This window comes from Schistocerca americana, chromosome 5, assembly GCF_021461395.2.
Source record: "Schistocerca americana isolate TAMUIC-IGC-003095 chromosome 5, iqSchAmer2.1, whole genome shotgun sequence".
Taxonomy (NCBI): Eukaryota; Metazoa; Arthropoda; class Insecta; order Orthoptera; family Acrididae; genus Schistocerca; species Schistocerca americana.
In genome coordinates this window covers 139,359,693-139,431,781 of record NC_060123.1, presented here as the reverse complement: position 1 = coordinate 139,431,781, position 72,089 = coordinate 139,359,693, and positions in this window count along the sequence as shown.

The following is a 72,089-nucleotide window of genomic DNA, read 5'->3' as shown; positions in this document are numbered from 1 at the left end:
AGTTCATTTTGACAGTATGTCTTATGTCGCATGGTATGATGACTGAAAGTTTTGGAAAGGACAGCTAGAGAACATATATATTTTATACACATTTCACTACATGTTAATTTGATGTTCACTACTTTTCAGCATGATATGCGTTTCTTCTTTCAGCTTAATAATCCATTTTGTATTTTTCTAGGAGAAGCTATTCACGAAATTAATACGCTATAAGCAGTTAATCATTAAATGTGTGTCATTCATGAATGTGATCACATGTACTCTACTTGTTTCATAACTTTGCTACAGCTGACTCTTGACGAATGACGTTACACATCTTCATTTGCAGCAATAAGTCAAATGCAAATCTTATTATGCCCCTGTAATCAATTATCGATCCCAGCGCAATGCATTGCTAGCATAAAAAAAATGTATTACCTGTCCCAAATAATGCTACCAGTTTAAGAGAGTTCTGAGTAACACTGAATGATGTTTTCTAGTCACAGGCGTTGAATAATAGTTACAGTATGCTACATTTTCAATATGTCCTATGCCACTTGAGTGATCAGTTCTGAGTAATACTGAATAATGTTTTCTAACCACAGACCTTGAGTAATAGTTACAGTGTGTTACATTTTCACTATGTCCTATGTCACTTGACTGATGAGTTCTGTGTTATGTTTTCTAACCACAGACCTTGAGTAATAGTTACAGTATGTTACATTTTCACTATGTCATATGTCACTTGAATGATGAAAAATGTTTTGTACTATTCAATACTTGCTATATGTTTTCTAACTGGCCGATGAGTGCCAATAATTATTTTTAAATAAGTTGTATGTCACTTGAATGATGATAATGTTTTGTACTATTCAATACTTGCTAAATGTTTTGTAACTGACCAATGAGTGCCAATAATTATTTTAAATATGTTGTATGTCACTTGAATGATGAAAAATGTTTTGTACTATTCAATACTTGCTATACGTTTTGTAACTGACCAATGAGTGCCAATAATTATTTTTAAATATGTTGTAAGTCACTTGAATGATGAAAAATGTTTTGTACTATTCAATACTTGCTATATGTTTTGCAACTGACCAATGAGTGCCAATAATTATTTTTAAATACGTTGTATGTCACATGAATGATGAAAAATGTTTTGTACTATTCAATACTTGCTATATGTTTTGTAACTGACCAATGAGTGCCAATGATTACTATAACTAAGTGAATTATATTAATAGTATGCCATTCATTAGCTCCTGTTTTCAATGATGACTTCTGATGTTTTGTAACTGGCCAATGAGTGCCAATAATTATTTTAAATATGTTGTATGTCACTTGAATGATGAAAATGTTTTGTACCATTCAATACTTGCTATATGTTTTGTAACTGACCAATGAGTGCCAATGATTACTATAACTAAGTGAATTATGTTAATAGTATGCCATTCATTAACTCCTGTTTTCAATGATGACTTCTGATGGTTTGTAACTGGCCAATGAGTGCCAATAATTACTATATTCAGATAATTTATGAACATTATTCTGTAATACTTCATACATGGTACAGAAATGTTCAGTAACTGGGCGATGAGTGCCACCAATTACTTAAATCAGTTGTTGGACTAGTGTAATTCTCAATGAAGACTAGTATGTGACTTAATGTCCTTCACCTTCTGATCTAATTACCAGAAATTACTCCAATATCCGTTTGTCCTGTGTATCCTCATGATCATGGTGCACTATTTTTTTTTTTTTTTTGCACTAATTCTACGTTGGTGTACCTTACAAGAACGTGGTGTTGACACAACATGCTGTCCACCACCTTGAGCGATGGAGATGTTATTATGGTCCCACTGTTTGGTGTACCTAATGTACTACCAAAATGATAACATGGAATATTAGTACGACATTTCAGTGTCTTGGCTACACTGATTAATACTTCAAGGAAAAGAACTTCAGATTGTCTCGGTGTTGTGCTTCTATTGAAAGATATGTACTTTCAGTGCAGCTGCGTGAAACCTAAAGTGCTACAACCATGACGCAATCCTTCCCATTCCTTCCCTAGTTCTTGTAAAATGGTAAACACTTATACAATGCGTTTAAATTCTTGTAAAATGATAAAGACTTATACAGTGCGTGTGCACTTTCTTTCACTCCATGATATGTTATGTAAAAATGCTAAAGACTTCTACAGTGCGTGTGCACTTTATTTCACTCCTTGATATGTTTATTTGTTGTAAAAATGCTAATGAGATTTTACAGTGCGTGTGCACTTTTGCCATTTGTTAATGTGTTTTGTACTCATTCTGTATACATTTTGTCTTTCCTTGATATGTTCTGTACTCAGTGGATGTGCACTATATTTTATTTCATGTTCTGCACTTAGTTAATTAGGAAAAATTTGTTACTCATGGCAAGTCCAATTGACTCGCCATCGCTGCCAAATTTTTGCCCCCCCCCCCCCCCCCCCCCAGTGGAGGGTTATGTAAGACGTGTACATTGCCGGCGATGGGCGAGGCATGTCAGAATCTCTGACCAGAGAGTAGTTTATCGTTAGTTGTTGCTTGTGGCTAGTCTGCGCTTGTCTGCGCGAGTCGACAGTAGTCAGTAGTAGTCTTGAGTCCGTGCTAGTAAGCTGTAGTCTGCAGTAGTCGGCGCGTGCCTGCGCGTGTCTGCAGTCTGCTCTGGTCGGGACTCTGGACGATGAGTATTGTTGTAGAAGGTAAAGAACCAGCCTTGCGCATATTTAATAATGTATGTTAATTGTAATTTAATTTGTTCCAAATAAAATTCCCCAATAATAATTTTTACAATATAAAGTAACTCCTTTAAAGAAAAGCATTCATTTCAATTTAAAGAATATTTCCAATGCACTATCATTCCTTCCAATAATAAAAAAAAAAATATACGCCAGCATTGCACGAAGCTGTGTCGAAAATTTCCAACTTAAGAGCAGATATAATTGCGGTTTTTATTGAGGTAAGAATTTTTGCTTTTTTTTTATTCAGAATACAGGGCCGAAGGCCAGCGCTGCTGTCCTCAGAAAATTTATCAGGTTACTATACTTTTTTTTATTATTTTGGTGTTTAGGAATTTTACTATTTCGAACTTGACATTAAATGAGAAAAGAATTTTGTGAGAACATTAAATGTGAATGCATTTTGCGCACAGACTATAAATGAGAGCCAATTTTGTTCAGAGGTTACATTAAAACTACACTCCTGGAAATTGAAATAAGAACACCGTGAATTCATTGTCCCAGGAAGGGGAAACTTTATTGACACATTCCTGGGGTCAGATACATCACATGATCACACTGACAGAACCACAGGCACATAGACACAGGCAACAGAGCATGCACAATGTCGGCACTAGTACAGTGTATATCCTCCTTTCGCAGCAATGCAGGCTGCTATTCTCCCATGGAGACGATCGTAGAGATGCTGGATGTAGTCCTGTGGAACGGCTTGCCATGCCATTTCCACCTGGCGCCTCAGTTGGACCAGCGTTCGTGCTCGACGTGCAGACCGCGTGAGACGACGCTTCATCCAGTTCCAAACATGCTCAATGGGGGACAGATCCGGAGATCTTGCTGGCCAGGGTAGTTGACTTACACCTTCTAGAGCACGTTGGGTGGCACGGGATACATGCGGACGTGCATTGTCCTGTTGGAACAGCAAGTTCCCTTGCCGGTCTAGGAATGGTAGAACGATGGGTTCGATGACGGTTTGGATGTACCGTGCACTATTCAGTGTCCCCTCGACGATCACCAGTGGTGTACGGCCAGTGTAGGAGATCGCTCCCCACACCATGATGCCGGGTGTTGGCCCTGTGTGCCTCGGTCGTATGCAGTCCTGATTGTGGCGCTCACCTGCACGGCGCCAAACACGCATACGACCATCATTGGCACCAAGGCAGAAGCGACTCTCATCGCTGAAGACGACACGTCTCCATTCGTCCCTCCATTCACGCCTGTCGCGACACCACTGGAGGCGGGCTGCACGATGTTGGGGCGTGAGCGGAAGACGGCCTAACGGTGTGCGGGACCGTAGCCCAGCTTCATGGAGACGGTTGCGAATGGTCCTCGCCGATACCCCAGGAGCAACAGTGTCCCTAATTTGCTGGGAAGTGGCGGTGCGGTCCCCTACGGCACTGCGTAGGATCCTACGGTCTTGGCGTGCATCCGTGCGTCGCTGCGGTCCGGTCCCAGGTCGACGGGCACGTGCACCTTCCGCCGACCACTGGCGACAACATCGATGTACTGTGGAGACCTCACGCCCCGCGTTTTGAGCAATTCGGCGGTACGTCCACCCGGCCTCCCGCATGCCCACTATACGCCCTCGCTCAAAGTCCGTCAACTGCACATACGGTTCACGTCCACGCTGTCGCGGCATGCTACCAGTGTTAAAGACTGCGATGGAGCTCCGTATGCCACGGCAAACTGGCTGACACTGACTGCGGCGGTGCACAAATGCTGCGCAGCTAGCGCCATTCGACGGCCAACACCGCGGTTCCTGGTGTGTCCGCTGTGCCGTGCGTGTGATCATTGCTTGTACAGCCCTCTCGCAGTGTCCGGAGCAAGTATGGTGGGTCTGACACAACGGTGTCAATGTGTTCTTTTTTCCATTTCCAGGAGTGTAATTTTGTTCAGAGGTTACAATGTTTAAAAATTCATTTAATTTAATAATTGTATGCGGAGGTTACACTTGGCTCATTTTCATTGTCATTTTTTTGTGGGGAGGTTACAGGGTGATGAGAACTGATCGAGTTTGACACCACGCCACCGATTGCGAAACAGTATGTCGTGGAGCTTATCGTGAAACTGGCTATGTTTCAAGGAATAGATGCAGATTGTGGGATAATATGTTTTAGCGGGAACAGAAAAAAAAACCTACAGACGCTAAATTTGTCCAGTGGTTCCATGTGGTACGAACTGCAACCTCACACACTTTTCAGGAGGCATTGTTTGCTCTAAAGGAGCATGATTTTTATACGCACACCAGGAATCAAGCGAAAGCGAGTTATTTCGATCAGCTATTGACCAAAAGCAAAGCTGATACTATAATTTTAGTTGTCTTACACCCATTTCATCACTCTTGCTTGTCTGAAGTAAATCTTCCCCACTGCCCTCGTAAGATCACGCACACGAGAAAGAATGGTAGGTGTAGGGTATCTCCAACCTATCGCAGCACAAAAAATAACTTTCCCGTCGATTTACCGTCGAGATTAGCAGTCGGCATAACTGAATACGAATACGCTAAGGCTTACCAACGTTCTTGGTACCTTTCATTTCCAAGGTTCCTTTCGTGTACATTTCCTCTTACAGATTACGACTGGTGGGAGTTGAAAACCATTTCCTTACTGAACGATGGGATATTTCATCTGTAAATTTTCGGGCCGATTCCGCAGCTTGTTGTTTATTTGTCAAGCTAACGCTTTGTTTGAAGTTTTGTTACCTTACATCTTCCAATTCTGTAGCACTCTTTGAAGTTATGCAACCATCCACTGCTTCCCTTGAAATAACTGTAATATACTTAGCGCGCAATTGTACATGCACAACGTAGTTGGTCGTTATCATGCACATCCTGTAAATTGTATCAAGCATACTTGAAACGTTCAAACACCAGTTTCTGTAACGGTCATACTGCTGCGGCCTTATTCGAAATATGTTCCTTTTTGATTTTTATTGTTTTTTGTTTTGTTTTCTGACTGTGCAGCGGATGATCTTCCATGTACGTAATTATGTTTAGTCCAATTTCCTTGGACAGAAATTGGCCTTTACTACGTTTTACTGCAATCGGGTTAATTTCTTCCTGTCTGGCAAGGATGATGAAGTACACGGTTCGACACTGGTTTCAGCGTCGCTTTCACTTGTTAAGCACCAATCGTCATGCATACTGTCCGCACAGTCGAGCGTATACGACACCACATATTCCACTTACTTATCTTGCAGAAACGCTAATACTTCATTTGCGACTTCTTTCTCACTCTGCGTAATTCCTTGGGTTCCTTCCTGGTGAAATGTCAGTTTTGGCAACTGTTGTTGAAGATATAAAGCAATCCTTGCTTTGTTTACCGTTGCCATTGCCTCATCTATCTCAAGGGGTTCCTCGTATGAAGGTAATTTCACGATCATCCACTTGGCGCGGAAAGTGTGTTGTTTGAGAGAAGCAAACACGCGTTTTCATTTAGATTCGACCAGCTCTGGTGTTAGCAGACATGTGTTGTCTAAATATAATTTGTGAAATACCAGATCCATTAGAAGCTTTTCTCACGACGCCCTATGTGGCAGTGTAAGCTACATTACATCATCCAAATTAATAACGGACAGCCAAGATAGAAAAATTTCACTTATCCGAATGCGTTGGAGCAAGCAAAATCCGATCGCCAGAAGTCGGTCGGTTCTCTTTCCACGTTAACGCAATTTACAATTTATTTATCGCTTTAGTCCTAATGTAACTTGTTCAGATAGCACAAACGATAAAGATAAGATTTGTTCCTAATGCAACTTTATGCGAATATTATCAACCCAGATCTACAGATGTAATATTCATATCGCGATGTCAACAGCGTTTCTAATTTTGTCTCTGATGTTTGATACACAGCTAACTTCCTGAAAAAATTGTCATTTCCTGCGCTAATTTTAAAACAGTGACGTTATGTGGCCCATGTGAGGAAACAGCGCTGGGAATAATGTAGCATGTTAGAATTCGTGACCGTAATAAAGTGATGACCTAGGTGATGAGACCTGTTCAAATGGCTCTGAGCACTATGGGACTTAACTGCTGTGGTCATCAGTCCCCAAGAACTTAGAACTAATTAAACCTAACTAACCCAAGGACATCACTCACATCCATGCCCGAGGCAGGATTCGAACCTGTGACCGTAGCGGTCGCGCGGGTCCAGACTGTTGCACCTAGAACCGCACGGCCACTCGGGCCGGCGATGAGACCTGTTATGCAATTTCATTGTCAGAGATTGAGATTGTAAGTCGATAGGGATTCCAATGCTTGTTATGAAAATACTTTTTAGATCTTTTATTCCTACCAGCACGAGGAGTTTCAACGAAGTTCTAGAGTTCAATAACTTAAAACATTGATGGAGGCTGTGAAGCGTAACTCTTATATATATATATATATATATATATATATATATATAGAGAGAGAGAGAGAGAGAGAGAGAGAGAGAGAGAGAGAGAGGACTGAAAGTAAGGTAAGACCGTAAATGGAAACTATAACAGACAAGGTAAGGGGAACGTGATAAGCTTGCACAAGAGCAAATCTTAGGAGCTTCTGAAGGATGTCATAGATTCACTTCCTGATGTAGACAATCAGCGCGGAAATTAAGTATTCAGACACTCACAAAAGTTAATGAAAGGACATTTACTAGCACTACTGTCCGAAAACAAAGTGGTATCGTATTGAACAGCCTGGTGGCCGTAAGGGTGCAGTTCAAATCGAATGTACCTCAGTAAGATAAAGCCGCTGCATCGTCACCAAGATTTGAGAGGTAGTGTGGTGAAATACAACATTTTCAGGTTCCAAATGTCAAAACGAGGTCTTAGAAAGGGAACTCACAACGGCTAAAACAGAGATACAGGTCTGATTAGCGTGGTGACCGCGGCACTTAGATCTTGAACATTAAGCAACAATGACCTTGTCTCCACTTTAGACGTTATCTGCTTGACGTGCAGATACATTTAGGCAAAGCTTGCCACAACATATGACGTCTTGGCTGTTATTTCCGATTACATCAGAAGTATCATTAATGTAGTTAAAAGTATGTTCTTTCTTTGACGGACCAAGGCGCTACTAAGGCTAAGAACGTTTCTCCTTTTCGTCTTTCTCAACGTTGACGTGGATTCACCCGAGAACGTGCCATTATATTACCTAGAAAATTTTTACACGAAATTTTTCCAAGGTAATGTAACCATGCTAGACACCTCTGGATGATATATCGATAATCATACAAAGATGATAATGTGTAATTAGTATAAATAGCAGTCAAAAAAAGATACCGCTCTCTTTTGCTCTGCTGTTTTGCTTTTTTACGTTTTGTTTTTTACTCTCTCCCCATTTTGTTTGTCTCTCTTGATTATCTTGACCCATATTGCGCAATTAATTCTGCCCATTTGATGATATTGGCGTAAGAGATCTTTCTTGAACTGTTACTTAATTATTTGCCAGTTGGAACTTTTTTTTGTAATCAGAAAATCAAGTGCGTGCATTTAAATATCGCGCGTTTCGTGCAGAGGACTTTTGTTTTAAATATTAGACGTCAAACGTCTGCTGTGTGGAACAGTGTAAGCTGACTTTTATTTCTGATACAGCTTAACCAGATTTCATTTACAAAGCTTTCCTTCCTCTACAGATTCATAATTTTGTGTATTTTCTTGAACACGGATGCATTTCTTTTGGTTATTCTTGTTTGCGCCGTAGTACTTTGTGAAATATGATAGAACCTGCAATCATTTTAATATTACCAAGTCCGATTATCAATTTAATACTTATGTGCGCAAGGAAACATATATAAATTCACGTTCAGTAAGAAATTTTACCGAAAAATCTGTTCTCCAAGCCAAAACAGTGGGTCGTTGCTGCTTTCAGAAAAAATTCCATTAACTTTCGCAAAAGATCAGAATTAAATCCGTTATTTCATGAAAATGGACCCAGTTTCTTTAAACGTTGACGCCATCGAATTTTTTCATTTTAATGATATTATTTCGCAACCCGAAATTGCCTTCCATATTAATTGCAAGTAAAATAGTTAAATCACAATTAACGAGCGGTGACGTTAAAATTAAACCCATCAGCAATTTGTGATCGGCACGCTGAGACACTGTGTGCTTTGGCAAATCCTCAACGGTAAGTTCAGGCACCTAAACGAGCAGTGCGAGGACAATGTGAGAAGCGATCAATCCATATCACTGTAAAATTCTGTCTACTGATCTGACAGAAAAACGTAACAAGTTCTGATTTAAATTAGAATCAGTGAATGGGTAGAATTCAAAAATACCTTCGATCTTGCTCATTCTGGCACTGAGACGCAGGGCAGCGCGGGAGGCTGCAATATTGCATACCTCACTATGAAACTGCATCACTGAGGAAGATCATACTGCGTTTCCTGTTTTCAATCGTGACACGAATGCTTAAACAGCACAAGTCATGATAAATGCTCACGGATTAAAACATGACCTAAACATGCTCAAGATTGAAAAAACGACAGTACTGACAGGAACACCTGTATGATTCAATACAGATTATGTGAAACAACTTGCTCTCATTCTAGCAACAGTTTACGCAGATTGCTAAAGCAACAAAGCGCTTCAAGCTGTTTGAAAATGGAACTTTTCATCCTCGTTTCCAAGAAAGGACTTCTGACAGACAACGTAATTATAGGCCTGTATCACTGACGTCACTTTATTCCAAAGTTGTGAAACACGTTTCTAAAACGAAAACATCATCCAGAGTAATCAACATGGATTCTGAAACCAGAAGTATTCTGGAATTCAGCTGACTCTGTGCGTCCTTTAATTACACTACTGGCCATTAAAATTACTACACCAAGAAGAAATGCAGATGACAAATATATTGTTCTAGAACTGACATGCGATTACATGTTCACGCAATTTGGGTGCATAGATCCTGAGAAATCAGTACCCAGACAACCACCTCTGGCCGTAATAACGGCCTTAACACGCCTGGGCATTGAGTCAAACAGAGTTTGGATGGCGTGTACAGGTACAGCTGCCCATGCAGCTTCAACACGATATCACAGTTTACCAAGAGCACTGACTGGCGTATTGTGACGAGCCAGTTGCTCGGTCACCATTGACCAGACACTTTGAATTGGTGAGAGATCTGGAGAATGTGCTGGCCAGGGTAGCAGCCAAACATTTTCTGTATCCACAAAGGCCCGTAGAGGACCTGCAACATGCGGTCGTGCGTTATCCTGCAGAAATGTAGGGTTTCGCAGGGATCGAATGAAGGGTAGAGCCACGGGTGTAACACATCTGAAATGTAACGTCCACTGTTCAAAGTGCCGTCAATGCGAACCAGAGTGACCGAGTCGTGTAACCAGTGGCACCCCATTCCATCACGCAGGGTGATACGCCAGTATGGCGATGACGAATACACGCTTCCAATGTGCGTTCATCGCGATGTCGCCAAACGCGGATGCGTCCATCATGATGCTGTAAACGGAACCTGGATTCATCCGGCCATTCGTGCATCCAGGTATCGTTGATTACACCATCGCCGGCGCTCCTGTCTGTGATGGAGCGTCAAGGGTAACCGCAGCCATGGTCTCCGAGCTGATAGTCCATGCTGCTGCAAACGTCGTCGACCTGTTCGTGTAGATGGTTGTTGTCTTGCAAACGTCCCCATCTGTTGACTCAGGGATCGTGACGTGGCTGCAGGATCCGTTATAGCCGTGCGGATAAGATGCCTGTCATCTCGACAGCTAGTGATACGAGGCCATTGGGATCCAGCACGGCGTTCCGTATTACCCTCCTGAACCAACCGGTTCCGTACTCTGCTAACAGTCATTGGATCTTCACCAACGCGAGCAGCAGTGTCGCTATACGACAAACCGCAATCGCGATGGGCTACAATCCGACCTTTATCAAAGTCGGAAACGTGATGGTACGTATTTCTCCTCTTTGCACGAGGCCTCACAACAACGTTTCACGAAGCAACGCCAGTCAACTGCTGTTTGTGTATGAGAAATCGGTTCGAAACTTTCCTCATGTCAGCACGCTGTAGGTGTCACCACCGTCACGAACCTAGTGTGAATGCTCTGAAAAGCTAATCATTTGCATGTCAAAGCATCTTCTTCGTGTCGGTTAAATTTCGCGTCTGTAGCACGTCATCTTCGTGGTGTAGCAATTTTAATGGCCAGCAGTGTACGAAGCCGTAGGTATCGTACCCAAAGTGATGCCGTTATCCTTGGGTCCCAGAAATATTTCGATGCAGTTCTCTTCTGTTGCTTAGAGGAAAAAAAAAAAACTACTAGCTTACGGAATATCGGACTAGCTTTGTGGCTTCAGTTAGGACTTCCTAGCAGACAGGAGCCAAGATGTTGGTAAGGGCCGGACTGCTAGAGAAGCAGATCATTCCCGTTTTCGAGAAGTGTTGTTGAACAGCTTTGCAATATTACAAGTCTATATCACTGATGACTACCTTTTATAGAATGGTGGAACACATTTTATGCTTGCGTATTGTGACCTTTTGAGAAACTGAAAATTTCCTTCGTGGATATGGACATGGATGCTGCAAACAGCGGTGACGTGAAACTCAGATCGCTTTCTCTGTTCAGGGAGTTCAGGAGGCACCCAGGTTGATGGCGTTGGATACTGTTCCTCAGTGTCGTCTAGTGAACAAAGTACGGATTTAAGGGATTCTGGACTTACATTGCTATTACATTAAATACGTTTCGTAAATTATACTTCAGCACACTGTTTCACCGGGTACAAGGTTTTAAATGTAAGAAAATTGGTTAAGACGTAACCCAAAGGAGTGTTTTAGGACCTGTAATAACCCAACGGAGTGTCGTAAGAACTGTAACGCTATCACACTAATATTGTTTGATTTTCTAGCAAATCATAATTTTTTCTCATTTTTCTCGATATTTGCTGTTAGTTAAGTTTCTGTATCTCTTTTTGGAATAATGTACGTAGTGTTCTGCAGCCAATGTAAGAATTTGGTAAAGTTCTACAATTATGAAAACATGTATTTGCTCTTTAAGAGTATTTTCATCAAACTCAGCAATGTGAAAGATGTAGTATAGTTGGAAGCGTAGATACAAGCATAGAGTGGGAGAAATAAGAAGTTGCTATTGAGTGACAGGAGCAAGCAGACGAAGTAAGCTGCATGGACCGTTAGCGAGTCAAGAAAAATATTAGAATTGTAGATTTGTTTGCCTAAAGAGATAGGTGCATCCGAATGGCTATGGTCAGTTGAGAGAAGGTTTTAACTACAACTATTTGATTCAAAAGCCTTTCGCAACAAGCCATAGAGCTCTCTAATTATAATGGACAGTCAAATGAAAACGACACAGATGGAAAAAAGTAAGTAAAACGTTCATTATTTCAAAAGTAATCGCCATACTGTTAACAGACTACATTTACCTCACTGTGAGCCAAGACGGTCATGGCTCCATGGAAAAATGTTCGCGGATGTCTACGGAACTATGACTGTACCCAGGCCTACACATCTTCGACCGAAGCAAATCGCCGGCAAATGACGTCTTTCTACTGATCTTCAAAAATATGGAAATCGAATGGGGAACGGTCGGTACTAAATGGATGGCGTGTAAGGGCTTCTCTGCAAAAATTCTGCAGCGTACTGTAAGCATGTGGGCAGGACTACATGTTGGCAAGTTTGTATCGACTATGCTGCAGAAATTTCGCTGGGAAGCCCTTACAAATCCTCCAGACAGTCCCGATCTCTCTACCAGAGCTTTCCCTCTTTCTAAAGCCGTGAAGAAAATCACTCGTCGCCGTCGATTTGTTTCGGACGCAAAGATGCACGACGGCTGGTTCCATAGGAAGAGCAACCACTTTTCCATGGAGGCATTAAACGTCTTGTCTCACAATGGGATAAATGCATTATCATTTATGGCGATTACTTTTGAAATAATAAACTGTATGCTTACTTTTCTCCATCTCTCATTTTCATTTGGCTGCCTTTACGCATAAAAAATGAGAATTTCTCACTAACATCCGACCCCGTAACGTCTGCTGCACGCAAGACCGTAGGAATTTAGAATACACAAGGCTTGCCCAGTATTTTAGTGAGACATTTTTGAAAAATAATTGTCCTGTTTCGAATTTATCATCACTGACCTAGGTCATTGCTACTTACAGAAGGGTTCTAAACCCGTTTTTATGCTGAAATCTGAGAAATTTTTATGAAATACACAGAATAATAATTGAAAGTAATTAAAAACACATGCCACTTAATTTTTATAAAGGTATTCCTTAGTTAGATTACACAGTAATATTACTGATTCCGGTCTAGTAGGGTAATAGACATCTTAGACTGAACAGTAATAAAGGGTGAATATTACAGGCAATTCAAGTTAATTGCAGTAACTTTAATTTTATGGTAATTTAGATCTTGTCCACCTGCTGTTTTGTTGATGTTCCTCACTCGCCTTGCGTGTCAAATCTAGCGTTACTTCAACGTTGTTCCATACAGTTAAAGCTATCTAAAAGAACCTACAGTTATTCTACATCATTGTTATTAGTCATTTTATTAGTACAGTTTTTCCGTAAGTAGTCATACTGTATGCCAATACGTTTCCTGGTTTCGTTGGAGAACCTAAATACCATTATTTGCATACAGTACCTATATGCACTGTTTCAGAATTGGTGGTCTTTATCTTCTCACAACCATTCGCAAGTTGAGCAGCAAAGAGGGAAATTGATAATGCATAGTACATGAAGTACATTCCTCCACGCACAATTGATTGGGTTTAGAAGTTTAAATGAAGATGTGACTGTAATGGCTTTTCCTTCTCTTCACCTACACGATTTAGATACCGTACGAGTGCTGAATACTGATGTCTGTATAGATGCACAAATGTCAGTCTTTCGTGAGGAACCTCGTTGCCCAAGAATTCCAAACGTTTCTGATCATTCCAGTGTGTCTAAATTTTCCTTTGGTATCAGTCATTACAGCCATGTAACATGGGAAAATGGGAAGTGGGTTTTACTACGACATGCCAGAATGCCAAAAGCTCGTTTAACGTCTTCATGAAGCCGTATTTCCCGCCATGTCCTGACCCGCTGCATCTGGAGTCAGCTGCTTCAAGTTCAAAGATCCTTCAGATACGAGTGACCGATGTATCACTGTGCTTTAGAACAACGAACATTCACAGAGAAAATGATTTGGCTACGTCCCATCTAAGGCAGCGTTTTCACTTGACTGCTACTCACGCTTCTACTAACTAATGTTGGTAATGTCATCGATATACTTACTTCTCAAGTTTATTTCTTTCTTCTCCGAAAATCGATAAGTAAATTTAGAGCACGTAGTCTTGATTCTCCGACCGATGCAACAACGTGTACGTTAATTTAGCGTATTTGTGCACTGTTTTCAACGTCAGCGATTTCTACATCTACATTTACATGTACATGGATAATCTGCAAATAACATTTAAGTGCCTGGCAGAGAGTTCATGGATCCACCTTCACAATTCTCTATTATTCCAATAATTCTCTCGTGTGTTCCACAATTATACGAATAACTGTCGACATTGGGATTCCTATATTAACACATTGAGTGCCACGATGATATTTGGACCGTGCTTTCCTATACCACATTGAAATCACGAATGTAACTTCTCAAGCCAAGTAGATTTTTTTGCATCAGCTCTCTTCTTTTCAACATGTAGAATTAAGTCACTTGATAAAATGTCAATTTTTGACTCATGTGGACTGATAACAGGAGTGAGCCATATACGGCTCACGTGGCCCAAAGACAACATTTTAATTATAATCTTTGGCCACGATTTAAAACCACATTAGGTATAAAAAATCTTTTTCAAGTTTGATTATATTAGCTACATATATTATTTACATTTTTTTTACTTGGTCTGACAATAATGTCCATGAATAAAGATCTTAGAATAGTCTACTTCTTCAACACAGCATTGTGAATGTCACTAAAACACTCGTTGCACATAAAACTGTCACATTTATTGCATTTAGTGCACACCCTCTTCACTTTCTTAGCAGCATCCTTTTTGTCTCCTGTTCTTAGCAGGCCCTTATAACAACCCAAACATCTTCGACTGCTCTGCTTTGGTCCCTCTACTGCCACAAGGTGATGACTGTTATCTACGTGTAACGGTTGTAGGGTTGCTCGTGGTTGTGGATCTTTGGCATTCAATAGCAGTAGTGTCAATCGCTCTCTGAAAGGAATTATTTGTATGCGAGACTTGGATCCTTTGTTTACAAAGTCATACAGCACTTGAGCATTTACAACAGATGTTCCAAAAATGATTTCAAAAACTATCTCGGTGTACCATTTAACTGTACGCCGAAGTGTCGTTGAGTATGGGCTCATCTGATTGGATACATCAATAAGTAACTTGGAGGCATTGTAGTCCATTTTGGGTTTCGAAACTTCCACGCCATTTTTACGTTTTACGGGCACCATATCATCGTTATGTGTGGTAGAAATCATCAAAATATCCTGTTTCTCTTTCCATTTGATCACGAAGATTTTTATGTTGCTCTGTGAACATACGGTTTGCCCTTTTTGCAGATATTACAGTTCGTGGGTTACCTTTTCTGTTACTCCTTACAGTGCCAACAAGGTGGGTAGAGGTATTCGTTAGTTCTGTAGCCAATGATGCACTGAGTCATTGTTAAGTATATCTCCAACGGTTGCAGTTCGGAATCACCACGGCTACCAACTGCCAAAGTATTGAGAGCTACGAACATGAGAGTATTCAGTGGAGCCACCACTTTCAAACCCATAATTGAAACGCATTATCTGTGAGCCCTTTGAAGCTCACGAGGCCTCTAAACACAACTCTGCATGTGAGCCAGTTATGGCTCACGCGGCCCACAATACAATGTATACGAGAACCAAGTACTGCTCATGTGGCGTCACCACCCGTGTAATTGTGAGCCAGCATTGGACGGGTCATCGTCTCGTTCTGCCAAGCACTGTTGGCAAGAGGTTGTACTGTGGCCTTGTCAGGCTAGTTGGGAAGTTACTTGATTGAGGAGTAGCGGCTTCGGTCACAGAAGCTGATAACGGCCGGGAGAGCGATGTGCTGTCCACATTCCTCTCCATATCCGCATCCAGCGAAGTCTATTGGCTGAAGATGACACGGTGGCTGGTGGGTAACTTTGAGTCTTCCGGGGGCTGTTCGGACGGAGAGAGAGTCTTGTATCTTAAGTTTCCGTACAGTCAGACGATTTACATAGAGCGTGTGTAAATTATTGTCGTGCATAGATTTTCTGTTTATGTGAGATGTATGTACACTTAAGACGTTTATAACGATGGGACACGAATGCAAGGGAAAATGTTTTCATATGTAGATACGGTCCCCTTCCTAGAGAAGACAAGCAAGAATGAGGCATGAAGATACAAAATGCTGACTCCTCTTCTGAGCAATACACCGCGCCTCTTGCTCGTGGGGGTATTTAGATAGAAGAGCTTTCATGACCTCCATTCGCGTTCGGCAGTATCTCCCAGACGAGATTAGGAAAAGGTGTATGCACAAGTGAGGAGGAAACTCATGGAATCACGATAATTCTTTCGCATTTCTATGAAAAACAAATTTTCAGTTTGCCAAATACCCTTAAGGGTAGGATAGCAATTATTGTCGTTGAAATTAAATTGACAGTCCTTCAGACAGTTCTACACGGGAGTGAAGCGTGGGCAAGGAAAGGTAAAATTTGGATGACATTGTTTACGGGTCGGTGATCACCCTGCATCATACTCTGTGAGGAGGGGTGGGGGATGGCGGGGGGGGGGGGGGGGGGGGGGAGAGGGGGCGCACGGGGACGGGAAGGAGCGTTTATCGAGATAAAGCGATCGATAATCGCCAGCTTTCGTTAGTCTACGTTTTGCTTTGCCACTCACATTCTCAAGAGGAACATGAGTGTAAATGGAAACTGCAAAACTGCAAGTTCCTCACCTTCCCGAACAAGAAGTCCCGGCTGCCTACGTGTGACAGTTCTAACGACTTGTAACTAATGTTGAGAGAGAGCTACACACTTGCTACGAGGCTTAACGTTCTCTGCAACTACTTTAAAAGCGTAGAACAAGCTAAGACAACGCTTCATGCAAATAGTACTTTCTTCTTACACCCACACGCGTGCAAACACCACTTAATATTATTCTTAATTCATTCCTGATGGGTAAAACAGTCGTAGTAAATTCTTAAGCACTGAGAATTTTGCATCTACTCACAATATCCGGGTAATTTATTCGCCAGCATTCCAACCTGCAAAACTTGTTTCGCACAGTTACTAGTTACTAAGAGATTGCTGTACCGAAGAATAACGTTCTGAACAAATACGTAATGTCATGCGTGTTCACTGTTTAACAAAAGGACTACATGCAAACGAAATTTTCGCACCATTCGATGGAGAAAGGAAATATAATTTGTGGTCTGAGATAGGTTCCCATGTTTTACATGCTCTGCCATTATTCTGCTGTCACGGAACTGAGTAAGATGGCGCAATGAGGTAGAGCGGGAATGAAGTGTTCGTCTTGGAATCCAGGTGCTGTTTTCCATGATTTCGTAAATCACATAAAGCAACTGATGGAGCCGATCCTTTTAAAAGCTGCATGGATGCTTTCCTCCTCCATTTTAGGCTTATCCGAACTCTGATGACCTCCTTCCTTTTATTTTGCGATCGCAGGACCACGGCTAGAAGCTACCAATTTGCCTAAACTACCGTTATCAACGGGTGCTTCGTTTTGAAAACGAGACCTAATCTCCAAACTGGAGTCAGTCACAAAAAAAACGTGGTTACAATGTAGTTACAAGGCTCTACTAATGTAACTAAACCACCAAAATCTTAAATTCGACTCACTGCCATTTCAAAGGATACCATAGACATCTCCTGGCACAAAATAAATAAATTTACAATAAATGTATATTTAACTTGAAATTGTAGCATGTTGAGCCTAGCAGCTAACATACAATACTTATGCTGAATAATGTAAACAGTTAACTACTGAATATTTCCAGAAAGTTCAACGACAAATTCGTGATTGGCCACGGACTAGGGCAGATGCATGTCGTCTGTGCTCTGTACCTTCTAAGAAGATAGATTTTAAATTGTGTATCATTTTGAAACTAGTCCAACAATATGTGAGCATCGTTCCCCCATTATATATGAGTATCGCCTCTGTAGAGACGGCGGGAAGCTCACACGTCACTATAATCATTTTGAAACGGGTCATACAGGGTGTTTCCGTGATGATACAGATTTTGAGAGGTTATGGGAAAGGTCAAAACCGTAGGGCCTTCAGAAACAAAGTTAAACCATTAGTCCCCCGCTAAGAACATTATGCACCCAGACTGGTGTACTCCAGAGGAGAGTACATGCTACAGGTTTCCTGCAGACATGTTTTTGCTGTGGAACAGATGCTTCACTATGCGAACGAAATGGCACGGCAACTGAAAACGTACTCCACAGTTGAAGTGCGTGGGATAGTGCGATTCTTGTGGACAAATTGTAGACAGAAAGGCCGTGAATTCTGGCGGTATACAGACCAAACACTAAGTCGAGTCCACCCGTAGTGAAATAGTGCCAAAAATTTGATCCGCCATATAGTCCAGCCCTTGGATCATGCGATTTATATCTGTTCGGCAAACTGAAAAGAACGTCAGGGGGAAGGGGGGATTTTCCAGCGACGAGAACGTTCACACAGCAGCTGCCGAATAGCTTCTTCATCAAACAACAGACTGCTGTCATCGAGGAATTGGACGATTGGTGAAAAGTTCCGACCATTGTTTATCGAGACTTGTTAACTATGTGGATAAATAGTGCCATGTATCTCTGTGTCATCCTGATGTGCAGTGCAGCATTCAATAAAAAATACTTGGCCTGCCATGAAAAAGTGAGTAACTTACTTTTCGACTTCCTCTCGTATACCAATCTGAAATACGTACGTAGACATGTATAATTAGTGAAATTACCAAATAAGCAGCAACCAGCGCCCCCTTATGGTTTCTCGTTGTCATAGTCAATTCTCGATGTAACACTATGTTTGACCTCTGCTTAAGACAGTGTTACAACTCAGGGCGCATATTCGTTGAAAGGTAAATTTGTATGTGCATTTTAAGTGGTTTAATGCGTCTATATACATTTAATTAGTTTTACGTTGCTTTATGTACATTTGTTCATTTGGTCACTGTTGTTAATTATTTTTATTTTGATTCTTGTATTTGTAGCACCGATGATGGCTGTTCAAATGGCTCTGAGCACTATGAGACTCAAGTGCTGAGGTCATTAGTCCCCTAGAACTTAGAACTAGTTAAACCTAACTAACCTAAGGACATCACAAACATCCATGCCCGAGGCAGGATTCGAACCTGCGACCGTAGCGGTCTTGCGGTTCCAGACTGCAGCGTCTTTAACCGCACGGCCACTTCGGCCGGCGATGGCTGTTAATCAGTTGAAATCTATTTGCAAAAGTAAATGAAGAAAACATGATTATGCGACTGGTTGCTGCTTATTTGGTAATTTTATGGTTTACGGTCGCTGCACAACTTGGGAACCACGTGGAGCCCTCCATTCAGACGTATAATTAGTGTTTGCAACTTCTCATGCAGTGTCTTTAGTACCTAGATTAGATTCCACTCCCATAGCTTCTCTGATTTTTACTCTCCTCAACTATAAAGTCAGAGAAACTCTAGGCAGAACACTTCCTTAGTTCATGGCCTTTGACTCTTAGTCTGCAACAGGTTGATTCATTTATTACGTCCTTTAGTATTCTCCACGAATAACCGACGTCCTAGAAGCGTAAAGAATGAAGTAAGTTTCTTGAATGTACATCCAGCAATGTGTGGCTGGCACATTAGAACCATTTTTATTCATATTAGGCAGCATATTGTTCGTGCACTCCAGTGAACGACACTACGACGAGACCTCGATGCAACTACGCACAAGCGTGTGCAAAGATGAACTGCTGCAGTCCGCACCGACATGTAATCATAGGTGGTATACCTGTATGTCTAGAACGGCTCCGTGTACCGACACTCGTTATGTGGCCCGACAGGTGTGAGGTGCAGCGATCAAGTGGAACATATAACTAAATCCGCTTTACCAACAGTGGAAAAAGTTATTTTAATACCACAATTCGGTAGCGCGGATGTGGTATCGAGCTCAGTAACTTAATAGCGTGACATAAAGTACTGAATAAAACACTTATTAAAGCTGCGTTTGGCGGAAAGTGTATGCGAGGAGGAGTGCAAGTACGACCGGTCGTCAATAACCTGCGCTCATGCTTTCAAGCTGGGCAGTTACAAATGGCGGCATGGCACGAGCATTATGCACAACCTGAAGATGGATGCCTTAGAAATCTTCAAGTGTGTGTGAATTCCTAAGGGACCAAACTCCTTAGGCCGTCGGTCCCTAGACTTACACACTACTTAAACTAACTTATGCTTAGTACAACACATACACCCATCCCCGAGGGAGGACTCGAACCTCCGGAGGGAGGGGCTGCGCAGTCTATGACATGACGCCTCAAACCGCGCGGCCACTCCGCGCGGCGATGCTATAGACTTACGCATGTTGATGCTACTGTTTATCGTAGAAAGCACGTGCTCCGAGGCTAGGGTGGACGACAGGGAACTGAGAATTGTGTTGGTTTGGTGAGCAAATCTATGGAAAAAGCGGCATCACTGAGGAGAGTGAGTCGGACATAACCGTCGCACACGTCCTAGACTATACGGGACGGTAATAATTTTCAGGGTCACCCTTACACGAGGTCCCCTGGTTTAATCCCAGCAATACCAACGCATTGTCCATAACGTCTAATTCCAAGGGGTGGGGGGTGGTGGGGGGACGACGACTAATTGATACCCATCTCAGAAAATCTTGTTAACTGTTGTTTACTTTCGGCAACAACATACTTTTTAAATAGGTACTCATGTTTATGCAGGGTCCAGAACCCGAAAATATCTTTCAGTATTATATTGGAAACACTAACGCATTTTCCATAGCGTGTACACCGAGGGGTGAAGGTACTTTATTACCGCCACAAAAAATGTAAAAAATACAAGCTTCGTTAACTGTCGTTGACTTTAACTCATAACAAATTTTTTTAAAGAATGTAGATGTGTAAGAACGGTCCTAAACTTGGATATATGAAGATGACATTCTTTGTGAAAAGCCGCATTCACATTTTGGGTAAAGTTTTACTGACAAATTTAAAACAATTACGTAATCTGGCGTAAGAAATAATTAGAAACAGTCAGTACTTTTTTCCAAAAGCTAAGCATGATACATCGAAATAAGCAGCAGCCAGTTGCGGAACAGAAATTTAATTTCTTAACCGGTTTCAGGCATGCTCTTCTTCGGAGGATTATGTCTAGGGCTTTATTTCCGAGTGTCATCAATAAAATGCATGCTGCGTATTGCTGTAGTCATGTGGTCCATAGCACTTGTACAAAAATGGTATAAAGAAGCCGAACAAAAAGGGAAAACAACCTGGAGCCGCAGCAATATGCTGGATGCATCTTAAAGTTTACACTATCAAATAATGCAATAGATATAACTTTCAGACGCAGGGCACTAAGTGCCTGAAACACGTTAAGTAATTAAATTTCTCTTATGTAACTGGTTGGTGATTTTTGCGACAGATGCTGATGATTGATGAAATATGCTAGGTAAGCATGAAGTACACCCCCCCCACCCCCCAACCTTTGCTTGGCATTGCGAGTATTAATGTATGCTGGCAGACCTTCCGTCTAGTGCTGACAGCTGGGTTCTTCAGGTATCCTGCTGCATAATGTTAATGACACGTTCTTCCACAGCTAGTATAGGTACAAGCCGCTTCCGAGGACAGGTGCGGTGAAATGGTTCTGCAGTAGACCATTATCAAAGGCCACAGTGGTGACGTTATCCAGATATTTGCCACAAGCTGTTCCATTTCGCTGTGTTTTGATCACTTCAGCGAACCTCCCAAAGTCCCAAACGTCGAAAACATGTCGCATACAGATTACGAAACGGCTGCCGGCAGCAGGAATAATTCTACAGATACAGCTGTGCAAACGCCCACCTGTTGCCATTCGCCTGTATATGTGTGCAACGACCTTGCAGTCCAGTTCCCTATTCGATTACCGGAGTATTGTGCGCTAAGCACTTTCACTTCCACGGCAGTCGGTGACTGAAATGGAAATGATGACCAACAATAACTGTAGCAGAGTGCGGCAGTGGTGAACACTGCGAACAGTTAACGCCCTCTAATAGGAAAGACAGCGTACTGACTACTGAAATGCTATGTGTCTAACATTCTGCGTGGTGTCTGTTTGTTCTATATCGTGTCTCCCTACCACTTTCGCGCTACGACGCTCTGAGCGTGTTTTTTAGGGAATTGACTAGTTTGAACCTCGGACCTGTTGCTGGTAAGGAGACGCCACACCACACATGACATGTAGAATTCAGAAGAGTTCAGTGAGACTAGCGATGATATAACCAAATACTTCATGATTTCAGCGTCAGCTCCACTGCACTCCCTGTAAAAGAATCTTAATACTAACTAAATTTAGTGGAAGGGGTTCAAGGCTTTCCTATTTTTAGTTAGCTGGTAAAATAACGTCGAAAAAGCAGTTAAGTTTACCGTTGGAAATTTTATTCTACTCACAAAACATTGTTTATAAATTTCACTATTGCTAAAAGGAAGTGTTTTAATACAGGATGGTAAAAACCAACTGCGTTCAACAAAAATGTGAACGAATATTCCCTGAAGGGGTTTCCAAATTCTAAAATTAATCGAAGGATGACCTATGCCATATCACATCTATAATCTAGGTTTAAATTAAGTTTCACAAAAGAGAAAACTATCAAAATGGTCTACAATGACCCTCAATTATCTTTAATTACTTATCTAACCAGTCGTAAATTACAGTGGCTGATGTGGCTTCTCAATAACTATATAACAGAAAAATCATTGTATTTCAGATTTTTACTTCAGGTGGCAAATGTGAACACCATGAGCTTTAATTGACGATCGACACTAGTATTACGCAAAAAAGGGGGTGTAACAGATGAGACTTCTGCAGTTCTGAGTGAAGCTTTATGCGCTGTTATGCGGCATCGCGTGCGTTCATTACCTTGTCGGTGTTCGTCAGGGGGCGGCGGGCAGCACAGCTCCGCTCACCTCGCCGTCTCGGAAGCAACCCCTCCTAACTTCTCCTTACTACAATTTACCGAAGTTGATTTAAAAAAACTATCTGGCTGTGTTTTCATCTGACCAATCAGGATCTAAATGTTAACCTTAAGCTCCGCCTACAAAAATTCTGTCTATCCAATGAGAAACGTTATACTTTTCGTGGTGGGGCAATGTTTTTAAAGTTTGCAACGTAACAGAGACGCGGAAAAGTCTCGCGCTAAAACTTGCAGCTGGTGTGGTCCTTTTAATGTTATCGTAAGATCTATATTGTTCTTCTGGAGGGCTCTGTCTTTTAACATGGGCTGGCGGGTTGTCCTGACGTAACAGAGACGCGAAAAAGTCTCACACTAAAACATGCGGCTGAGGTGGCCCTTTTTGTGTTATCGTAAGATCTATACTGTTCTTCTGGAGGGCTCTAGCTTTTAACATGGGCTGGGGGGTGGTCCTAACGGTTAGCTGGCGACGTGGGTGTCCGTCCCTTGTCGTAGGGCCTTCTAACTTAACACGGTTCTGCTCTCGGCTTCTGTTCTCGTTTCTCCCCTCGGAACTGCGTCTGTCTCACGGTGGGAAGGTATGACATGCATTTAGGCATTCTTGTGTTAGTCTGTGGTATTCCATTTGCTCACTCGTTACTCGTATTACTTTGGTTAATTTAATGTCACGATTTATTCGGAGCTATGTGACATACTACTGGATTTGCTTATCATGTCATGGTTTTCATGGAAGGTGCTGGATTTGCTTGACACCTTACATGTGTAACTTCTGCAACCGGGAGGATGGTTTGAACACAGTGGTGATTACTACGCTTGGTCGTACTGGGGACGGAAGGAAGATTAGGCTTTCCCGTTCTGACGTGACAGAGCACATGCTCTGTTTGGACAAGACTCGGGAAGCAAGTCTATCGTGTCCTTTTCACCACTGTAGTATTTTTGGGAGGCTAAATGTTTTGAAACCAGTGTCCTTTATGTACGAGAATAGGAAGCTGTCACACGATGTAAAATGTGGTAAAACAGGTGGATGTTCCACCAGCGTGAACATAATACCCGTCCGCTTTCCCGTTGTCTAAGCCCGTTTCATCACACTATTGAGAGATCGCTTTTCTAGCTTCTTTATGTTTGCTCCAGAAGATTTGCTGGTTATTGTTCTTCCCCTTTCCAAGAAAATAATAAGAAAAAAATTTATCCGTTTCGGAAAAAAATCTACTTATCCTTTTTTGCTGCTGGACGCCAGTTTACACATACTGCGTTGATGCTTCTTTCGTAAAGCGTTGAAAACATGTGCACAAACATTCCTGAGGAGCTCACTGTCGCATTTGCATTTCGTCACTATTTAAGGACTTCATTTATAATCTACCGTACTCCTTCTGGTAGTATGGGCCTATCATGGTGTCAGCTACCTTATGCATCAAATACCTGCATGAGTCGGTTCCAAGTGAAGAGAAACTGTTTTAGACTTAGCCACCAGTAGGTTGAAAACGTAGTTACTGACTTCTTGTAAATCTTCAACTCCTCTGAACGAATTTCACTTGATGGAAAAATGTCGAAAATAACGGCAGCACGGTGTTCGTTTCCAATGAGAGCCGCACAATACTACTACTTTCAAAAGGTCCAGGTAAAAAACTTTTTTTCGGTTGATTTTGAGACTCTGCGTTGTATCTCAACATATGTCAATGAAATAGAAATAAAATATCGTTAATATTAGTGTCTGCTCAGAGCCACATCGGGATATTGTTTCGCAACCTTCTTACGACACATTTTGCTGTGTAAAAGTTTTAAAAATCTTAAAATTAACAATACATTTCTAGAACTTATTAGTTTAGACAATCATAGGGATTAGAGATATGTCCTAAAATAGATTTTGTTGCTTGAAGATACACATTGCCCAGCAATTTAATTGTTTCGTTATCGCGTTCGGAAATATTGTCGGGACGACGACTTTAAGAATCACGGGTTTCACATCAGATTCTCCCGATATGCCGAAAGAAAAAAATCCATACCGTTGTGAAAGAAAATGTTTCCAATAAGCAGGTGGCGAGGATGGAAGAACTCTTGTTAGTAGGTAATCCTTTAGTCAGAGCTTTTGGTCTTTCCAGTAACTAGTGTGTACGGTGTGCCGATTATTTGTGGAAAAACTGCGTTTCAGACACGCTCCGAAACTGGAGTACCTAACTTTCGAAAACACTGATCTATTACACAGAGATCCTCTACGATGTCATGTGGATATTACCATCGCATGCAGAACAGCAACTATCTGGACTCTAGTATCGGTCAAGTACACGATGATTACAATGTTTTCTACTTTTTATCGAGGCCTACGAGAAAGACAGGCCGCGGTGCGTACGTCACGAAGGTAGTCCTGCGCTCGCTCGCCCAAATCACCAGACAACCTACGTTTCTACACCTGCTAACTCGTAACTAGGCGTGTCCGTACAAACGAAAACTGGATGTTCTACTGGGATCCTCTGTTATGGAATCTTACTGTTATTATTCCTATAATAATGGGAAGTCCATGGGCCTACTTATAATTTGTTATGGCTGTACTGGGGTACAAGAAAATAAAATCATGCTAATATGATTATCAGTTCCATAAGGGACCACTTCCAGCATGTAATGAGTACTGTTAAGCAGAAGGGACTAAAGCTATAAACAAGCCGTTGTACCATTTGTATCGAGTATTGATCTTAAATTAAATTTTGCTGTAGTACTGTTAATCAGTAAGACTTCATAATAGCAGATTACAGTGGAAGATGCAATTCTCGCTAGTACTTAGACGCCCAGCTGCGAGTTAACAGGTTTAGAAACGCATTTTGTCTGTTGAGCTGAGCGAGCGAGTTCAGGACTGCCTTCGTGACGTACGCGCCAGGGCCTGTCTTTCTCGTGGGCCTCGCTTTTTATGGATAAGTGTCAGCACCTATAGTCGCCATTAACAAGTTATGAACAGACTGATAGCTGTTCTGTGAGACAAAAGTCGATCCCACTGAGAGGCCGCAGCAGAAAAATACTAAACTTGTTTTCGGAAGGACAGCGTTTCAAATCCTCGCCAGTTCATCGAGTTTTTCTCCTGATTTTCTTAAATGGCTTAAGGCGAGTACCAGGATGGCTCCTTTGCAAGGGCACGAACAATTTACTTCCCCAGTCTAACTTTATGCCCCGTCGCTACTGACCTCTTCGAAGGGACGTTGAACTCTATAATCTTTCTTTCCTCATCAAAACTGATCACTGATCTGTACTGACTGGAAGTGACTATAGTGGTTCTCAGTCACGATGAAAAAACTGAAACGTGACCCTGGGTTTCGCTCCTTATGTCAACAGAGCAGCACTCATGAATAAGTGTCTGCAGCAATCTCGAGTGCTTCCAGTAATTTTCCCGTCTGCTTCGCGGTCCAAATAGCATTCCGCCTTTCGCCGGGCGGCTTGGGCAGTGGAATGGCGGCCGCGGCATATACTACACCCGCGGCAGCGAACCTCATTCGTCTCGGTGCGTGTCTCAATTACTGTGCGGCGAACAAAAAGGACTGCCGCGAGGAGATAGTAGGAGTAGCAGCGGCAGCAGCGGGAGCGGCAGGGCAGCTTCCAGGTGCAGCACTGAACCGAGGACAACAGCTGCGCTGTAAAAGGGAACCGGCCCTGCAGACACGCGGGGACGCGGCCAATTAACCAGCCGGAAGCGGCGGCGACACTTTTCTTTGAGTCGGACGCCTTAATTGGGCGTGAACATCGCGAGCCGCCGTCCGAGGCGTCGCTACCGGGAACTGACGACTGCCGATAGCGCGCGCGGTAGGCAGCCAGCCGAGCCTTCAGCAGCCCGACCGCCTCCCCTGATAGCCTGCCAGCTGCTCCCCACGTCACGAGCGTGCCTTCAGCGCAACAGTCACGAGCTGGTGTGCTCGACGTGTCTCGATCGTAAACAATGTCCACCCCTCGTGTTGTTGTTGTTGTTGTGGTCTTCAGTCCAGAGACTGGTTTAATGCAGCTCTACATCTACATCCATACTCCGCAAGCCACCTGACGGTGTGTGGCGGAGGGTACCTTGAGTACTTCTTTCGGTTCTCCCCTCTATTCCAGTCCCGTATTGTTCGTGGAAAGAAGGATTGTCGGTATGCCTCTGTGTGGGCTGTAATCTCTCTGATTTTATCCTCATGGTCTCTTCGCGAGATATACGAAGGAGGGAGAAATATACTGCTTGACTCTTCGGTGAAGGCATGTTCTCGAAACTTCAACAAAAGCTACTCAGCGTCTCTCCTGCAGAGTCTTCCACTGGAGTTTATCTATCATCTCCGTGACGCTTTCGCGATTACTAAATGATCCTGTAACGAAGCGCGCTGCTCTCCGTTGGATCTTCTCTATCTCTTCGATGAACCCTATCTGGTACGGATCCCACACTGCTGAGCAGTATTCTAGCAGTGGGCGAACAAGCGTACTGTAACCTACTTCCTTTGTTTTCGGATTGCATTTCCTTAGGATTCTTCCAATGAATCTCAGTCTGGCATCTGCTTTACCGACGATCAACTTTATATGATAATTCCATTTTAAATCACCCCTAATGCGTACTCCCAGATAACTTATGGAATTAACTGCGTCCAGTTGCTGACCTACTATATTGTAGCTAAATGATAAGGGGTCTTTCTTTCTATGTATTCGCAGCACATTACACTTGTCTACATTGAGATTCAATTGCCATTCCCTGCACCATGCGTCAATTCGCTGCAGATCCTCTTGCGTTTCAATACAGTTTCCCATTGTTACAACCTCTCGAAATACTTCAGCATCATCCGCAAAAAGCCTCAGTGAACTTCCGATGTTATCGACAAAGTCATTTATGTGTATTGTGAACAGCAACGGTCCTACGATACTCCCCTGCGGCACACCCGAAATCACTCTTACCTCGGAAGACTTCTCTCCATTGAGAACGAAATGCTGCGTTCTGTTATCTAGGAACTCATCAATCGAATCATAGAATTGGTCTGATAGTCCATATGCTCTTAATTTGTTCATTAAACGACTGTGGGGAACTGTATCGAACGCCTTGCGGAAGTCAAGAAACACGGCACCTACCTGTGAACCTGTGTCTATGGCCCTCTGAGTCTCGTGGACGAATAGCGCGAGCTGGGTTTCACACGACCGTCTTTTTCGAAACCCATGCTGATTCCTACAGAGTAGATTTCTAGTCTCCAGAAAAGTCATTATACTCGAACATAATACGTGCTACTCTATCCTGTGCAGGCCTCTTCATTTCCCAGTACCTACTGCAACCTACATCCTTCTGAATCTGTTTAGTGTATTCATCTCTTGGTATCCCTCTACGATTTTCACCCTCCACGCTGCCCTCCAATACTAAACTGGTCATCCCTTGATGCTTCAGAATATGTCTTACCAACCGATCCCTTCTTCTAGTCAAGTTGTGCCACAAATTTCTCTTCTCTCCAATTCTATTCAATACCTCCTTATTATGAAATATTCTCTCTGCAGCGGTGTTTGCGCTGATTTTGAAACTTCCTGGCAGATTAAAAATGTGTGCCGGACCGAGACTCGAACTCGGGACCTTTGCCTTTCGCGGGCAAGTGCTCTACCAACTTAGCTACCCAAGCACGACTCACGACCAGTCCTTACAATTTTACTTCCGACAGTACCTCGTCTCCTACCTTCCTCATTAGTTATGTGATCTACCCATCTAATCCTCAGCATTCTTCTGTAGCACCACATTTCGAAAGCTTGTATTCTCTTCTTGTCCAAACTATTAATAATCCACGTTTCACTTCCATACATGTCTACACTTCATACAAATACTTTCAGAAAAGACTTCCTGACCCTTAAATCTATACTCCATGTTAACAAATTGCTCTTCTTCAGAAACGCTTTCCTTTCCATCGACAGTCTACATTTTTATCCTCTCTACTTCGACCATGATCAGTTATTTTGCTCCCCAAATAGCAAAACTCATTAATACTTTAAGCGTCTCATTTCCCAACCTAATTCCCTCAGCATCACCCGATTTAATTCGACTACAATTCATTATCCTCATTTCACGGACTGGCAAAAGAGGCAGCGCTGATCAGCTAATGCGTCTCTATGCTCCAGAGTGTTGCAAACGTTTCAGGTCAAAATAAACAGACTGTAGAGGACCCTAGCTCGTGAGGCTAAAACCGAACAAAAATGGCTTTAAAATATGCAGGTGTATAGGTTTACAACTCACTGAAGTTGTTTATCTATCACGCTTTGCATTTGTGTGCTATATATGTTTGAATCTTAACGACTCTAAGGACTAGAGAAGCAAGAGTCGTTGAAGAAGCAATACCGTGAAAAATGCATTTTGATCAGCAGATTTACGAGAGCCATAACTTCTTATTGTGCAGAAAGGTTAATATTTACTCGAAATATTGAATGGTAACCCTTTCTGTATTTGTTGTTGTGGTGCTCCTCGATCCGAATACTGGTTTCGTGCAGCTCTCCATGCTGCTCCAACCCGCGCAAGCCACCTCAGCTCTCAGTAACGACTGCGGCATATATCCACTTGAATCTGCTTGCTGTATTCATCTCTCGGTCTCCCTCTACACTATTTGATTCCCCACACTTCCCTTCAATACTAAACTGTAGCTTCTTGATGTCTCAGAATGTGTCTTATCAACCAATCATTTCTTTTAGTCAAGTAGAGACAAAAAAATTTTCCTCTCCTGTTCTATTTTATTAATTACCTTCTCATTAATTACGTGATCTATTCATTTAATCTTCAGCATTCTTCTGTAGCAACACATGTCAAAAGATTCTACTCTTCTCTTGTCTGAACCATTAATCAAATGATTCAAATGGCTCTAAGCACTATGGGACTTAACATCTGAAGTCATCAGTCTCCTAGACTTAGAACTACTTAAACCTAACTAACCTAAGGACATCACAAACATCCATGCCCGAGGCAGGATTCGAACCTGCGACAGTAGCAGCAGCGCGGTTCAGGACTCAACCGCCTAGAACTGCTCGGCCGCCGCGGCCGGCGAACCATTAATCGTCCACTTTACATTTTCATACCAGGCTACACTTCAGAATCGCTTTTCTTGTCATTGCTAGTCTACATTTATATCGCCTTTGCTTCGGCCACCATTAGTTATCTTACTGCCCAAACAGCAAAACTCATCTACTACTTTCAGTGTCTCGGTTCCTAATGTGATTCCCCAAGCATTCATTCCATTACCCTTGTTTTGCTTTCGTCCATGTTCTTCTTACATTCTCTTTTCAAGACGTTGTCCACTCGATTCAGCTACTCGTCCAAATCCCTTGTCGTCTCTGACAGCATTAAAGTATCGTGGACAAGTCTGAAAGTTTTCATTTCTTCTCTCTGAACTTTAATTCCTTCTCCGGATTTTCCTTTGGTTTCCTTTATTGCTTGCTCATTGTGCCGATTCAGTAAGATCGAGGATAGGCTTCAACCCTGCCTCACTCCTTTCTCGACCACTATTTTCCTTTCATGCCCCTCGACTGCTGTAGCTGCCATCTGTTTTCTGTACAGGTTGTAAATAAGCGTTCACTCTCTGTATTTTACCCCTGCTACCTTTATAATTTCAAAGAGCATATTTTGGTGACACTGTCAAAAGCTTTTTGTAAGTCTATTAGCACTATAAACGTAGGTTTGCCTTTTATTAATCTATCTTGTAACATAAGTAGTAGGGTCAGTGTTTAATCGCGTGTTCCTACATTTCACCGAAATCCAGACAGATCTTCCCAGAGGTCGGCTTCTACCAGTTTTTCCATTCTTATACAAGTAATTCGTGTTAGTACTTTGCAGGTATGAATTAGCTGATAATTAACCAATATGCTAACCTGCCACCACATGCTTTCTTTGAAGTTGGATTTACTTCATTCTTCTTGAAATATGTCCTTATTTTGTCTGTCTCTACACCTTGGCCAGCAGGTGGCATAGTTTTGTCATGGCAGGCTCTCCCAGGAGTATCAGCAGTTCTGTCGGAATGTCGGGTGCTCCAGCGGCCTTGTATGACATACGTCTTTCAGTGCTCCGTGAAATTCAGTATTTAGAGAGCAATATTTGCGAACATAGAAGATGCTGTATTGTGGAGGCACACATCTCCCTTGTTGGTCATCGAAGTGCAAGTGTGGAACTTGAATGAAGTTATTAAAGTGTAACAGTATGTACACATGACAAGGACAACATATGGATATGCTTTATAATTGCCGGTGCATCCGCAGTGCTGTAGTTCAGTGCCAAAGGCCTCAGTGACGACATTACAAGATATTCGCCACCAGCAACTCGATTTCGCTTGTTTTTTAACCACTTCATTCTGACCCCACATATCTGGATGACAAATAGGACATGAACGTATAACACAGCACCTTCTATTTTCTGAATTATGACTAAGTACTCCACTTTCAAGCCAACCTTTATTTTTTCATTTTCTTTTCCAAATAACACCTGATTCGCCGCGCAGGATTAGCCGAGTGGTCTGAGGGGGCTGCAGTCGTGGACTGTACGGCTGGTTCCGGCGGAGGTTCGAGTCCTTCCTCGGGGATGGGTGTATGTGTGTGTCCTTAGGATAATTTAGGTTAAGTAGTGTGCAAGCTTAGGGGCTGATAACCTTAGCAGTTAAGTCCCATAAGATTTTACACACATTTTTTTAACACCTGATTCGTAACTCCAGTGAATCCATTGGTCACGGGTATCTGTTACGCGATATCGTTTCTTCAGCGACACTTCGTTCTCTAGTCTTTAGATTCGTTAACATTCAAACATCGACTGCGCAGAAACGCAGATTTTAAAAGATAAACGACAATGACATATGGTAGAAAAAATGCATATTCGTATTTTTAAATAATCTTTATTCGCTTTAGCAGTTCGGAAAATAGCACTTGCATTTTGTGTATTTTCAAGGTACGGGTATTTCAGGCAGTTTTTTCGAAATGTTTACTTTTCATAAAAAACAACTTCCTGCCGCATCGAAATTGGTGGCTCTACGTTAGTGACGCTATGCTAGTGACGATTCTGTGATGTGTCCGCGTTGAGGAATACAATGGATTACAGTTCATGATTATTTGTCGCTAATGGAGTATTACTCGTTAATGTAACTTGCAGACACGCGTTTCATATATTGTGTAGCAGCATGATGCGTCCAGAAAGCTACACGAATCTACAGAAGGATGATTAGTATCATCATCGCTCTAACTCGAAGATACTTGGCGACAAATTGGGTCGTTCAAGCCACAGACAGTTGCCCAAGATTATCGGCTAACAACTAGCTCCACAATACAAAATGTTCAAAAGTGTGTGAAATCTTATGGGACTTAACTGCTAAGGTCATCAGTCTCTAAGCTTACACACTACCTAACCTAGATTATCCTAAGGACAAACACACACACCTATGCCCAAGGGAGGACTCGAACCTCCGCCGGGATCAGACGCAAAGTCCATGACTGCAGTGCCACAGACCGCTCGGCTAATCACGCGCTGCTCCACAATACAATTCGAAGAGCTGATGTTGGAGCCTACGGGACAAGATCCATCGTGAGTCATCTCCATCCACACTTTTCGAATCACTGGGAAGTGCGTGCCAGAGGGTAGTTTTATTGTAAATTCCGTCGCATTTACTCACGAAACACGGCCAGGCGTAGCTTTTACTTCGCTTCTGTGTGCGGTGTTATTTCGGCAGTATTATCTGTGTGAACTCTGCCGGGTAGACGCGGGAGGTGCTTGAATTTTTCTAAGCATCATCTTGCTTGACGTACGGCGGCTATCTTCGGGATGCCTGCGAGTTAATATTTTTCAGCAGTACCGTAACTCTCTATCTCATCAGTCAACCACACCTACGATCAATCACATCGCAGTTATTTATACAGACTAGATGTCCTCTGTTCGACAATCTGATACGGTTTTTATGCAATCTATTATACAGACGAACTGTAATTTCCCAGTATCCTACCCCTGAATCGAAGCATGCCCCAAGTGATATACCTATAACTGAGCCCTTATGATCGTTCTTCTCCATATCTTAATATGTGGTGTTTGACTGTTACATGGTACAAATGTAAAGTGACGAGTAGAGGGCAATGAAACAAGCAAATAGTTCTTACATAGGCCCGGAAACAAATGATTTTCCCTATATAGGCTTACCAAGACAAAATTATGAAACGCAGGACAGTGCTTCACAAAAATAAAAAAAGCGTGACAATTTACTTTAGAACCAATTAATTGTTTATATTTAGCACAGTGGGCTAATAGTCATGCCCATATAGCAATATGATCAAAAAATAATACTCTGAAAATCTACAACAATGGTTTGTGATTGCGACCAATACATTGCAATTACCTGAAAGTAGTTTTCAGTTTTTTCCAGTGGTGTTTCCTTTGAAAGCTCATTCTACCTGAGAACTTGCACTAGCTTTTACTGCTGTCATTACTATTTATCTGAGAAGAGGAAGTACCTCTAATTAATAGAATAAGGCAGTCGTATACGGTTACAGTGCTTTACAAAAATTCTCACTGAATCAGCACTTGTAAACAAGATAACACACGAAAATTCCGACTTCAAATGATTAACTAACAGGTTTTTCCATGAGTGTGAAGATATCGCGGCAATTCTACAGTATGTCGAATCGAGATATCGTATACGTCGGCGGCCGCAGCTCATGGTCTAGTGGGTAGTATTGCTGCCTCGGGATCGCAGGGTCCCCGGTTCGATTCCCGGCCGGGTTGGGGATTTTCTCTGCCCGGGAATGAGTGTTTGTGTTGTCCTCATCATTTCATCATCATCATCATCATTATTTCGTGACAGTGGCTGCAATGAACTGTGTAAAAGAAATTGGACTGTGTTTGAATTGGGTCTTTGTACGGGCGCTGATGACCACGCACTTGAGCACCCCACAGAACCAATCATCATCATCGTATACGTCGACTATGAATGCAGTGTTGCTCCAAACATTTACAGCATTAGTACCGAAACTCGTGACAAACATAAAGCAAAGTCTGTGCAGCTTAAAATTTAACCCAGTTATGTTACATTGAAATACATTGCATGACGAAATGCCACTTCGTTAACAAGATATCGGACATTTCCTAAACAGCAAAAATCCCGGATGAACATTTAAAAAAATCGAAAAGCCAGGTAGGTCCCGAAAAAACCGGATTATTGGTAATCCTACACCGATACCACGTTTTACAGCTGAGTACATCGCTTACTCTACTCTCCGTTTTCAGTGCACACTAAATCTTCCCTTCCCAGTAATCACCAGCTTTTACTGCGTTGTCCTTTGGTAAAACTAAGTCTTGCAAATGTATTGTTTCGTTCAACACTATGCAGAGGACTAGGTGAAGTGTTTTATTTTTCCCAAAATTGCATGAATCGTCCGAATGTGGAGACTTTTGATCTTAAACGACTGATTGTTCTCCAGGTGGAGTACGTGAGCGTGTGGTTGTCAATTAGTAAGAGGAACTGAATTGTCTCTCTTGTTCAATTTAGGTGTCTGGACTAGGGAGCAGTTGTTAAGGGATATCTCTCTTAAGGAAGCTCTTCCTCAACATTAGGGATAGCATTGCAACAGTACGGTTACATAGCATATGTCTTGGGTCTTCTGTCTGTATCTTCATTTCTTTTCCTGCAGAGACTGCTCTTCTAATTTGGGGTGGAGCTATAGCCGCGAAGGGATAAGGTGTAGGTCTCAAATACTCCATACCAATTCTTGCTGGCCTACTGAGTCCAACATCGACTTACTCTGAATCAGCTGAGGCGCTGAGGCTTCCCTCACCAGCGATGCATATTTTCCAGCTATGTTTAATACCTTGGAGTGCGCTCTTCACGATGTGCCCGCTAGTTTCCTCAGGAGACTGTTCTTTGAGCTAACTTTCCCTTTTAATTCATTGCAGTGCTGCAGCGTTGTATGTGTGGTCCAGCATGATTAACATTTATTTGGGATGAGATTCATGCTCCAGGAACACGTCGTCCCATCTGATGTTAAGCTTTCTCCGGGGTCCTCTACTGCACTTGTCGGCAAGAATATTATGATTGTGCCAAACGACCACGATTTGTATGAGGGCGTGCTTCAGAACATCTCATTGATGTCTGTACAAGGTCAAAAACCTACGGTCGTTTCGAATACACTGACGACCATCTACAATTGCTTTCCTATAGGTCATCGACACTATCAACTGGGCTTTTAAATATCCCGATACAAACAAATCTAACTACTTCTATTCGGGGAACCTGGAAGGCCAGAGTACTAGCGAAGCCACTACCGATAGACTTGTCGTCGAAGATTAGTGCTACATATTCCCGAACAGCAGGTACTGTGACGGTGCAACATCATGCATACACCACATTTGAGAAGCTCATTTTCTAAAACTATCAAATCCATCAAGTCTACTTTAACACGATAGCTATGAGGGCTGTTCGGAATGTAAGTTCCGATCAGTCGCTGGGGATACCACTGTGAAAATATGATGAAGCTATGCACAGATGTGCTGGGCAGTGTCTGTAATACGTCTGTCGATCGCGTCTCGTACGTGAGCACGTAAAGATGCCTAGAAAATATTGTCTCCCACCCATTACGAGAGCCTGGTGAAAAATTTCGCATGAAGCTATGCAGCCCACATAATATAACTGTCACGCGTTTCCTTCTTCAAGACAACTCTCAGCCACATTCTTCATTGGCAATGAAGATGCTCCTGCAGCGTTTTCGATGGGAAGTGTTTGATCATCCACAATACAGCCGGTAAATGGCTCCCTCTGAGTTTCATCTCTCCTCACTTGAACGGCTGGCTATTAACATAGCATTCTGGCACAGACAAGGAGCTGTAGACCAGCGTAGAGAACTGGCAGAAAGCACTGGCGGCTGCCTTCTGTGACGAAGGTATTGGAAAGTTGGTACAACGCTACTACAAACGCTAACTCGGAGGGGCGACTATATAGATAAGCAGCTGGAAGCTGTAGCTAACTGTTGTAAATAAAACATTTTACATTTTCTCAGTGATTTTCATTTCACGGCCGATCGGAACTTACTTTACGAACACCCGTCGTGGAAAAAGTTTTACAACCACAGGAGCAGCAGAATGTGTTTTGTAGCTTTATAGTTATATTCAGACAGATGTTGAACCACATTACGCCAAGCATTTCCGTTACATGTTTATTTGTTTAGTTGTTATTGCATAAATAATAATATATTTGGTTACTTTTGCCAAAAAATTGTGTTAAGTTTGGGAACTGTTGTTCTGGAGTTACTTGTACTACGACAGGCAGTAAAGTATTGCTGATCGTTTCGTTTGCAGCGTATTGTGATGTAGTTTATACTCTTCTTGGTTTATCTGTAACTGTTATTAACTTAAATGCTTAGAAATATTGCCAGGAAAATTAATGAGAATATTTTTATTTCACAAAGTATTGTACTATTTACTTTCACTTCCACGCAACCTGAACAATGAACTAAATGGCATTCCGTGGCATTTTCTGGAGTACTGTCATCACCATGCAGAACTATACTAAAGGCCTTATGTACAACAGAGTTTACAGGCGACAAAGAGGTAATCCACTAACATCTATCATCCATGAGGAAATTGACATCATCACATCCTTTTCGCAGATATGTGTATGGTATGTGACTTTTTCTTCTCTGTAAATTAAAAGAAATACTGATATTATAACCAGATATGTAACTGCTCTTTGAAAGAGTAATTGGATGCCAACCCTTCTGAGGGTTTAGTTTAAGACCCAGACTTTCTATCCATTGTGATACTGAATAAAAAGTATGGCAGCCCCAATGTTCTCAAGTTGGTGTTTAGATACAAATACTGGTAGTTGCACGAACTGGTTGTCATAAAGTTTCGAATGACGTTCCAGAAGAATCTAGTACAGGTGTAACATCAAAGTTGACGCTAAATAACGAAAAGTGTGAGGTGATCCACATGAGTTCCAAAAGAAATCCGTTGGAATTCGATTACTCGATAAATAGTACAATTCTCAAGGCTGTCAATTCAACTAAGTACTGGGTGTTAAAATTACGAACAACTTCAGTTGCAAAGGCCACATAGATAATATTGTGGGGAAGGCGAACCAAAGGTTGCGTTTTATTGGCAGGACATTTAGAAGCTGCAACAAGTCTACTAAAGAGACAGCTTACACTACACTCGTTCTTCCTCTGTTAGAATATGGCTGCGCGGTCTGGGATCCTTACCAGGTGGGATTGACGGAGGACATCGAAAGGGTGCAAAAAAGGGCAGCTCGTTTTGTATTGTCACGTAACAGGGGAGAGAGTGTGGCAGACATGATACGCGAGTTGGGATGGAAGTCATTAAAGCCAAGACGTTTTTCGTCGCGGCGAGATCTATTTACGAAATTTCAGTCACCAACTTTCTCTTCCGAATGCGAAAATATTTTGTTGAGCCCAACCTACATAGGTAGGAATGATCATCAAAATAAAATAAGAGAAATCAGAGCTCGAACTGAAACGTTTAGATGTTCGTTTTTCCCGCGCGCTGTTCGGGAGTGGAATGGTAGAGAGATAGTATAATTGTGGTACGATGAACCCTCTGCCATGCTCTTAAATGTGAATTGCAGAGTAATCATGTAAATGTAGATGAAAGTATCCCATAGAAGGAGTTAACCAACATTAAAATGTATGTTGTCTTCCTCAGTGTTCTGCAAAACTTCACCCTGGACTTGTCCTCACCACCTGACTGTCTAGCTGGGATCCTTCGTCCTGCTAACATAGTTATTTGCTAGCAGTTTTGGTTGCTATCGGTTCTCGTCAGATCACCGAAGGTAAGATCTGTCGGACTTGGCTAGCACTTGGATGCTTCACCGTTCATGTCTGCAGAGCGCTGTTGGCCATTGTCGTGCACTCAGTCCTTGTGAGGTCAATTGAGGAACTACGTCACTGAGAAGTAGCAGCTCTGGTCACGAAAGCTGACAACGACCAGGAGAAAGGTGTGCTGAACACATGCCACTCCATATACGCATCCACTGACGCCTGTCGGCTGAGGTTGATACGGCGGTCGGTCGGTACCGTTATGGTCCTCCGAGACCTGTTCGGATGAAGTTTAGTTTCCCCACGCTAAAAAGAAACATATTTTTATAACTGAAAATTCCCTCCAAAGGCACTCGGGAGAATTGTTCGTGCCGAAATCTCATCCATCTGAACTGTTAGGTCACGTGGACAGTTCACTGCGCACTAATGCAGAATCTGCAGACCGATGACAAGCGGAATCCGCTCCTACTTTTACAGTGATGCTTGGAGAGGCTCCTGAAGCATCCTTGTCTGACTCGGTGCTTTTTTTCCTGTCATGAGATATCCAGTTGTACAGAAAAACAGCAATGATGCTGATGAGATTAGGAAAGGAGTCTGGAAACCTACGATATTTCGAACGCGAGACACACTAATGCACTTACCTTTAGATTAATGTGCTACCTGAACCTAGTACAAAGGGTGAAACTGGAGATAGACTACCGTCACCAACTACAATGAAACGCACAATTTGCATCTCAGTTGTTGAGAAAGCTAGGAATGTAAACTACCACTTCCATAATTCATTGTACAACATGTGAACGATCTGTTTCATTCTTTGAATGCCCTTTTCATTACATTTTTTCCTCTCTTCTCTTTTTTTCTCACTGGTATTGCACATTTTTCTTTTCTAAAACTGAGCAGGGGTTTTCTTAAATGGTTAACATAATAATTATTGTCATACGTCATAGTTTCTTAGTTTTTATTTTCAGGAAAACCTGTAACAGCATGTAGTGCCAGGACGAGTGTCTACCGCAGGGAAAGGAGCAACACAAATGTTGCTTTCAAATAATTACAATAATGCAGAAAAGATTTACTGTTTGATCCAGATAAAAACAATAGCATTTAAGAGCGTAGGGCGTCACTTCCATCAGTAATTCTAGTAGCCAGAGAAGAAGACCATACAATAAGAGTAATTAAAAAGATATATGCAGGTTTTGATTTCAGAAAGCGACCAAGAAATCAAGTAGTTTCTTTTACATTCCAAGTGACAAATGAGGACGCAGCATCTATCACCCTCATTATGCAGTTTATGAAGGAATACTGAACTCATTCCAGCACATCTATCCTTATTTAAGAATAAGCAGAGCAAAAAGTACCAGCACTTCACATCAAAACGAGGAATTATCTAATTTGTGTACCAGTACTAGACTTAACCGAGAAATCGGCAGGTGCTTAAGGAGAAATAGGATTATTAGAGGTCTGAGGCTTTCAGCCGTCTGTCTGCGTAATTGCCTGCTATACATCTTCTGAGAATGATGTAAGTGTGCCAATCTCAGACCACAGAGACCCGACATATCTCGAGCTTCACGAAAATACAACACTTCTGGTGTCAAAGAACTGAAGGCGACACAGCTTCTAACAGCAACCGCGAAGAATTAGTAATTTTACATGGGGATCTTATTACGAAAACCTCTTCATTTGAGATGAAACAGATTACCAAGTAACAGCACGAGTATTGCTTTACGTGCAGCACTGGAATGAAGGAAGAGGCCTCCACTAGGAAGTAACAACGAGGATGCAACGTCAAACTCCCTCGCAGTTATTGACTTACTGAGGCGCGAAAAAGGTCTTACGCGTTCAGGACAGTGCCTGATCTATTTCAGTACTAGAAATGAGCATGTTTCGCAGTTTGAGTAATTCCAGTACTTCTCTATTAGGAGGGGGTGGGGGGGGGGGGGGTTCTAGTCTCCCTCTTGTAGTCAGTTTTAGTCAGGTAGGTACATTCACAACTGTAGAATGAAAGATTCATAACAAAATAAGAAGTATTATAATGGGCAGCACTTGTCTTAAGTAGGTGTACTTGAACTGATGCGAAAAATCGTTTACGAACAGTCACTGACACTTCAACAGACAACGCTTTACTGAATTTCAACTCATATTCCTGAGAAGCATTGACGTTAAGGTAGAATTTGAAATCGGATATGTATTTGTCGTTAAATAAATTAAAAAATAACTTTGTAAATAGTACTTATTTCCCGAAAGAAATTTAATGTTGATCGTTCCGTCTAACAGCAGGTCATTACTTCATGCTTTTTTAAGAAAATGGAAATGAGCGTATGGCATCGTTGGCCAGGAGACCCCATCCGGCGAAGTTCGGCTGCCAAGTGCAAGTCCTGTTTGAGTCGACGTCACATTGGGCGACGTGCGCGCCGGTGATGAGGATGAAATGATGATGAGGACAACACAACACTCAGTCCCCGAGCGGAGCAAATCTCCAACGCCTGCCGGGAATCAAACCCGTGCCCGCTTGCATGGGAGGCGAGCACTTTACCATCCAGCTAAGCAGGCGGACGCTTTTTTAAGAGCAAATATGGGCATGTTACCGTGCAATAGAATCTGCATTGGCCTCTAAATTCAACCTACACTAGTGAATAAATAAACTAATTAACAGTTCTCACAATAGTTTAAAAGCAGCTCCTCGTGGACTGTTTACTGATTTAATCCTCTAAGTTCGGTTAAGAAACAAAATCAGTTAGTGTTGCATACTCTGTCAGCGGCATCCGTATTCCATGTATCACAACACTCCGTTATTACAGTAGACGTATTCCACGGATTTTCTACTACTGGGTGGAGCGTTGAAGAGTTCTCCCTTAACAGCTCAGACGCGCACTACACAAAGGAAGCGACTCCTAAGATACGCGTGGCGTGTACGTGGGTCTTTTCACCCCCTTCCCTCCACTCCCCGCCCCCTCCCCTTGGGATCAGAGACGAGTTGCCTGCCAAAATCGAAGTTACATCAGCCCCACAATGCTCTCAGAAAATGCTTGTTCTCACAGATCGGACATAGAAAAAATTAGTATGATATTAGAAAACTGCAGGAGCATCCAAGGGAAGGTTCCAGGATTAGCATCACTTACTGAAGATTATTATGTCCAGACAGTATTAGGAACAGATAGTTGGCTGAAATTTCAGCTCAGATCGGAATATTTTTCGTAAGGATGGGTTAACCGCCAGTGGTGGCGGCGTATTTATTGCAGCAGACAATTCGGCAATTCCTGTTGAGGAATCTTTGATTCCAAATTTAAATTAATCTGGGTAAAGTTAAGCATCAAAGGTCGTAATCGGATGCTGTTCTAAACCTACAGTGTCAGGAGCTGTAGTGGTAGTGAGCTTCAGAAAGAACTTGTAGACTACCGTTGGCAATTTCCCTGATCATGCCGTTTTAATAGGGATGACTTCAACTTGCCAGGTATAGATTGGGGAAGTCATGCTATCAAAACTGGTCCCAGATACAGGGATTCATGTGATATTATTCTGAATGTCCCGTCCGAACATTCCTTCGAGCAGATGATCAGATAATTAACTCTTGAAGGTAACGTCTTAGACGTTCTCGCAACTAACAGACCTGAACTTACCGAATCTATGAAAATAGAGGAAAGTATCTGTGATCATTAGGTTGTGATAGCAACTTTGACCATGGTTTTACCACAATGATAAGAAAGGTAGGAAAATATTTTTGCTTAGCAAGCGTGAAAGGCTACGAAGTGCAGGGTATTTGAGCAGCCATCATTAAATATTCGAAGCTGAGGAGCAAAATTTGGAGCACAAATGGGAAAAATTCAAAAACATCCTTGAATATTCCTTAGAGAAGTATGTTCCGAAAAAGGTCATAAGGGACGGGGAAGACTGTGGCTTCGCAGCCTTGTTAGAAATTGCTCTGTTCCTCCATGAGATCCATGGCGCACTACACAACAGCGCTCGGGTTGATGCCCTATTTCTTGACACCATGAAGGCATTTGACATCATCCCGTTCTGCCGTTTGGTGAATAAAATACGAACTTACGGAGTATCGGACCATATTTGGATTCAAGACTTGGTTGCACTCAGAACTCAACACGTCGCTCTTAACAGAAGTGTCATAGGACCGTTGCTGTTTACAATGTATGTAAGTGATCTAGTTGAACACGTCAGAAGCTTCTTAAGACTGTTCGCAGGTGATACAGTAGTATGCAGGTAATTAGCAACGCCAGAAGAAAGTATGGGTTTGCTGAGTGATCTAGACAGGATTGATGAATGATGGTGGCTCTGGAACGTCAATAAGTTTAATACATTGTGCCTACAAAGGAAAACAAATTCGCTAGTGAACAACTACACTATTGACGACAAGCTGCTGGAAACAATATCTGTCGCAAAATATCTAGAACTATCTAGAGCATCGTTAAATGGAATGAACAGATTAAAAGAATGTTACGAAAAAAAAGATGTCACCCTGAGGTTCAGTGAAAGAAGCTTAAGAAAATGTAACTCATCCACGAAAGAAGTGGCTTATAAAGGGATTTTTCAGCCTCCGCCGATTCTTGAATACTGTTTATGGATATGGGACCAGTACCGAGAAGGACTGACAGAAGAGATAGAGAAGATCGATCGAAGAACGGCGTATTTTGCCACGGGATCGTTTGGTCGGCGCGAGAGCATTATGTAGATGCTCAACAAACTCTAGTGGCAGACGCTACAAAAGAAGCGTTTTGCAACACGGCTAGGTTTACTATTGAAACTTCCGGAGAACACTTTTCGGGAAGAGTCTGACAACATATTATTTCCTCCCACTTAGATCTTGCGCAATGACCACTACAAGAATATTCGAGAAATTAGAGCTAATAGTTTTGTAAACCCTCGTCGCCAGTTTTGTAAAGGCCTCGTCGCTACTGTTGTGGAGGCCGAGTCGCCACTGATGTTACGGCAGGTCGAGTTTGTGCGTTCGTGAAACGGCTTCTGGTACATTACACCCCTAAGACAATTTCTCCCTGTCACTGTTACACAGCTATGCCCAGGGTCAGGTAACAGGCTAGGAGAAGGAAAGGTCTACAACACTCCAACAAATTAGTAACAAAGTCACGCAAAAGAGTTAAAACGTTTACTTATCTTTGTGACTAGTTGAGTAATGAAGTCTGCAACAATGCTTGTAATATAACACAACAAAGGTCCTCAATGGCTAAGTGCAAATGACCGTGGGTAAACTTCACAGTACATAGCAAATGCAATTTACAACTACTGTCTGTTCACTTCTAAGAGTTCACTAAACGACCTTCCCTGTCTAAGTCAGCCCTGGACGACGATATATAGTCGTATGGGCGAGGGCTGATCTTCTATCTACCGAGCAGGCTTCTGTCCGTTGCCATCCGATCGTTGGCGGATTGTACTCGGCCGCCAGTTGGCCGAGACCAAGTCGACACTTTCGTTCTCAACGTCGCCCGTGGCATTGCGCAAGTGGCGAGTCTCTATGGCACAAGCACCAGTTCAAATCTCTGCAGCTGTGCAGCTGTGGTGCTTTTGCCCAGGCTGAGTCTTGTTCGGACGACACAGCAAATAGAGAGCTAAACGACAGTCATTCTTCTCGTGCGCCATTCAAGAGTGGAGCAGGGAGGTAGGGACCATTTAGTAGTACGAAAAGTACCCTCCGCTACTCACTGTCAAGTAGGCGTAGATGAGAGTGGTCTCTGTAATGCGCAAAGACGCCAAGGAAGTATGTTCACTGTAAGTGCAATAAAGTGAAATGACTGACTGCATCACTGAATTACAGTTCTAATTATAAACTAAACGTTATAATCTAAAACATTATTCGATTAAGATGCTCTAAAATAGAGTAGAAAGAATGCCCCACAGGAAGGTCTCTAATTCAGTCTTTAAGTCCATCACATTATGTGCATCACATTTGATACACTGTGATGGATTGTGGAATACATGCGTACCTATGTGTATGCCGCCTGTCTGAACTAACGAGTAACTTCCACCCCCAGATTCTTTAACGAATCGAACTCTCGCATATAAAGCAACTTCCATACCTTAAAAATCAGTTGATGCGCTAAAGAGTTTACCTTAAGCATGTAAAATCTTTGTGGTTTGAAGACGCAAAATCCTAACTATGTTGGTTTCATTAGTTTCGGATTATTGAACCACATACCAATGAAAAATTCAGAACCAATGTTTATGACGACTATCTCCTGAAATATGTGTCGTACAGTGATATAATCTGTCAGGTAAATTCACTGGTAAACGTGGATACTTCCTGCAAAATTTGTTGCGAATATAGCAGTAAATTAAAATCCCATGTCTGATGCTGAGGTTTTACTGCACGAGCAACGATTATGTAGTAAGGAATTAACTTTTGTCCTTTCATTTGTGTGTGTGTGTTGGGGGGGGGGGGGGGGGGGGCGGGGGGGTTAATTGAGAAAATGCTTCGGAAATGTTCGAAATCTTGTGTAGACGGAAGTTGATAAGTGAGTCCCTTCTCTAATACATGAGTTACAATGCCTCAAGATATATCCACCGTTTCTGACTTTGATACTTGATGTTTGTGAACTCTTAATTTAAAATTGTGCCCCTTAATAAGTGGATTATGACAGCATTTGAATTTTTAAATTCTGCCAATAACTGTGTGAGATACTGAAAACCCGACTTACGTTGTTCCTGGAAGTCGTTAGATAGCAACTTGGAACTATTAATTAAGATGACTGAGTGACCATTTTAGCCGTCAGAAATATAAATATTAGCCCCTTTAAGAAATCGTAGACATTGTTTTTGGTCCTGATGGTTAGTGACAAAGGACATTAATATCTTGAGGTAGTTCTCAAAATACACAGTTCCTTTTGAAGAGTTCTCTGTTGCGTATTCTAGAATTAACGCCGAGTACAATTATTATAAGACGCTTGTGTTACCGAAAATATCTGCCCCCGTATGTTGTTTCCCCCGGAAAATAGTTTCATCATTCATTAGTGAATGAAAATATGCATGGCTTGTTACCTTGCTGTGCCTTCAAGAAACGTTTCCTAAGAACGTTCCTTTTCAATTATTCCTCTTTGGAATGAAAGGATAATTTAAAATGTTAGATACACTGAAATAAGTGATTTTCATCGAGCATTGGATTTAATCTCTAAGTAAAAGGCAGAACTATCAAATTCGTTTATCGCTTGGAAACTGCATCTAAAGCTGACACATTCTCATATTACTACCAGCCGGTATTCAATACATGTCACTATTTGAATTATATGAGAATTTATTTTCACTAACAGCTACCAAAACTATATGTTTCTGTATGTTTATTGATAAAAGAAGCTCTCTTTTACGAAACACTTCTGGGCTACCTCGAATGATCATAAACAACTAACCTTTCTTTCTTCCGCCCTACATTTCCGAAACAGTTTCTTCGGAACCAAGGAGGTTGCCAGTTTGTGACAGTTTCATCAGTTAGCACTGAAATCACAGGAGTTGCTCCAGTAAGGAGACTATACAACTCATTTCTATCACCCTGAAATAGCTTTCCGTGACAGCTTACTGCATTCAGTCAAAAGTAATATAAGCCTCGTACTTTGAGATAAATCTTACATGAAGGAGAATTCACGAGACATGGAGAATTTAACGCGGCTATTTATCAAATAGCCTGGTGCTTGGACAAACAGCGGAACGACCAAGTTACTTATCTCTGCTACATTCATCTTCACTGTTTATGTGTATTACTGTATTACTCTAGTCATAGCACTAACAGTTTCAAAATAAACTGGAGAATGAGAGAAGAGCTATCACGCTCCATATATTCTGTACTTGTGACATATGCCCGATTTAGACGTAAGCAGAAACATGAGACTGCTTTATGAAGAAACTATTTGTGCTGCCGTATACGTGCACCAAACACTTAATCCTCATCAGTTCTTTAAGCTCCTTTCACAAAATCAGCTGCGTTAAAGGCACCAGAGGAACAGTTTACCAAAACCAAAAGCTCGCGCACCGCAGGAAGGATCTTGCGTAGCAGTGCGGAATTCGACAGTACTGGGCAGTACACGTTGTGGTTTGAGTAGTTTGACTCGCGCCCCGACGTGCTGTGGCACGAATACATGTATATTTGTTACATTCAGCTCAATTGAGTGGCCCAGAGATGTGGCTGGTCTCAGTCTTTGGCTACGTTTTTTGTCATAGGGTGCCAGCTCACATCTGTCGCAAACACAATTTTTTATCTGAAATAAAACATAACAAAACAATGCAGGCAGGTACTGCAGAGAAATTTAAAATACTGAGTCACTCACGATGATTTGTAATTATAACAAGTAGTTTATTTCTATTTTCCAATACATTCACTAAACACTTAAAATGCAGTCTGAGGCGCCTTTACGTAAGGACGGCCTTTAACAACTGATGCTACAATATTTCACTATAAAATTCATATGTCGCAATCACGGCAGTCGACAGTCTATTCACAAATTCACAAAATACACTCTTGTCTGCTGTCCTGAACTACTATATTGCGTTCCAACTGATCGCTTCCGAACGTGGATACCAGCCCACTACCATCCCCAGATGCGTGGCACGTCCGGCTCTTAGCATCGCTCAGAACCAACTCCTCCCCACCCTTGCCCCCTCCCCCTCCCCAACGGACGGCACTTCCGGCTCTTAGCCTCACTCAAACCCAACTGTACTGTTGGCCGCCCTATCCACCCTCCAAACGACTGCATAACTCAAAACACTGTTTGACAAAAAGAATTACGAATATTCTAAAACTAAACGCAATAACACGTATGATACATTAAATTATATGGAAATTTTCCAGGCAATAACAATCTTAAGTCCAATTTTTTGTCTCTGCCACCGTTTTTTCACAAATAATTTTCTTGTGGCGTGAATTTGCTTTGCCCGGATTTTTGATGCTAAATACAAACAAACAAATAAAGATACATATTTAAATACTCATCTGCCTCCTTAAACTTTAGAATAATGCCGCTAGTTTCGTCTCTTTAAATTTATTTATTACCAAAAACACAGTTTCTCTCAGTCGAATCCCATATTCCAATATCTCATTCAAAATGGCTCTGAACACTATGGGACTTAACTTCTAAGGTCATCAGTCCCCTAGAACTTAGAACCACTTAAACCTAACTAACCTAAGGACGTCACACCCATCCATGCCCGAGGTAGGATTCGAACCTGCGACCGTAGCGGTCGCGCGGTTCCAGACTGTAGCGCCTTTCACCGCTTGGTCTCTCATTCAAAAATGGCACACACTATGCTAAATCGGCTATGATTGCTCGATGCAGCTCTACTAGCCGCACCCATAAACGCTTCGTTCATATTAATTGGCAGAAGAATTGCCGAGATATTAGGTTTTGAAATTTCATAAATTTACAATTTCTAAGACTACAATAACTGTTAAACTATTACATACTTTGTGGCGCGTCTAGATAATTTAGCTTTACATATTTTTCTTTCCATGAGTGCCAACTCGCACCTCCGTGTCTCTCTTAGTTCTGATTTTATCAATTTTTCTGTGGCATGTACATTTCTCCAAGAGTGCAAACACGGCCATATGCGCCCCTGCCAAGCGTCCACTTGCGTTTTTCCAACGCCGCGTACACGCTCGCCGCTCCCCACGACCCCGTAGCAACCGCCAGCCACGTGCTCTGTGGCGGGAAGCTGCTGCTCTAATCTCTTGCCACAGCTTGTACGCTCACAACATGGAGAAATGTTTTGAACAACGGAAGGAACTTACGCTAACGATGACCCCGCTGCGCAATGAACACCACTAGATCAACATATTCAGCAATTAAAAGGAGTTTGCAGCATCAGTTCCGTACGTTTTGTGTCAGACACCATACACGACATTATTCGATTGAACTCAAGAGTATGTTTGCAGAAAACTGCTCGTTTACTGCCACTGAAGCTGTATATCTTGATGGTGCGTATTAGAGCACAAGGACAGAATTAGGCAAGAATGTCGAACACTAACACGACATGTCAAATAGTTTCTTGGAAACGCTTGCAGTCTTGCCCCATCTGTTGACTCAGGGATCGAGACGTGGCTGCACGATCCGCACGATCCTCCTGAACCCACCAATTCCCTATTCTGATAACAGTCATTGGATCTCGACCAACGCGAGCAGCAATGTCGCGATACGATAAACCGCAATCGTGATCGGCTACAATCTGACCTTTATCTAAGTCGGAAACGCGATGGTACGCATTTCTCCTCCTTACACGAGGCAACACAACAACGTTTCATCAGGCAACGCCGGTCAAATGCTGTTTGTGTTTGAGAAATCGGTTGGAAACTTTCCTCATGTCAGCACGTTGTAGGTGTCGCCACCGGCGCCAACCTTGTGTGAATGCTCTGAAAAGCTAATCATTTGCGTATCACAGAATCTTCTTCCTGTGGGCTAAATTTCGCGTCTGTAGCACGTCATCTTGGTGGTGTAGCAATTTTAATGACTAGAGCAGCGGGACGTATGCCACTGTGCCGGCTTTGACTCGTTTAGTGCCAAAACTTAGTTTTTTTAGAGAAAAGTCCTGCTTCATCTTGTGCTACAATGAAAAGCGACATACATGTTACAACAAGCTGCCGTCACAGCTAGCGTTGCTCATAGGTGTAGCGGTCAAACTTCAACGTTGATGTTTTGAGACATCATTTAACAGTACAAGGAATCTTCACTCGTACTGAAAGCAAACTGAGCACTGCTGAGGAGCTACATCAAAAATGTTTAAGAAACATTACTCAGCCAAATTAATGTGCCATGATTCCGTTCGTCATCAATCTACAGCACAAGATTAGTAATCTACAAGACATTGTTGAAGAACGAGAGGAAACTGGTATCCAGTAACAACTGATGTTAATTAATGAACTCACGTACTGACAATATGATATCGGATTCCTTAAGAATTGTACTCCACATAATTTGGAAGCTGTGATTGTAATTTTTGCGGCGGGTTTCATTCTGAATTGTCTGTCACAGGTTAAACACAGTTTTGTATTCCCTTTCTGTTATCTACTAAAACTGTCACATAAATATCATTTTAAATGTAAACGTGCCATTCTTGACGTTTAATCGATAACAGGCGTTGGTAGCTCTGTCTAACTTTCTGGTCAGCATGGCTGGTGGCATTGTTTCCTACAAGCGTTGCCTCGTTTCTGTGGCATATATCATTAATAGAGTAAATTTTTATTTTTATACCGATCCTTTAGGAGAGCAATTTTAGATACATTTGCGCGCCTAGATCTCGGACAAATATTTACGTTACTTGCAAAATCACTAGAAATAACATGGTAGTTATATCACACCGACGTACATTTCGGTGCCTCAGTCATAGGGCAAAATTAATAAAAGGCATCCCCTTGTTCAAATTTTTCTATGTCGCAACCGTATTTCCAGTCCCGTCATGTCAGCTCTAGGATATTTAGTGCACCGATGAAATTTATTGAAGGTCATAGACAAGGCTTTAACATTACCTTTACACAAGCGTCGGATCGACGAGGCTGATGTTGAAGCAAAGTGCAGGGCCTCGCAAGTACAGAATATTATAAAAAAGACAAAAATAAAGTCTCCAGATCTTAGGGATTTCCTTGCAATTGTTATATACCTCCAAAGCCATACAGAATCGGTTACCGCAGAAAAATAAATCCAAAACTTAGCTTCCTGAAAACAGCAACAATTGAGAGAAGTTACGGAAATCGCATCAATAAAATGTGTAATCAAGACAATGGTATGGCCACTTTTCAGAAACATCTCCAAGCAGAATCGAGAGCAAGTGGCCACTTGTAAACTGGATTCAAGTCTGAAAAAATATTAATATCGATCAATTAGTAAATGTCGTGTGACTAGGGCCTTCCGTCGGTTAGGCCGCTCGTGGGGTGCAAATCTTGCGATTTGATGCCACTTCGGCGACTTGCGCGTCGATGGGGATGAAATGATGATGATTAGGACAACACATCACCCAGTCCCTTAGCGGAGAAAATCTCCGACCCATCCGGGAATCGAACCCGGGCCCTTAGGGCTAACATTCTGTCACGCTGACCACTCAGCTACCGGGAGCAGACACCAATCATCTAATAACATATATCAGGTCGACATGGTATAACTGTCTGTGATATTATTCTAGCAAGTAGTAAGGTAAGAGGGTTGCCCAGAAAGTAATGCCCCGCATTTTTTTCTTCAACAATTCTTTGTTGAAGATAATGAGAATCACACACACAAAATGATGGTGTTTTATCTACACACGCTGCTTTTCCACATAATCCCCCTCCCGTTCTATGGCCTTCCTCCAGCGCGAAACAAGGGCATATATGACCTATCGCTACCAATCCTTGTCCTGATGGCTGCACTTCTGTCGACAGCAGATGCTCCGTAGACTTTGGACAAGAGTTTGTGAATATTCCCCACAGTTTCTTTCTCAGCCGTGTGAAATTCAATGACGGCACATTTTTTGCAACGTATATAACGTACAGACGCCATTTTCTAACTGTCGTGCGGCTACGCTATCTGCCGGAAGGGACGGAAACTTGGCGCGCACACTCAGGAGACAACAAATAACGCATACGTAGCGTTTAGCGTCGTAGCATTGTTTTAAGTCAAGAGAAACGTTCTCTTCATGTTCGTAACTGGCTGAACTTCATTGTTGTTTAATTGTGTTCTATTAGAGGCCAAACGAAACATTCATCTTGACCAAGAATAGATCATTTACTATTTTGTTCTATTTTTCTTGCTGTGTATTTGGTTTTACTCACTTTCGTTTGTTTTTTTTTAATTTTTGCGACAAAATGACTTGATTTGCTGTTTGATTAACAAATTGACATGCAAATAAAGAAGGAAGACAAACATCATTTTATTTACAATAATCCACGCATTGTTTTGCAACGATAAAGATGAAATCACTTATTTTGGAAAAACACAGACATTGTGTGTAACTGCAACAGAAAATTATTTTCATACTTATGTAGTGGGTAGTACCTTTGAGTTTGGACACGACCTTGTGTGAGTCACCCACAGCACTGCATCGTATTTCTTTTCAAAACGTAAAAAGTCCATAGATGCAGGAAACCAATGGATTCCAAAACAGAAGCAAGTCAGCTGCACTTCAGAAGAGCTAGGGTAAGGATCCAAGGGTACAACTTCGGTCCCCGGTTAGTACCAGGAACGCACTTTGGAAGCGTGTATTCGTCATCGCCATACTGACGTTTCGCCCGGCGTGATGGTATGGGGTGCCATTGGTTACACGCCTCGGTCACTTCTTGTTCGAATTGACGGCACTTTGAACAGTGGACGTTACATTTCAGATGTGTTACGATCCGTGGCTCTACCCTTCATTCGATCCCTGCGAAACCCTACATTTCAGCAGGATAATGCACGACCGTTGTTGCAGGTCCTGTACGGGCCTTTCTGGATACAGAAAATGTTCGACTGCTGTCCTCGCCAGCACATTCTCCAAATCTCTCACCAACTGAAAACGTCTGGCCAGTGGTGGCCGAGCAAGTGGCTCGTCACAATACGCCAGTCACTACTCTTGATGAACTGAGGTATCGTGTTGAAGCTGCATGGGCAGCTGTACCTGTACACGCCATCCAAGCTCTGTTTGGCTCTATGCCCATGCGTATCAAGGCTGTTATTACGGCCAGAGGTGGTTCTTCCGGGTACTGATTTCTCAGTATGAATGCACCCAAACTGCGTGAAAATGTAATCACACATGTCAGTTGTAGTATAATATATCTGTCCAATGAATACCCGTTTATCATCTGCATTTCTTCTTGGTGTAGCAGTTTTAATGGCCAGTAGTGTAGCATCGAGCCGTCGACACAGATAGGTCGACAATATTTGCAGCGCTCCAGCATGGATATTCTGGATTTCTGGATGAACCTCGAATCCCATTTTTTACCTTATTTGGTATAGCACCCTCATGTCATCGCCCACAACCCTCCTTCACTTGGGCCAGTCTTCCTCGGTGTAGCAGTTTTTACCATCGTTAGTTGCACAGTGAATCACACATGGTCAAGCAACGTGGTAGTGCGAGACAACTATGTGGCACGTAGTTCAGTGGGCTAACTAGGGGAAGACGGGCTGGACGTGGCGAGGCGAGTCCTCGACGGAAGCGGCGGTGTCGGCTGTCGGCTGGGCCGCATTCTCCGACCAGTCGGCGAGGCTGCAGGACCTTACAAGGCGGACGGGGCCGTGAGGCGAGGCGAGGCGAGGCGAGGCTGCGCCTTCAATTTGGTCCTAATTAGCCGCCAGATGCGCGCCCCCGCGCCGCACTGGAAACCTACCGTATCGCGGCGATCACCCGCGGTCGGCCGCCTCCAGACAAAGCACGCAATTACGGGGATGCGACTGCGGCGTGGCCTACAGCTGGAGGCGCACTGGGGGACAGAGGCGAGCAACGCGGGCAGGCGATCCACGCTGTGTGCCGGCCTGTAGGAGTTCCCATTTCATCCTCCCAATCTGCCTACAGACGCGAACGTAAGACGTGTTTAAGACAAGTAACGAGACTGATTTTTTTATCCACCAAACTTTTTATTTTCTCATACAACAATATCAGCCCCTTAAAAGAAGTTCCCTTTGGCAGCTATACAACGGCAGGGTCGTTGTTTCCAGTCTTCGTTGTTGTTGTTGTTGTCCTCAGTCCTGAAACTGCTTTGGTGCAGCTCTCCATGCTGCTCTATCCTGTGCAAGATTCTTCATCTCCCTGTATCTACTGCAACCTACATCCTTCTGAATCTGTTTAGTGTATTCATCTCTTGGTCTCCCTCCCTCTACGATTTTTACCCTCCACGCTGCCCTCCAATACTAAATTGGCGATCCCTGGATGCTTCAGAATATGTCCTACCAACTGATCCCTTCTTCTAGTCAAGTTGTGCCACAAATTTCTCTTCTCCCCAATTCTATTCAATACCTCCACATTAGTTATCTGATCTACCCATCTAATCTCCAGCATTCTTCTGTAGAATCACATTTCGAAAGCTTCTATTTTCTTCTTGTCCAAACTACTTATCGTCCATGTTTCACTTCCATGCATGGCTACACTCCATACAAATACTTTCAGAAACATCTTGCTGACACTTAAAGCTATACTCGATTTAACAAATTTCTCTTCTTCAGAAACGCTTTCCTTGCCATTGCCAGTCTACATTTTATATCCTCTTTACTTCTACCATCATCACTTATTTTGCTTCACAAATAGCAAAACTCCTTTACTACTTTAAGTGTCTCATTTCCTAATCTAATTCTCTCATCATCACCCGATTTTATTCGATTACATCCCATTCGTATCAGTGCTGAAAGGCTTCAACTGGTAGGGCCCTTAACATGATTGTCACATTCTCTTGAATGTTCTCGAGAGTCACAAAATAATGTCCTTTTATGATATATTTCAATTTCTGGGAAAGAAAAAGGTCACAATGGATAATATCAGGTGAACAGGGCACAGCGGAACAACAGGAATGATTTCTGAGCTGAAAAATTCCGTTATGGGAGAGTGGTCGTCTAATATGGGACGTTGTCATGATGCTGCATCCACTTGTATCCTGTGTCAAAATTTCTGTATGGTGAAAGTGTTATAAGATTATCGTTAAATGTCATGTCATTCTGAACTTACAAGAGCACTCACACGTACGACATTTTCGGCAGTTTTTGAAGTTGAAGGTCTCCATGAGCGAGGCTCATCTTCTACATCTACATCTACATTTATAATCCGCAAGCCACCCAACGGTGTGTGGCGGAGGGCACTTTACGTGCCACTGTCATTACCTCCCTTTCCTGTTCCAGTCGCGTATGGTTCGCGGGAAGAACGACTGTCTGAAAGCCTCCGTGCGCGCTCTAATCTCTCTAATTTTACATTCGTGATCTCCTCGGGAGGTATAAGTAGGGGGAAGCAACATATTCGATACCTCATCCAGAAACGCACCCTCTCGAAACCTGGCGAGCAAGCTACACCGCGATGCAGAGCGCCTCTCTTGCAGAGTCTGCCACTTGAGTTTGTTGAACATCTCCGTAACGCTATCACTCTTACCAAATAACTCTGTGACGAAACGCGCCGCTCTTCTTTGGATCTTCTCTATCTTCTCCGTCAGACCGATCTGGTACGGATCCCACACTGATGAGCAATACTCAAGTATAGGTCGAACGAGTGTTTTGTAAGCCACCTCCTTTGTTGATGGACTACATTTTCTAAGGACTCTCCCAATGAATCTCAACCTGGTACCCTCCTTATCAACAATTAATTTTATATGATCATTCCACTTCAAATCGTTCCGCACGCATACTCCCAGATATTTTACAGAAGTAACTGCTGCCAGTGTTTTTTCCGCTGTCATATAATCATACAATAAAGGATCCTTCTTTCTATGTATTCGCAATACATTACATTTGTCTATGTTAAGGGTCAGTTGCCACTCCCTGCACCGAGTGCCTATCCCCTGCAGATCTTCCTGCATTTCGCTACAATTTTCTAATGCTGCAACTTCTGTGTATACTGCAGCATCATCCGCGAAAAGCCGCATGGAACTTCCGACACTATCTACTTTTTGTGGGGAGTTTACGCTTGGTTTATTTTTAATTATTATATTTTGTGCGGAGGTTACACTTGGCTCATTATAATTATCATAATTTCTCGTGTGGGGAGGTTACAAGGTACTCTGCCTAAACCAGTTACGTTGGCCACTGATGCATTGTGTATACAGATGGAGTTAACCCCTTCAGCATCAACTAAGGCCTGAATATGGTTCATTGAAGCAGTGAAACTGATAGCCATACAATAAATGACAGCACAAGCACGATTCTATCTTTCATTTTCTTACAACCATTTATCTGACTTCGATTTCTTGTGGGCTTTTGGATCACGTGCTGTCTCCGAACATTGTGAATTACCACGAAGCAAACGATCTATTGACAAACATCATTTTTAAGAATGATCGCTTCAACTGAAATCCTTTATTTATAGGACTGGCCGGTTTCGTAGCATGTTAGCTACATCATCCGAAGCAGTCTGTACAAATTAACAGACAAAAGCTCAGGAAAGGCAGCACAACGTAACTACAGTGAAAAGGTATACGGGACGAACATACTCACAAAATGAAGTCATGTCCCGATCGAAAAAAGAGAATGGGACAAACCAGCGTTCCTAGTCAGCAATATTTCGCTACGTAGCGGGCATCAAGCATAAAATAGCATAACATAACATTAACGCTCCCGAGATATTTACAATGGACGAAAGCTAAAAGTAAAAAAAAATTCTAATAAAAAAACTATCAGGTAGTTAAAATAGTAACGAATTCTACTCACTATGAGTAACAGTACCTGGTGAGATAAAGCGACCCCATATGCCGAAAAAGTGATCAAAAACCATCAGGAAGCCAAGCATTGGGAGGCCAGATAGCAAGGGGCTGCACGTACCACCTTAAACGCACGCACAGGATGTCACTAGAAGCCGGCGTATCAAGACGCAACTGCGGGAACGCCATGTAGCTATTTGGAGGGAAGCTTCATTTGGAGCTGCATATTGCACGGATCTAGAAAGTATCGTTCTTCTGAAATACGACTAGCTCTTTAGTCACACGAAGTAATGAGTGCTATGAACAGTGGAATTCTCATTGACTCCATATTTCTACAATTTCAGAAGGCTTTTGATGCCGTTCCTCACAAGCGACTTGTAACCAAACTGCGTGCCTATGGACTATAGTCTCAGTTGTACGACTAGATTCCTGGTTTTCCTGTCAGAAAGGTCACAAGGTGAAAATTCGTAGTAACCGACGGATTGAATAAAACAGAAGTGATTACTGGCGTTGTCCAAGGATGTATTATAGGTCCTCTGCTGTTCCCGATAAACATAAATAATTTAGGAGACAATGTGAGCAGACCTCTAAGATTGTTTGCAGATGATGCTGTCATTTACCGTCTAGTAAAGTCATCATAAGATCAAAAACCCATTGCAAAATGATTTAGACAAGATATTTGTATGGTGCAAAAAAAGGCAGTTGACTCAATAATGAAAAGCATGAGTCCATCTACGTGAAAACTAAAAGGAGTTCATTAAAGCTCGGTTACTTGATAAATCGCGCAAATCTAAAGTCTGTCAGTTCAACTAAATATTTAGGGACTACAATTAAGAATAACTTGAATTGGAACTCACACAAATAATGCTGTGGCGAAAATGAGCCAAAAACTCAATTTACTGGCAGAACGCTTAGAATGTGTGAAGAGGTCTACTAAAGAGACTGCCTGCACTACGCTTGTCCACCCTTTTCTGGAGTACTGCTGTGCTGTATGGGCTCCGCATCAGACAACATTGGCGAAGGACATCTATAAAGTTGAACGAATGACAGCTCATTTTGTACTATCGTGAAACGGGAGAGTGTCACGGATGTGATACGCGAGTTAGAGTCGCAATCATTAAATGAACACGTTTTTTGTTGCGGCGATATCTTCAATCACCAACTTTCTCCTCAGAGTGCGAAAAACTTCGACGGCGCCCATCTACGGAAGGAGAATTGATCATCATAACAAAATTAGGGAAATCAGAGCTCGTACTGAAAGTTTTGTTTGTTTGTTTTTCCCGCCCATGGTTCGAGTGTGGGACGGTAGAGAAATAGTCGTAAAACCGTTCGATGAACCCTATGCTAGGCATTTCATTGTGAATTGCAGAGGAGTCATGTAGATGAAGCTGTAGATGTAGATGCAGATGGCGACTGACATGTCTTTCTCGTTGACCACCTAGCCTAGCCGGTCAGACTGCTTGAGTTTGGATGTGCTGGTTTCTTCATCTGGGGGCTTCTGAAACAGATCGTTTGAAGAAACATCACTGATTCAGAGGAGGACCTCACAGCAAAAATTATCGCCTCTGCCAGTGCCGTTCACAGCATACTGGAAACACTGGTATGTACATGACATTCAATATCCTGAAAATGTACAGTACCGAAATTAGAAGACTCATGTTTAAGAACATTTCATAGCTTCTCGTATCTTGTTCAGTGGCATTTTGAGACTCATTTGTAAATGTTGCCTAGCATTACGAGCCGTATGTTTCTACTGGTCATGTTTGCTTTTGTGTTTTCTAGCAGTCGTGTTAATTTGAACAGATAGTTTCGCTATAGCAAATGCTGTGGCCCATTACTGATAGATCTGAGTTAGTAAACCATTCAGTTCCTTACAAGAAATCTGTCAATTTCTTATTCAGTCAGTGTTACTAGCTTCCGAGTGTTGTTTATTAAAAGGGATCCTCCGAACTCCTTTGCTTCCCTCGTAAACTGTCCCACCGTTTTTCAGCATGCGAATTCATTTGGCTCTGTTGAAATGCCAAAGGTGACGGTAAAATATTATTAAGAAACTACTTTTGGACAAAAGAGTCGCAGCTAGAATCTGTTGTTGTGGTCTTCAGTCCTGAGACTGGTTTGATGCAGCTCTCCATGCTACTCTATCCTGTGCAACCTTCTTCATCTCCCAGTACCTACTGCAACCTACATCCTTCTGATTCTGCTTGGTGTATTCATCTTTTGGTCTCCCTCTACGATTTTTACCCTCTACGCTGCCCTCCAATACTAAACTGGTGATCCCTTGATGCCTCAAAACATGTCCTACCAACCGATCCCTTCTTCTAGTCAAGTTGTGCCACAAACTTCTCCCCAATTCTATTCAACACCTCCTCATTAGTTATGTGATCTACCCATCTAATCTTCAACATTCTTCTGTAGCACCACATTTCGCAAGCTTCTATTCTCTTCTTGTCTAAACTATTTATCGTCCATGTTTCACTTCCATGCATGGCTACACTCCATACAAATACTTTCAGAAACGACTTCCTGACACTTAAATCTATACTCCATGTTAACAAATTTCTCTTCTTCGGAAACGCTTTCCTTCCCATTGCCAGTCTACATTTTATATCCTCTCTACTTCGACCATCATCAGTTATTTTGCTCCCCAAATAGCAAAACTCCTTTACTACTTTAAGTGTCTCATTTCCTAATCTAATTACCTCAGCATCACCCGACTTAATTCGACTACATTCCATTATCCTCGTTTTGCTTTTGTTAATGTTCATCTTATACCCTCCTTTCTACACACTGTCCATTCCGTTCAACTGCTCTTCCAAGTCCTTTGCTGTCTCTGACAGAATTACAATGTCATCGGCGAACCTCAAAGTTTTTATTTCTTCTCCATGGATTTTAATGCCTACTCCGAATTTTTCTTTTGTTTCCTTCACTGCTTGCTCAATATACAGATTGAATAACATCGGGGAGAGGCTACAACCCTGTCTCACTCCCTTCCCAACCACTGCTTCCCCCTCAACTCTTATAACTGCCATCTGGTTTCTATACAAATTGTAAATAGCCTTTCGCTCCCTGTATTTTACCCCTGCCACCTTCAGAATTTGAAAGAGAGTATCCCAGTCAACATTGTCAAATGCTTTCTCTAAGTCCACAAATGCTAGAAACGTAGGTTTGCCTTTCCTTAATCTAGCTTCTAAGATAAGTCGTAAGGTCAGTATTGCCTCACGTGTTCCAATATTTCTACGGAATCCAAACCAGTTTTTCCATTCGTCTGTAAAGAATTCGCGTTAGTATTTTGCATCCGTGACTTATTAAACTGATAGTTCGGTAATTTTCACATCCGTCAACACCTGCTTTCTTTGGGATTGGAATTATTATATTCTTCTTGAAGTCTGAGGGTATTTCGCCTGTCTCATACATCTTGCTCACCAGATGGTATAGTTCTGTCAGGACTGCTCTCCCAAGGCCGTCAGTATTCTAGTGGAATGTTGTCTAGTCCCGGAGCCTTGTTTCGACTTAGGTCTTTCAGTGCTCTGTCAAACTCTTCACGCAGTATCATATCTCCCATTTCATCTTCATCTACATCCTCTTCCCTTTCCATATTATTGTCCTCAAGTACATCGCCCTTGTATAGACCCTCTATATACTCCTTCCACCTTTCTGCTTTCTCTTCTTTGCTTAGAACTGGGTTTCCATCTGAGCTCTTCATATTCATACAAGTGGTCCTCTTTTCTCCAAAGGTCTCTTTAATTTTCCTGTAGGCAGTATCTATCTTACCCCTAGTGAGATAAGCCTCTACATCCTTATATTTGTCGTCTAGCCATGCCTGCTTAGCCATTTTGCACTTCCTGTGGATCTAATTTTTGAGACGTTTGTATTCGTTTTTGCCTGCTTCATTTACTGCATTTTTACATTTTCTCCTTTCATCAATTAAATTCAATATTTCTTCTGTTAACCAAGGATTTCTACTAGCCCTCGTCTTTTTACCTACTTGATACTCTGCTGCCTTCACTACTTCATCCCTCAAAGCTACCCATTCTTCTTCTACTGTATTTCTTTCCCCCATTCCTGTCAATTGTTTCCTTATGCTCTCCCTGAAACTCTGTACAACCTCTGGTTCTTTCAGTTTATCCAGGTCCCATCTCCTTAAATTCCCACCTTTTTGCAGTTTCTTCAGTTTCAATCCACACCTAGAATCTATCAGCCAGAAAACAATGAAAGGACGTTCGAATGGCTGTCATGATCAGGTTCTAACAATGGAGTTGCATCTCAGCTGACGTGGTACTACAACAGTCTTGCGGTCAGGCACATTAATATATTATTTAGCAGTTAACAAGGAATACGCTTAATCCTTTGAATTCACATCATACCACGCTACGACATTTATATTCGATTATATTCTGCACAGTCACATTAACGTGAGCACCTGTCAAAAGCCTGAAAAACCGTCTTTCCCTGCGCAGACCACCGCGGGACCTACGGAAAGAGAGTCAATGTGATTTTGGAAGGTACCGACAGGAAAATGGAACCATACCGATTCCAGTGACGTGGCCAATTGTATTAGGTTTCTCGGTCGAGGATCCATGGCGCGAACAGCCTGATCGAGAGAGTCCCACAGATTCTCGATTGGCTTTCAATCCGGGGAGTTTCTTGGTTATGGGATTACGATAAACTCATCCTGGTGCTCTTCAAACTACGCACATACACTGTGTGACACATTGCATTGTCCTGCTGATAGATGCCATCGTGCCGAGAAAAAAGAAACTGCATGAATGTGCGGGATGGTCCCCAAGGACAGATGCATACTTGTGTTGATCCACTGTGCCTTTCAGAATGAGATATCGCCCAGGGAATGCCATGGAAACGTTCCCCAGACCGTACTACTGTTCCATAGCGCTCCTCTGACCTGGACCCTTCTGACGATTGCTGTGGGGTCTTTGCTTTCAGTCGTATATAGCATGAGGGGTTATTCATCTGAAAGTCAAACTGTCTCTACTCAGAGGATGCCCAGATGCAGTATTGGCGTGCGAATTCCAGTTTTCGTCGGAGATGAACAGTAGTCAGCATCGGCGCATAATCCAGACGCCTGCTGCGGAGGCCCAAACGTAATAACGTTCGCTGGACAGTCGTTGAGCAGACACTATTGGTAGCACCTTGGTTCATCTGGCGGACAGCTGTTCAACAGTTGTATGTTTTTTGCCCGTACACATCTCCGCAGCCGTTGATCGCACCTGCCATCTATGATCCGTGGTGATCACAGGCGAAACGCTAACAATTTACAACTTAGCAGTGTCGGAAATGCTTCCACGCTCAGCCCGAAAGTCAATGATCGAGCCCTTTAGGACGTCAGATGAATCGCTCCGTTTCCGTGTTACGACCACTGTTATCTGCGTCCTCCCCCCACCCCATAACACTCTTTATATACCCTCTACCGCTACTGCTATTGCAACCGTAGCCGCTCGCTGGTATTGGGGAGAAATGAATAGACTCGACAGCCCTTACCTCGCTCGTCCCACTCTTTTTGCCAAGTGTCCTCTCGCCTACTTTTTAGTTGGCGCCTATCTTCTGTGTGTTGCTCAGTGATGTCAGACACTTCCTCGGGTCCACCCATCTTCAGATAGTATGTTGCAGCCAGATTTCTGATGGTTATATCGATCGGGTATATTCCAAGCGCCACATACAGCGAGTCGACTGATGTGGTGCCGAACGCCCCAGATACTCTAAGCATCACACTCCCCAGCCCCCGCCTAACGGTGATCCTCCTCATGACGAGAGCGAATCTCTGTGGCCATATACTAGCTGAGCAGCTCAATACTCACTAGAAATGTGAACAGTGGTACATTCTTATGTTTGTCAGTAGTAGTCTGTATAAAGTCGAATTTAATTTCGTTAGTTTGTGTAGCGTACTTTCGGTTTTGTTTGTAATCAGCTGTAGGTGTTCGTTGAAGCTATGTCATTCGCCAATGTATACCCAAGATAACTATTCACTACTTCGCGTTCTATGTTTGCGTTGTATATTTTAATTGCCGGCTGTCTTCGTAGTGATCCTTAAACAGTTTTTTGTGCTGCCGTGGATAACTTGTTTTGATTACAGCATTGTTGTGTTTTGTGTAGCATGCCACTTGGCCCTGCTTTCCAACACTGCTCTTATGTTGGCTGCTATCACGACTAACATGTCGCCAGCATTTACGATGATCCCGTCTGAACGCTCATCTCCCTCATTTAAATGGAAGAGTAGTTCCATTGTGATATCCCAGAAGATCGGTCCACAAAAAGAGCCTTGTGATTGCCCTCTTCCCATTCAGCCTCTCTGTTCCTACAATAGTCTCGAAGACTAAAGTACAGGAATCGCGGTACCTGAAGTTGCCGAAATCGTGCAAACATTGCTGGCCACCAAAAATTATCAAAGGCGACAGCAATGTCAGTAAGATTCGCAACTGCATACTTCTCTAATGTCTGTTCCACAACTTGGAAACCCCGATTAATCGCATCGTCTATAGATTTTCCCGGTCTAAAGCCAAACTGGTGCTGGCTAAGGTCGTAGAGTTCCCTGTGAGCTTGGAGGCGGTTACGTAGAAGCCTCTCATGGGCCTTAGGCAGCGTATTTAACAAGCAAATTGGGCGGTACGATTTTGATTCTGATGGATTGGTATCTGCTGCTTTTTTGGTAATTTCTGTGTTGGCTGCTTTCCAGACTAGAGGCGCCGGTCCAAGCCTCAGGGCATCATTCATTATTCTTCTTAAATATGGGGTTATCTGCGTTGAGACCTGGCGTAATGCTTCCGAGTGGACGTGGTCTGGTATGGTGATTTCTAGTTATTCAAACCAGCAACAACCTAGCGCAACCTCCTCTCGCGAAAAGGCAGGTGACAGTTTCTGTAATGTAATTCTTACACATTGTCTCCCTTCTGTGTGTGTGTCCTTGTATATCTGTTACTGGACAGTCATTGTGGAGGAGTATGTCGAGCAGATATTGTACTGTTTGTCTCCATCCCCGTGTCATACCTATTGTTCCGTCATCCTGCCTTCCCGTAGCCTAGAGAAGAGGGCTTTTATTTTCTCATTTATAAGTTTGTATGGTGTTCCCCATGTGTTGTGTTATATAAGTGTTGTGACGTAGTGTTCACAATGTTCTTGTTAGTTTTGATTGCTACGTTTCTGAATGTAGTTTTTCCGTCCCTGTACTCTTGTAGTCGAATCTGTCTGTCCCGAGTGGTAGTTGCCTTCTGGTAGAGCCTGTTCTTGTATCTTATACCCTGTCTTAGTCTAGACAGCTTGGAGCTCCTGGGAACAGCTGACTGGTTAGTGAATTCGGTATGTATTTTCGTTTGGTTTTCGTTTGGTAGCTTGCAATATTTTCTGAAATCTATATGACCTAAGGTCTAAATTTTCGTATACGTTTCCCACCAGTTTATCTCTTACATAATTTTGAATCCCCTCCCAGTTTGCTCTGTTTAACATATATTTGTTTCAAGAATGTGCATGATGTGCTGTAGTCTTTGAGTCAATGATGACTGCACTATGTTCACCTGTCGTTACATTCAGATATATACGCCAATCTATTTCTATATTTACAGCTATATGGTTAACAATAGCTATGTCTATATTGTTACTGCCACCATCATGTCCTGTATATGTAGGTGATTGTCCTTCTTTGTTGATAATGTACAGGTTGAACTGCTGAAGGCAACAGCAACAGGACCGCCGGCCTAATGGAAACTAAGAGCCAAGAACTCGCACTGAGAGCAATATTAAGATATGTCACAAACGATCAAAGTATTATGTTCCTAGGAAGTGCAGTAGTACCCATGAACGTTTAAACAGGTTTAGCTGTACTTTGATTTAATCGTTACGGCTTAAATTATTTATGGATGGTTTTGCATGTCTAGCTATCCACTTATTAAACGGCCCAGTCTCATTAATGGTTCATTTTGTGACTGGACATGGCCGTTATCCCGTGCACATGGCGCGCATGTCACTTTTAGAGAGCAATCGTTGCACATGCCCCTGGTCTCCAAGAACACTTTCTTTTGAAATGCATTAGGTACAGGGACTTACGTAATAACATTGAACACATAAAGGAAACAAGAGTATACGATACACTGAGCAACCGAGGTGCATGGACACAGTTGAACACAATCGCCAACAACAACTCAATAGAAGAACATGACATGTATAAACAGGTTAACCAATACAGAAGGCGCAGGAGTGAGCTCGAGTAGCACCAGTACTGACAACGATACGAGTGACAGTGGCTGATATAACAGAGGCGCACAAAATATATATAACATATAACTAGTAAAACGTGCACAACTACTCACGTGAACACTAATCAAAGATTGCAATTTATGTCCTACTATGGATGAATCTATTTAAAAGTAGGAGTAATTACAATAGTCCGTGGATAGATATAGATCTACAATCCACGTTAAACCCGGACCTAACATTGTTAGGTAGTTGCATAAATGAATACATCATGTAAATATAATAATATGAATGTAAGATAAATTTAATATGAAGTAAGCAACCAAAATAAAACATCGTAAGTACAAAAAAGAAACAGATCATGCATATTACGCAATTGTACAAAACCAATGGGTCCACTACTCAAAAAAGTCTAATTTTGTTCTACAAAAATGTTTTTACAATATTAATAATTGGTTAGCGGTGGCTTGTTATTTCTCCTACAGCTGTGTAGGAACAGTGTATAACATAATTAGACTGCATTAACGCAGCACGTTGTTCCAAAGCCATGTAGACTTTTGTTCACTAACTAACCTAGCTGTAGTAGTTGTTATGTAATCTGATAAACATCAACTGACAGAGCACTCTAACAAACATTACCGAAATAGGGTAGATCCGCATTGACTGAACAAATCTACGTTCCCCTAAGATGAATGTCCATACAGATAATACAAAAATGGGTAGCAACGCATATGGACGCTAGACTTTAAGTTCAATACCAAGTCTCCTTCCCAAGGTAGTGATGGTGCAGGCATATCTATATCTAAACTTTCCTGTCTTCTTTTATCATATCTTTACCTTTAGCTTTATCATATACTTCTCTTAAAAAAATAAGTGTATTTGTTGTAAGTAAATAAAAAATAACACAAATGTGCAGCCAGAAGAATTCCATGCAAGTAATAGGGTAAGGGCAGCAAGAGTGCAATTTTGATATCAAATTGATATGCAAACTAATGAAATTGATCAATTCATTACCCCAACTACGCCGATCCCCAGCTCCCCTGACGTCATGTGATTTCCTCAGCTTGCATGACGGACCCCACACCTTCACCCCACCCCTCCCCGAACCCCATCTACCACATTGGCGGGAATTTCGAATTTTGTCGAGATTTTCTTTGTCCCAGGACTATACCGACATCCCACCTCACTCCCCTCCCGGGAACTGCCAGGAAATTAAAAATGGCGATGTTGTTTCTAGGCTCGAACCCCAGTCCTCCTGGACAGAAAGCACAAATACACCCCAGATGCAGGAGAGGAAGGTTACGTTAGTGTCCTTTATTTATTTTGGTTGGGAAACTGAAGCAAAGATGGGTAGTAATTACGTAATTAATCATAAATATCAGGCCTAATTACATAACTATAGGCATGGCGCTACACAAGGACTTCCAAAATCGTAATACAGCTCGAAAATTGACGACGCCATTCAACCGGTGTTACCCCGCTGGGAAAAAATTTCAAATACATTTCTAAACTAGTGGCAGACGCACGCAGACTCTACCCTATACCTACAAGCTGGCAGGGCCGGCAGCTGTGGCCACCGCGCGACCGCTACGGCTGCAGGTTCGAATCCTGCCTCGGGCATGGATGTGTGTGATGTTCTTAGGATAGTTGGGTTTAAGTAGTTCTGAGTTCTAAGGGACTGATGATCTCAGATGTTACGTTCCATAGCGCTCAGAGCCATTTGAACCAATTTGAAACTGGCAGGAAAGAGGCTAGATGTAAGGAACTATCTTTATTAATTTATTTATTTACATATTTGGCAGGAAATATATTCAATGGACGAGATGCTGGTGTTGGACAGAGAGGAGTTTAATAACTGTATTACTTGTAAGCATACAACTGAGGACTGAATCTATCACTGTTTGACGTCAGAACTCGCTGCAGATGCCGGTTCGACAATTACCCTGCAGCCCAGGTAATTGAAGCAAATACACGCTACCACAACTGATGGAAAATGCATCACTGTTCTGATTACACATCGAAATTCTTGTGAAAAAAAAACAGCACTCGTAATCAATGGGTCATAACGCAACAAATGCACTGGACAGTCCCTACACCACCACCACAAGTGACCACTGTGAAAACAGTTCATTGTAACAATTGTATTTAATGAAACACATCTCTTACAATCGAGCATCTATTAAAAAAGAGAACACAGTTGCGACGTTAACAAATGCGCTCTTTCCACGAAAATAGGCGCAATCCATTTTCTTCGAGATTGATGAGCAAAATCGGTATAGTTTTTATACGACATCCAACTAAGTATAACGCCGCCGATTACATATGACCAAAATATAGAGATCAGGTCCTCGGTATTTCGAAAGCATCATCAGAGTAAAGAAAAAGGGAGAATTTAAACTCCGAATATAAAAAAATCTATATTATGCACTTTCTTTCAGCTTGATGGAGAGTTCTCTCGCGTTCAAATCAGTGTCTGTAAATAAATAATCATGCACATGCGTATTAAAAGCCGTTCAGACATGTGAAATAACGTTAGAGAATACTATCTTTCATGCCAGTAGCTCACATGTCATAGAAAATGTCATCATTGTGAGTTCTATAACAACATGCTATAATTCAAGAGGATGTTTCCATTTTGTACACTATGGTATGTCCCATTTTACCAATGTGATGCTATATCACGCTGGCGTTTTCGTAACAAATCGTGTGAGTCTGTCTTGTAAGAGAACCTCCTGTAGGATTTTACTGTGCCTCACCCTCTCTTCCATTATATCGAAATCAATTACCGTCTTCTTTCTTACATTTGACATTTTCGATGCATAACACCCCTCTACCAACATGTCTGTAAAATTTCTATCATACAGCAGATTCTTCCATTCTAGTATTTTAAGCAATTTGATCTTAACAACTTGTTGCACACAATCTACTCACATGTCAGGAAAAAGCACTATCATATCTAGGTTCCACAACAAGCTATAATTCAAGTGGTGTCTACTTCACCATTAGATGTTATGAGGTATGAAATAACACAGTACTTGCGGTAACACCTATTTTAAAAAAATGCCATCATGACAATAAAAATAAAAACAGTTATGATTCGACGAGAGTAGATACTGGCCGCGTGCCCCACCCAGGGGCATCAGTTGGGGAATACTCTGCTCTCACATACGAATAGGGCTGTGGTTTGCAGAGGCAGTGTGCCTGTTCCAGTCTTTCGGAGAAATACGTTTAAAACATTGAAAGAAGCCACCTCTTCTTGTCTTTCGCCTATCTGTGACTGATATCCACTGGATACAATATGTAGTTTTATGAGCAAAATGGTATAGTTTTTAAAGAACTATCTGCAGCCAGATTTTAAGTAGTTACGCCATTGCTTGTAACAGAAACTCCTATAAGATTTTACCACATGTCTCTCTTTCTATATATAGAAAAACAAATACTGTCTGCTTGTTAACATCGAGCATATTACATATACACATAACGTTCCACTGGAGCACATGGCCAGTGCTCGAAGTCGCTTGCACAGCTCTGCATAAAGTTTTGTGGACTGTACTCAAGAAAGACCATATCCAACAGACTATCAATAACAACAGACGGTTCCTGTATTGGTCGTTCATAAGCAATGTAATACATTGTTTTTTCGGCTGTAACACATCCATACAGTATACAAATACAGCTTTGTACACAACCCTACACTTTGTTTTTGTACCATGCCTTCAAGGACTGTGTCAGCTGCTAAACCAACATTAACACATTTCCTTCCTTTCACTGTCAGAGAAAGCTGAACATCATATTGTATAAACTGTGCAACTTCCACAACACACAGGTTGGTAGAGATAAAACATTGAAAAAAATGCAGAACGTGGCGCAACATATGGAAAGTGGAAGAGTTTGCAGCATTATAGAGCAGATCGAACAGCTATCCAAAGGTTGTGACCAATACGCTTAACGTCGTCTTCCATAGCAACAGGATAGTACATGTCTCGGTGTTCCATTTCGAAGAGCATTGTTTCCTCATTTTGCAGTTATGCAAATGATTACTGTCTAGTGTTGACCATGGCTGGAAGAGGCTGTTCACAGCACACTCGAGGTAGTATTGGTGAAAAAAAATAAAAACATAAAAACATATGGAGGGCATCGCAGTATATGGAAATAGTATGAGTCTGCAGCATTAAGGAACACTTCCAAGTAACTGTCTGAAGGTGATGACCTCTACATTTAATCCCATGCTCCACAGTGACAAGTAGCAGTTATCGATTGTTCCTCAAAGATCCATCCATCTCAACCAATTTGTGTCAGTCAATCATTAATTGGTAATCAACAGCATACCAGTGGACAGATGGGATGGGAAAGACACTGTTGATATGGGACGATGTACGATAATACACACTGCAGTTGATAACATGATCAATTTTAGCAGTTTTTCCAATTGTTCCATAACTTCAATGCCAGCCAATGGCATGGCAGGATGCTTGCCAGTTTCTGTATCGTTGCAAAATCACCCACTATTCTGAAAGTAGTATATATTAGATTCTGAATGCAGCTAGATGACTGTGCAGTACATCTATTCGACCATATACACCAAAGTATACCAGACTGTGTGCTACATCAATGTAATTAGGTTATCTAAATGTTTCCAGTTCATAGATCATAGTGCAGAATTTATGATTTCATCTTCCCATCGTTTCCTGTGCGGATAGGCGTCACAGAGTATTCTTTCTTTCATAGTATAATGTAGGAGATTGACAGATCTTTCACAAATAGTCCTTGACCAATCCTCCCTGCAACACCAATCTTACCCATGGCTCCCATCCAAAAGCACAAGATCTCTCCAGCTGTGTACATGTGGAGGAGGGTAGCACCTCTTATCGGTGTATAATAGACTGAGACTGTTGCGGTAATATATCAGATGATTAAGAAGAAATGTGGGGTTTATACATGATGGAGTTCCCAGACAGATGGAGTTTGAAACTTTGCTATCAATTCTGAACCATTATTTCACGTTTTGTAGTTACTACCACCTAAAAATGTTATATTGCTAAAGCCACAGTTTCCAAAGCACTAGTCATGCGGAATGTGACACCCCTAATTCCGTAATGTGGAATATATTTGTCTAACCGGCCTGCAAGTTTTCTATTCCGATCACTATGGTGACAAACTTTAAAATGATAAAACAACTTGTAAGTAGGCTGTTTAGGTTTTTATATTGGTAGCGCCCTGTATGAAAATCACTGACTGTGCTGTGTGCAGTCTGTGGCTGGTTTGCATTGTTGTTGGCTATTGTAGTGTTGGGCAGTTGGCTGTTAACAGCGCGTAGCGTTACGCAGTTGGAGGTGAGCTGCCAGCAGTGGTGGATGTGGGGAGTGAGATGGCGGAGTTTTGAGAGCGGATGATCTGGACAGAGACAGTACATTTGTAAGACTGGATATCATGAACTGATATATATATATTGACTTTTGAACACTATTAAAGTAAATACATTGTTCGTTCTCTATCAAAATCTTTCATTTGCTAACTATGCCTTTCAGTAGTTAGTGCCTTCAGTAGTTTGAATGTTTTATTTAGCTGGCAGTAGTGGTGCTCGCTGTATTGCAGTAGTTCGAGTAACGAAGATTTTTGTGAGGTAAGTGATTTGTGAAACGTATGGGTTAATTTAGTGAGGGCCATTCTTTTGTAGGGATTTCTGAAAGTCAGATTGCGTTGCGCTAAAAATATTGTGTGTCAGTTTAGTGTTGATCAGAATAGGTAAAGAGCGAAATGTCTGAGTACGTTCAGTTCTGCTCAGCTGTTTGAAAATCAAATAACGTAAGAGGTTTATCTGCATAGTATTTCATTAAATTTTTCTAGGGGGAGTTTCAAACTTCCTTGGTGTCCTAGGAAGGCATTGACAGTGTATATCCACCGTTTGAGCTGCTTTCAAACCAACAAGATTGAAATCTGTGGACTGCTTTCCGGTCTCTCAGAAAATTAATGGATTCTTATGTGTTTTAAGTTGGAAACGTGTGTACCCTCTATGACACTTCCCACGTCAATTGGGCTATTAGTAGTACCAGTACCTTTGAAGTATGTGGCTATGTCTCACTAGGGAATAGAGCGAAGGAAAACCGACATGAATATTTCCGGTAGGTAATAGATTGAAGTACCACCCACGCCCTGCTGCACGAAAATGCACAAGAAGAAGCAGCAGCTTCTTATGATGGAGTAATAAACACCCCGTAGCCAAAGGAGATGTAACAGACTTATTGCTATTTACAGTAGCATCACCTCAGTCTGGTAACATTCCCCTTGCAGAAAGAAATCCTCCTCTGATGTTAGGTAGTATTGCTCATGTGTAGGATAATACAGCAATTTTGTCCTAACACCACATCTCTCAAGTACACCCCCTCACACTATTACAGGTGATATATGTGACATTGGTCCACTCTGCTACAGAACACTCAAACGAATGGCTTAAGTCTGATAAACGCATTGATTCTTCTCTTTAGTTCTTAAGGAATGACACTGTTTGTGAGAACCAGCCATAATTCGGTAATATCTATATTCGACAGCATGTGTGAGAACAAAGTTATGGATTGGGATACATTTGTTTTGCCTGCTTTAATATGGCGCCCCTGTGTAATACTTACGTCGCATTTGTTGGAGTATGTGTTACGAAAACCCCCATAGTTTACAGGGGAAGAGGAAAGGTTAAAAGTGAATGCAGTCAGAGCATAATTTTTAAGCCTTTCTCGATCTTGACTGTCCAGGAACTCTAACCCACCTCAATTCCCCGCATTTGGCATTTCTTCTCTAATTTTATGTATTGTCAGTTACTTTAAGAAATTTTGCAAGTTTTCCTCGCGATTTTACATATTTTGTGTTATTTCCATCACTTTTACGTTTTTCCCATCAGTTTGTCGTAATTATACCAGGTTTCCTTCGATTTTAACGATTTTATGTCATTTTTTCATATTTTTTGATATTTTTCTGTATGCATATGTTCATATTGCCAGCAAACGCTTGCATTGTTCGATTTTATTCGAGGATATTTGTGTCCTATATACCAGCCGGATAATAAATCCTAAGAATTCCCCTCTTCCCGGTGATCTACATGAATGCATTTCAGATTGCCCATAAAAAGTATAGTTACACTTGCCACATACCTAGATGAAACTCAATGAGTGGTGCAGACTGGGGAGTCGTAATCTGGAAACAAATCTGTGTGCTGCTATTACACATCAGAGATCTTGTCTGCAGACTCATGTAGTGACGCACTTGATGGAAACTCAAAGTCTAACACCGTTCTACACATTCATCAGACTTCCCCTCTACTGTGTAGGGATCTGCAATAGTTGACATGTAGTCAGAGTTCATTCTGCTGATGCTCTGATAATTTTTTTCCCAAAAGTATACGCTCCTGTTGCTTACATGATTAGCTTTGCTACTTTTATTTACACCTTCCAACTCTGATACGTCCCCACAACCACATCACGACATCTACAGATCGTAGATTTTGGGTATTTTTTGTGCTAGTAATAAGTTATTCCTTAATTGACTGTGTGTCGACTGCACTTAGTCCTGGACCATGAGAGTGTTTTACATAACAGCACATTAGTCGGGCTTGGTTCAGCTGTTTGAGGAAGAGATTGCAGCTGTGAGGGAGGAAAAAAAAAAGACAGACATTCTTTGTTTTCTGCCAAGTGGCTGGAAAACTGGACGCAGCTGCTAGCTTTAGAAAAACACTCTTTGTTCATTTTGAGGCTAATAGATAGCTTGACACTTATAACATCAGCAACATCCCTCAAAATACATGTTGTTGTTAGTCAGGGTACAGCTGTGGGAGAAGGACGTTAACCTAGTCTTATTTTTCTTCTTCAAGCAGGCTTGGTGTAGGTGGCTGCTGTGTGGGACAAAACAATTCTGAGAGACAGATAGAGGCCCCTTCTGACAATATCCTTTGTTTGCTTGCATGTGGATGGAAAATTGGACGTTTTGTCCATTCTGAGACACATAGATAGCCTGGTACACCCAATGCATCCCTCAAAGGAAATCCACTGTTCATGGTAGATGCCCAGGAAAGCGTGCCTTGAGAACAGCATTGTACATTACAATTATCTGCGGATTTCCAACTGCTGGCTGCTGCCCCCTGTGGCGTAGAATCCATGGGGACTGGAAATTTGTTGGTCACCACACAGATCAAGCCAAGAGGTTGTGTCAGTGTATGCTGCCATCCTTCCGATGGATCCAAAATGCATTATATCTGTGTCTAGAGTGTGATCCGCATTGCAGTATGTCCGGGATAGGCTTCGAAGGTGGACTCACCAGCGAGAGGACTAGGTGAGGTTTATGTCAGCAATCTGCAACACAGGCATGGACACAGACACACAAAAAAATGGAGCAAACGCATTGCATCTGTAGAATACTTGGTTGCGAGTGACTAGGCGCATTCGCGTGCACTACTATACCATTCGACTAATGTGTGTTATGCACCATAATTTAAGAATAATACTCATGAAGGACTATCCTTCCGACAGAAATCTAGCATACAAAGTAACGGAATTACGATGATAATGCACCATCATCGTGGATCCTTAAGAGCATAAAAGGAGGCATGATAGGCGTGGTTTGTTGCTATAACTGGAGAATCTAGACAATATTGTAATGAAATATCGGTTATATAACTTGCATCGAATGATTTTAAGTGTGCTTACATTCCTTGCAAAATCACTTTACGAAGAGTTTTTCGTTCTTTGCGGGGCTGTAGCAGTGCCAAAAATAATATACAAGCAGTTGAAGTTGAGACTAAGTGTCAGTAATAAGCATGCATAGTTGCGTGCGTGTGTGTTTGTGTGTGTGTGGGGGGGGGGGGGGGGGGGCTGCATAGTTTGCCATGTGATGTTCGGCTTCCTGTGACAGCAAATGGATGGAAATATGTTAATGTTGGTTTAACATCTGACACAGACCTCGAAGTCATGGTAGAAAAGCAAAGTGTATGGTAGTGTACAGAGTTGTAGTTATACGCAACTTGGATGTGTTACAGCC